The following is a 72,089-nucleotide window of genomic DNA, read 5'->3' as shown; positions in this document are numbered from 1 at the left end:
CATGAAGGGAAACCATTTATTGTGTTTATCATTTAACTAGACATAGCTGCGCTAACCTTAGAATAGTTTCTTGACTGGTTGACTAAATAGTGGTAACATAGGGGTTATTTGATGCATTTAAATAATAAATGTGTGACGCTTTAACAAAATAATATGTAGAACCAAGTATAATGGGTTGGAGCCTCTGGTTGAGTGAGTCAATAGATGCCAGAAGATGATTGGTTGCACTGATGTCAATGTAAAGCCTTAAGAAGTTGCTGTAACTTGTTTTATGTGGCCATTTTAAGTGCCTTGAATTACACCAAAACTCATTGTTTGAATGTCACCTTGCGTTGATATAATCCGGCTAATTGCTCACCTTGTGCCTTAGTATGTAGGTTCACCTGCACTGCAATATATTTACCGTGTGAAGTATCACTGATATTCATATCCGCACCAGAGTTATCAGTAAGTCGAGTGATGTGTTTTTCTTTTTTATTGCAATGCACAAATGAGGATGTCTTGTCAGTAAACAACCCAAGAGTATAGTTGATGTAATGGGACTCTTTCGAGTCCCAGAGGAGGGACTGTAGAAGAATTTTTAGGTCCATATTTGAACTGTGATGAACTATCAAGTGTCCTGATCCGAACTGTATGTCCTCTGGTTGAACTAGCAGGTGTTCAACCCAAAAAAAGGGCTCTATTAGTCATTCAGTCTGTCAGGGGCTTTCCAAGGCCTTTTAGGTGCTTTCCCGCAGGCCACGTGCAGGGGCCCCAGGCCAGCTGCACGTGTGGCTGAGGCCACGTGCGGAGGGGGCCTCAGGCCAGCTGCACCTGTGGCTGAAGGTCTTTTAAAAAAATCAGTTGTAAATCCTTCATGTTTTAATGGGAGCATTTGTCACATTGAAATAATGGCCTAACACCTGCTTAGCGTTCACTAGAGGACGCTTCCAATAGAAAACCATGTCTTGGGAATGAAATAAATAAAAAAGTCGAAGGAGGAGCGATGCCCGCGGGTCTCCAATAAATAGACGAGCGCGGTTGTCATATTCAGTCTCTCTAGAGGACTCAGTTTGTCTAAGCTTTGTGTCGAAGGCTTAAATAAACTTAAAAACTCTGTGCATTTTATCTTGCTTAAGGCTGAATTATTCTAAAGTGTTGTGTCCTGTTTCTAGCATATCACTTGCAATTAGTTTGTGTTATCTAAAAGACGACATCCTGAGAAGACTAAAGACGAGCCGCGACAGAGCTACCTAAACTCTGTAAGTGAGATAGAGTATCTCGTCAATAGTTTTACATCCTCATTGAAGACAACTTTGGATGCTGTAGCTCCTCTGAAAAAGAGAGCTTTAAATCAGAAGTGCCTGACTCCGTGGTATAACTCACAAACTCGTAGCTTAAAGCAGATAACCCGTAAGTTGGAGAGGAAATGGCGTCTCACTAATTTAGAAGATCTTCACTTAGCCTGGAAAAAGAGTCTGTTGCTCTATAAAAAAGCCCTCCATAAAGCTAGGACATCTTTCTACTCATCACTAATTGAAGAAAATAAGAACAACCCCAGGTTTCTTTTCAGCACTGTAGCCAGGCTGACAAAGAGTCAGAGCTCTATTGAGCTGAGTATTCCATTAACTTTAACTAGTAATGACTTCATGACTTTCTTTGCTAACAAAATTTTAACTATTAGAGAAAAAATTACTCATAACCATCCCAAAGACGTATCGTTATCTTTGGCTGCTTTCAGTGATGCCGGTATTTGGTTAGACTCTTTCTCTCCGATTGTTCTGTCTGAGTTATTTTCATTAGTTACTTCATCCAAACCATCAACATGTTTATTAGACCCCATTCCTACCAGGCTGCTCAAGGAAGCCCTACCATTATTTAATGCTTCGATCTTAAATATGATCAATCTATCTTTGTTAGTTGGCTATGTACCACAGGCTTTTAAGGTGGCAGTAATTAAACCATTACTTAAAAAGCCATCACTTGACCCAGCTATCTTAGCGAATTATAGGCCAATCTCCAACCTTCCTTTTCTCTCAAAAATTCTTGAAAGGGTAGTTGTAAAACAGCTAACTGATCATCTGCAGAGGAATGGTCTATTTGAAGAGTTTCAGTCAGGTTTTAGAATTCATCATAGTACAGAAACAGCATTAGTGAAGGTTACAAATGATCTTCTTATGGCCTCGGACAGTGGACTCATCTCTGTGCTTGTTCTGTTAGACCTCAGTGCTGCTTTTGATACTGTTGACCATAAAATTTTATTACAGAGATTAGAGCATGCCATAGGTATTAAAGGCACTGCGCTGCGGTGGTTTGAATCAGATTTGTCTAATAGATTACAATTTGTTCATGTAAATGGGGAATCTTCTTCACAGACTAAAGTTAATTATGGAGTTCCACAAGGTTCTGTGCTAGGACCAATTTTATTCACTTTATACATGCTTCCCTTAGGCAGTATTATTAGACGGTATTGCTTAAATTTTCATTGTTACGCAGATGATACCCAGCTTTATCTATCCATGAAGCCAGAGGACACACACCAATTAGCTAAACTGCAGGATTGTCTTACAGACATAAAGACATGGATGACCTCTAATTTCCTGCTTTTAAACTCAGATAAAACTGACGTTATTGTACTTGGCCCCACAAATCTTAGAAACATGGTGTCTAACCAGATCCTTACTCTGGATGGCATTACCCTGAGCTCTAGTAATACTGTGAGAAATCTTGGAGTCATTTTTGATCAGGATATGTCATTCAAAGCGCATATTAAACAAATATGTCGGACTGCTTTTTTGCATTTACGCAATATCTCTAAAATTAGAAAGGTCTTGTCTCAGAGTGATGCTGAAAAACTAATTCATGCATTTATTTCCTCTAGACTGGACTATTGTAATTCATTATTATCAGGTTGTCCTAAAAGTTCCCTAAAAAGCCTTCAGTTAATTCAAAATGCTGCAGCTAGAGTACTAGCGGGGACTAGAAGGAGAGAGCATATCTCACCCATATTAGCCTCTCTTAATTGGCTTCCTGTTAATTCTAGAATAGAATTTAAAATTCTTCTTCTTACTTATAAGGTTTTGAATAATCAGGTCCCACCTTATCTTAGGGACCTCGTAGTACCATATCACCCCAATAGAGCGCTTCGCTCTCAGACTGCAGGCTTACTTGTAGTTCCTAGGGTTTGTAAGAGTAGAATGGGAGGCAGAGCCTTCAGCTTTCAGGCTCCTCTCCTGTGGAACCAGCTCCCAATTCAGATCAGGGAGACAGACACCCTCTCTACTTTTAAGATTAGGCTTAAAACTTTCTTTTTTGCTAAAGCTTATAGTTAGGGCTGGATCAGGTGACCCTGAACCATCCCTTAGTTATGCTGCTATAGACGTAGACTGCTGGGGGGTTCCCATGATGCACTTTCTTTCTCTTTTTGCTCTGTATGCACCACTCTGCATTTAATCATTAGTGACTGATCTCTGCTCCCCTCCACAGCATGTCTTTTTCCTGGTTCTCTCCCTCAGCCCCAACCAGTCCCAGCAGAAGACTGCCCCTCCCTGAGCCTGGTTCCGCTGGAGGTTTCTTCCTGTTAAAAGGGAGTTTTTCCTTCCCACTGTAGCCAAGTGCTTGCTCACAGGGGGTCGTTTTGACCGTTGGGGTTTTACATAATTATTGTATGGCCTTGCCTTTCAATATAAAGCGCCTTGGGGCAACTGTTTGTTGTGATTTGGCGCTATATAAAAAAAAATTGATTGATTGATTGATTGATTGATTGATGGAGGAGTACTTCGCATGGGTTCGAAGGCCGGTGACCTTGACCTACTTTAAAAAAATTACCAATAGTTGCATTTGTTCGAAGGCTACTGACTTTTTATGGTTGCTGTTGGCCACATCCGCTAAATAAATATGTCAATCTCCAATTTTTCTACTGTGTATCCCAGTTTACATCAAACACATGAGGGTTAAACTAAATACCTACTCCACACATGTACATATTACTGCACTTTACATGGTAAATAGTACTGCGTGCGTGACATTTTGTGACGAAGGTCTCTAGTTGTATTTAATATTTAGGGAATTGTGTCTTGGTCCTGTTACTGCTTGTTATATTTTTGTGATCATGGTATTCTGTTATCTTTGTGGGTTTTAGCTGCTTATTACTTTATGTGTCTGTCTTTGGTCATGTTATCGCTTCTGTTGTAGGTCCTGGTGTTTGCTGCCCTCTCATGTTCCTTTTGTGTTAGCACATGTTCTGATCTGACTAATCATGACACCTGTATCAGTTAAAGTTTTTTAAGCCATGCCCTCCTCACATTTGTTTGCCAGTTGATTACTCTCAGTTCCTTGATCCTGTCAGATCTCTGGTATCTGGTAAGTGTCTTTACCCTGCTGTAGTTTTGCTTAGTGTTTTTTTTTTTTTTTTTTTGCACCTTGTTGTTTTTTTTTTTTCACCCAGTCTGTTTGCTTTATTTTGGAGTCGAGTCTTTGGATTATTTGGCCACAGCTGTATTCTCACTGTCAGCTTGGAGAAGTATAGCACTCATCTTTGTGAACTCAACCATTTGTGTCGTGGTTGTCTTGCACCTGGGCCCTTTCTTGAATGTTTGAAATGCAAACTGTAACGGTTTTTGTTTTTTAGGTTAAGTAACTCATTTCACTTAAATCCAAATAAATTACACCTCTAGCTCTGCCTTCTATCTTTTTCTTAGTACCACTGTTGTGTGGGCCGCCAGAAGAGGAGGTACTGCTGGCCCACCACCAGAGGGCACCCTGCCTGAAGTGCGGGCTTCAGGCACAGAGGGCGCTGCCACCACGGACACAACCGCTGACACTTGACAGCTGTCAAGAGATAATGAGTGACAGCTGTCACCCATCTGCTCTACATCATCTCACTCCATAAAGACCGGACGTCATCTCCACCTGATTGCCGAGATATCATCTACCTGTGAAGGTAATATTCTTTGCTGTGTCAGAACTGTGACTTATGTGTGCTCTGTTTGCAGCCGTTTTCCTGTGGAGCCTTGTCAGCTGATTGGTGGTTTATGAGAGTGCCGACGTCTTCGCCTCTCACTCCTTCCAGATAAGTGCTTTAACAGGAGCTGCACATGTGTGTGATTAGAGGTGGAGGTGACTTTCCACCTTCTGACTGTTTTTGTTACTGGGTGTGCACACACCCACATCTCACTGTTTGTGCTCCTCGCCAGCAGTACCAGATCCGACAGTCGGGGACGGTGATCACCTGGGACTTCGGGACTTGGCGGCTCCAGTATTCACCGGGTTCTGTGGCGGTGGAAATCGTGTGGTTCCGGCTCTTCTCAGGACAGACGTCTTCTATCCTCTAGCCTGCCCACACGTCACCTTTGTGAATTGACTATAATCAGATTCTGAGATTGTCTGTATATTTGTTGTGCACATTCACAACATTAAATTGTTACCTTTTGGCTCATCTATTGACCATTCATTTGCGCCCCCTGTTGTGGGTCCGTGTCACTACACTTTCCCCAACAACCACCTCCTCCAAGCCATACAGCACAGCTGATCTCATTACTGTTTTGTAAACTTTCCCTGTCATGCTTGCAGATAACTCTTCTGTTGACAATCACTGTTTTGTTTCTCCTGCACTCCTTTAACCTTTCTACCATACTCTCATTACTTTGGGCAGTTAACCCAAAGTATTTAAACTCATCTATGAGGTCTGTGAGAAAACTATCGTACCTTTTAATTTTTTTCAAAAATCATATGGATTAGAGACAAGCTTGAACCTTCGTGCGCATGCGTGAGTTTTTTCACGCCTGTCGGTTACGTCATTCGCCTGTGAGCACGCCTTGTGGGAGGAGTGCTCCACCCCCCTCGTTGGAGTTCTGTTTGTGCGGAAAATGGCGGAACGTTTGGAGCAGCGCTATTGCATTAAATTCTGTCAGAAACTTGGCGACAGCCAAGTGGAAACCATTCGGAAAATTAAGACGGCTTTTGGAGATGAAGCCATGAGCACCACACGGATTAAGGAGTGGTACAACCGGTTTAAAGACGGACGCGTAACAGTGGAGAGCGAGCCGCGCTCCGGCTGACCATTGACGTCCTGAAATGACGAGATCGTTTCCAAAGTGAACGCTGTGGTGATGCGGGACCGTCGAGTGACCATCCAAGAAATTGCGGAGGAAGTGGACATTAGTACTTTTTCGGCACATTCCATTGTGATCTCATCAGTAAACTTGTTCATCAACACTGTGAACAAGAAAGGGCAAATGCGACCCTTGATGTAATCCCACCTCCACCGTGAATTCATCTGTCTTTAGTTTTAAAAAGACCCATATCAGTGCGCTTGTTCCATAGTCTGGGCCCAGTGATTGGGAAAGCCTGGTCACCCCAATGTTTCAAGTTTGATCTGAGGACCTCCCAACAGACAAAGATTGGATGACCTCAGAACCCTGCTTTAGTCACGTAGCACCAATAACTCACTCACTAGGGTGTTGGAAGACCATTAAGAGCTTTAAAAACAAATATTAAAAATTTGAATCAATTCGACAGTGGATGGGAAGCCAGTGCAGAGAGTAGAGGATAGGGGTAATGTGCTCACATCTGGGGGTGTTAGTGAAAAACGCGGGCTGCAATGTTTTACACCTGCTGCAGGCAATGAATTGCGGACTGAGAAATACAACAGTATAAAATGCATTACTACGGGACCCGGGAGAGGTCACTTAAAGTGATTTTTCTGGCCGTGATGATTTGTGCACACGTTTCCCTTTAATTGAGCCCACGAATTAATAAAACATGCTCTCAAATTAATAAAACGTGCGCACATTTTCCTGGCCATAAGTCGTGCGCAGGTTTTCCTTTAATTGAGCCCTCGAATTAATAAAACGTGCGCACGTATTCCTTTATTTGAGGCCTCGAATGAATAAAACGAGAGCACGTTTTCCTTTAATTGAGGCCTCGAATGAATAAAACGTGCGCACATTTACCTTTCGTTCAAAATAAACTCCATAATATAACCTTAATTGTCATGCTCACTATGGGGAGACGCTTCGCCCTCAGCATCCTTTTAATGTGCTTAAACTCCAGATGATGCCATGCTGGGTAGCTAGAGTTCTCTGTATGTCCTTGTGCGCCCAAACCATGATGATATACCCTGACCAGATCCATTTCTAAAGGGGAAATGTATTGCACTGTCTCCTGGTTTGTTGACTACAGAGCCCTGGAAGTGTCATTGCAAAATGTTTTGCATGTGGAGAGAATGTGTGCTCATTTTATTATATTGTGCACTCATTTTATTATATTGTGTGCATGTTTTATTATATTGTGCACATTGCCACGCCCCCCGAAGCTCGACCGTGCGGTATGGCTGCTGCGGCCACCCACACTCATATTGCCTCAATTCGGATGAGGGACTGTTTCAACCTTTAACGTACACAAACAATCAAATGTATATGTGCGGTTGTTTTAATTCTGATGTGTGCCATTATTATGCTCAACTAGTAATAATTGTGGATTAATTGCTGTATTTTTGTTTGAGGTAATTGGGTGTGAACACGAGATACACGAAAGCACAACATGTCATTCGAGCACAAAGCATAACCACAACATGTCATTCGAGCACAAAGCATAACCACTTTCAGATCTCTGAAGTAAACTGGATAAATAAATTGGAACTAGCCCAATAACAGCCTAAGAGCCCTGTTCCACTGGGGAGAGGATTAATTGTGCATGAATTGAGTACACAAATTGCGGGCGTTCATTGTCGTCCACAACAAAAATGGCCAAAAATGACAAATGTCCCAGTATGAATTACGGATATATTAATAAGATATAGCGAATATATGATGAACAATCACGGTTATAGCAGTGAGGAAACTGTAGTGAGGAAACTGATCCGACACATTGAGATTATCACGGTAGTATTACGGGTGTATTATGAATGCATCGCACACGTGTTGTGCGTGCACGGCATCTGCATTGCGGTCATAAAAGAAGCACACTTGCTCCTTTCGGCATCAGTATTCACACCAACAATACAGCCTCTGGAGCATTTGCTGGACTTGGACAAGTTGATCAAAGAGTTAATGTTCATTTTGTCATGCGAGGGTTAACTGTTCATGAGTTTGGGGAGCGGGAGGGGGAAGCTGCTCAGGGTGTGAGACTGTGTTTTTTTGTTTTGTTTTGTTTTTTAGAGAGTGTCACAGAAAACAGACTTCAGCGTGAGTTGTACCTATACAGCAACTCTTCCTTTTGTTGGTGTTAAATAAAAGTCCTGGATTGCAGCAACTATTACGTCTTTGTGGATTTACACAGCCAGACCGGCACTGACTGGCAGGTATGTCACTTTCTGCCACATATAATACTTTGGGTTTACGTGACGTGTTTGTTATGCATTCACAGATTGTCCGCAAATCAGCTGCAAAGCAGATGTAATAAAAACGCTTTATTCGTGGCCACTCTGTATACATTTGCTACAACATATTTTAGTTTGTGATGTGGACATGATGGGCACAATATATATCTGTTTTACACACTGTCCCAGTCTGCTGTTAAGCCGCAAATCCCCATCAGTTGCAGATATCAGCGGTTAACGGCAGATATACAGCGCATAGAGTGAGTATGTATTGTGTATGAATTGAGTATGTATGGAGTATGTAAGGCAGATGTTATCCGCATCTAGATTTTTGAGCTACTCAAAAATCCTGGCTGCGGACATGCGTGCCTCTGCGGATGATCACAGGCGTGTTCGGATGACAGCCGACTCATACAGGCATGTTACATGGATATTGCGGATGTTTGGCGAATATGGGCCAATTTTGTGCGCAATCCATACGCATATCCTCCTAAACGCCAGTGGGACAGGGCCCTAAACCAGTCATCCAATGTGTATATCACCTTACAGTCAAAGATGGCATGCCAGCATTGGCATACAACTCACAGTGGCGGGTGAGGTGGCTACAACCAGTGATGAATCTCAAAGCACAATGATACAGCGGGGTCGAGGACTGCAGACAACTGGTTGAAGCACACATATACACATCGCCGTAGTCCAGTACAGCCAAGAATGGAGCAGTTATCAGGAGCTTCCGAGCACTTAAGGAAAAAGCATGACTTATTTCTATTAAGGAAGCCTATTTTCACACTTAATTTGGAGATTGTGTTTAAAATGAACTTTAAAAGAGAGCTCCGTGTCAATAGTTAATCCCAAATACTTGTATTTGCTGACTAGGTTGAGAGTTTTACCTTGAGCAGTTTTAATTGATAATATATTCTCCAAGGAAACAGGTGACTTTGAAAAAGCAATTTTGGATTTTTCAGCATTCAAGACCAGTTTGAATTTCTCCTAAAGGCACTGCTCTACGTCAAAAGCGGACTGCAAAAAATTCAAATGCCTGTGTCACTGAGTTTGAACAACAATAAATTACAGTGTTATCTGCATAAAGGTCATAGAAGGCATTTGATAGGTTTGGACACAGATCAGTAGTATAAATTGTGAACAAAGTACAGCAGTGTTCAGAATAATAGTAGTGCTATGTGTCTAAAAAGATGAATCCAGGTTTTGAGTATATTTCTTATTGTTACATGGGAAACAAGGTACCAGTAGATTCAGTAGATTCTCACAAATCCAACAAGACCAAGCATTCATGATATGCACACTCTTAAGGCTATGAAATTGGGCTATTAGTAAAAAATAGTAGAAAAGGGGGTACAACACCAATAATGTCATACTGTGGATCACAGAGACTGTGATCCACAGTATCAAATGCCTTAGAAAGATTTAGAAACAGTGCAACACAAAACCTTTTAGAATCCAGTGACTCATCATTTAGAACTTTTAGAATGGCAGTAACAGTGCTATGTTGCTTCCTAAAACCAGACTGAAAAGGGTTTAAAATATTGTTTGATTCTAGGAAGTCCTTCAATTGATAAACTATTCAAATAAATACATAATTTTGAAATAGGTATGTAATTTTTCACATATGAAGGTTCGTCTCCTTTTAGCAGTGGGACGACAAAAACAGATTTCCAAAAAGTAGGGAGTTTGTTTGTGCTTTGGCTCAAATTAAAAATACAAGTTAAAGGCTCAGCAATCAGATCTGCAGCCAACTTTTAAATAAATGGATCCAAATCTTCAGGATCAGCTGATTTTTTTTTTTTTTTTTTTTTGGAATGCAACATCTTTAGCACCGTACAGACCTCAGAAACACACACCGGTATAAAATGAAATGAACAATCAACAGGAGGACACCATATATCTTAAGAAAAAAGTGCAGAAATTTTCACATATAGTGACTGAAACATCAACCAGATCAGCGGCGCATGGGTTAATAACAGAGTTAATTGTATTAAATAGCACTGTGGGATGATGGCTGTTGCTGGAGATGACATTAGAAAAATAATGATGTTTTGCCTCTATCACAGCCCTTTGAAAGTCAGTGAGGCAGTTCCTTAGAATTTCCAAAGAGGCATGTAACCTGTTTTTCTTCTACTTTCATTCTGCCTCAGTCTTGAGGATTTGCACAGAAAAGGGGCAACAGAGTCCAGAATTCCAGCACAGGTGGTATAGAAAGAGGAAAGAATGTTGTCTATGGATGACAAGCGGTAGCATATAGTTTACATGGCCACCAGACCACTGAGTCTGTGACTGTGAGAACATAATACCACACTGCCCAATGCAAATTTATGATTCTCGCTGTGCTCCATTGTTGCAGAGCTATAAATCACGCAGCCTGGCTGCAACGCCTCAGCGCCCCTCACCTCCTCATGAGTTCTCTCACGATTGTGTTAAATAAAGTCCATCAACTCCTACTCACAGACAATTGCCATGTAGAGGACATGTCCACATCCAGTGTCCTCACAGAGGACATCTCCACTTCTCCTCACGGAAGACATCTCTATGTCCACTCATGGACGGATCATGCGTGACTGCCGGCTGCAGCTCTGTGGTCACAGGAAGATAAACTAAAAGAGAAATCAGAGCGCACACCTGCTCATTGCAGTCTGGCTGCAGCTCCTCTGCGCTCTCACCTCCTCAAGCTTCTCCCCCCCCGCTGCGCGCAACTGACACAGACATTCCTGCATTATTAGATATGCAGCATATGCAACTGTACACAGGCCCGGTGTGAAAGGGGCTTACCCTTTCACACGGGGCCAACATAGACTTGTGTCATGTGGCATCATGCAGCGTCATGACGATGCCGAGGTTTGCAGCTTAACGTCACAAAATGCTGAGGGACACAAAGGGCAACGCAAAACGGACACAAAAAATTAAACATGTTTAATTAATTAAACAAAAAATTAAACGTCTTAATTTTTCCACTGATTTTCAGCATAGAGCACTGGATGCAGAAAGGAAGTAGTTTTCACGCAAGTTGAGGCAACGTAACGGTACTTAACGTGACTGGATGCCGCACCCACACAATATAACGCTACTCGACGCCAATTTATGATTCCTGCTGTACTCCATTGTTGCCGAGCTATAAATCACGCAGCCTGGCTGCAGCTCCTCGGCGCTCTCACCTCCTCATGAGTTCTCTCACGATTGTGTTAAATAAAGTCCATCAGCTCCTTCTCACAGACTGATCACCAGGCAGAGGACATGTCCACATACAGTGTCCTCACGGAGGACATCTCCATGTCCACTCACGTACGGACTGCATGCACGTGCATGTGTGCGATCACTGGTTGCAGCGCTGCGGTTACAGGAAGAAACTAGAAGAGAAATCAGAGTGCACACCTGCTGGTTACAGTCTGGCTGCAGCTCCTCGGCGCTCTCACCTCTTCAAGCTTCTCCCCCCTTCTGCACACAACTGACACATACATTCCTGCGTTATTAAACGTGCAGCATATGCAACTGTATGCAGGCCCGGTGTGAAAGGGGCTGCACTGAATTATTTATTCTCTCCAAATCATCCAGCCTTCTCTCTCTTTCACTTTCTTCAGAAATCAGGTCCTCAAAATATTCCCTCCACCTTCTCAACACACTTTCCTTGCCTGTCAGAACAACATGCTGTACATTCTGAGTGAGTTAAAAACATCTCTCCTCCTCTATCACATCTGAACGGTAAATGGGCCGCATTTATATAGCACTTTCATGGTCAAAGTGCTTTACAGTAGCGTCTCACATTCACCCTTTCCAGTATACAGACACTACGCTGCCATGCAAAGCACTCAACTGCAAATCAGGAGAAACTTGAAGATAAACATCCTTGCCCAAGGGCTCTTAATGATTTTCCATTCTGACAGGGGTTTGAACCAAGTCACATGTCCACTTTAATCACATGACCAACACATTTTTTTGCCTCTCTTTCTGTCTACGGTTGGATAATGTCTGCTCCATTTAGCTGACTCTCAAACGATGAGCAAATTCAATTTGCTTGTCTTCAGTTGTGAATGCAGCCACTGTTTGTAGAATGACAACATGCGACACATTGTTAGTGTGCGCAGTACTCTGCATTCACAGTTTAGATTGACACTCCTACTGAGTGTTAATCATAGGAAAAAGACGGTTTTACTTCTTAGATCACAAACATTACAACGTGACCATCACTGTGAGGAGTCTAAATAAACAGCCAACTTTACAGTGAGCACAGACACAAGGGGGAAGCAGAATGTTTTGTGATTTCTGTTTGTGAGTCTTTTATCAAGGCAGAACCATGTTTTCATTGGATATCAGGAATCTGCTGACAGCATCATCCTGTCCAGGCAAATCCACATGAGGGCTGGAATGCTTCACATATCTCAACAATTAGAAGGAAAAAAGTAAGTATTATATAGGTCCTAAGGCCCAGAGTTTATCTCCTGGTACCGTGCTTGAAGCGGATAAGACTCTGTCCATGGACGGGATGATAATTCCATTGCTAGTTACTTCTCAGTCAAGGCTGGTACCCTTTTACAGCTGGGTGGACTGAGACAATACAGAAGAAACATTTTGTCCAAGGACACAGACAGGTAGCCTGAAGCACAGACCTCGAACCGAACCTTGGCTGTACTAGCAGTCCAACTCCTGTACCACAGAGCCCCATGCTCTATGAACAGGTAGAGACATGAATAAAAATATGCCAAATGTTACATTGCATATTATGTTTCATAATCAAGGCTTTGAACTTTTTCAAGGGACAAAAACTAAAACCGGAAGCATCTGATGTGTGCATTCGTGCTTGTGTTATACAGTTTTTTTATTGTCCTTGCATAAGAAATACAACAGTGTTTTTAAGGTGCACTCAAGAACCGCTTCCAAGTAAAATAAACTAAAATAAATAAATAAATAGATGCCGCCATTCATTTTCTCATACTTACATAAAGTGCCAGCATTTTGGCATACGCACATTGCCAATTTAACCAGATGAGGTGGGAGGATACAAAAAAATGGTTCAAACTGCTCATATATCACAATAAAATGCTTGCACATACAGTGGGGAAAATAAGTATTTGACCCCATATCTGTTTGGCAGGTTTTCCCACCTACAAAGAATGGAGAGGTCTGTAATTTATATCGCAGGTACACTTCAACTGTGAGAGACAGAATCTAAAAAAAAAAAAAAAAAATCCAGAAAATCGCATTGTATGATTTTTAAATAATTAATTTGCATTTTATTGCATGAAATAAGTATTTGACCCCCTAGAAAAACACAGCTTAACAATTGGTACAGAAACATTTGTTTGCAATTAGAGGTCAAACGTTTCTTGTAGTTTTTCACCAGGTTTGCACACACTGCAGCAGGGATTTTGGTCCACTCCTCCATTTAGATCTTCTCCAAATCTTTCAGGTTTGGAATTTCAGCTCCCTCCAAAGTTTTTGTATTGACTTCAGGTCTGGAGCCACTCCAGGACCTTGAAATGCTTCTTACGGAGCCCCTCCTTAGTTGCCCTGGCTGTGTGTTTGGGGTCATTGTCATGCTGGAAGACCCAGCCATGACCCATCTTCAATGCTCTTACTGAGGAAAGGAGGTTGTTTGCCAAAATCTCGCAATACATGACCCCATCCATCCTCCCTTCAATAAGGTGCAGTCGTCCTGTCCCCTTTGCAGAAGAGCACCCCCAGAGTATGATGTTTCTGCCCCCATGCATCACGGTTGGGATGGTTTTCTTGGGGTTGTTCTCATCCTCTAAACATGGTAAGTGGAGTTGATTCCAAAAAGCTCTATTCTGGTCTCATCTGACCACATGACCTTCTCTCATGCCTCCTCTGGATCATCCAGATGGTCACTGGTGAACTTCAAAAGGGCCTGGACATGTGCTGGCTTGAGCAGGGGGGCCTTGCTGCCCTGCAGGATTTTAAACCATGACAGCATCATGTGTTAAAGATAAAGATAAAGAGAAACTTTATTGATCTCACAGAGGAGAAATTCACATGTTACGTCAGCTCTTTAAAAAAAAAACACACACACAAGGTGGGTGCAAATAGAGGAAAATATTCATCAAACAGCATGTGTAAGGATAAGCAATAATAATAATACTTGTAACAGTACAAGACATAAGAAATGAGGTAGAAATAGAATATGTATAGAATAGAATATGTGTATTTGTGTATTGTGTATTGAGCATGAGCTGGACATGCCCCAACATGTCCTGTGAGGCTTCATCACGGCGTTGCTTTGCACCATGCGGCTCCGCCGCGATGCGCGGAATTCCTCCGCTCCTCTTTCCATGACAAAAACTCCTGTAACAGTGGAATGTGCCATTCATTTCTAAACTGGACGCTGTGTTTTATCCGGGTGTCCTCTGACTAGCACAGAAATTGCGGAAGACGTGGACATCAGCACTTTTTCGGCACATTGAGACAGACATGCGGAAGATTTCCGCGCGTCGCGGCGGAGCTGCATGGCGCAAAGCAACACCGTGATGAAGCCTCACAGGACATGTTGGGGCATGTCCAGCTCATGCACAATTTCTCAGATAGTCACACGACTAAAAAGCCACCAACAGCCACCTGAAATCCATTTCAAAGTCGTCCTGTGAGACCAACACGGAGGTGGTTTTGTCCGGCGCCATGAGCGGCACGGTGGCGCATCCGTCCGCTTCTTTTTCCATGAAAAAAACTCCTGTAACAGTGGAATGTGCTGAAAAAGTGCTGATGTCCACGCCTTATGCCTTTTTTGTCCTGGATCAACAAAACCTTCACGTTGGAAATGATCTGATTGTTTCAGCGGGGTGTCAGCCTGTCGTTCGGCACTCGGAGTGCGCCGCGCTCTCAGACGCTGTGGGCGGTCTTTAAACCGGCTGGAGCACTCCTTAATCTGTGTAATCCCCATTAAAATGGTCCCTGAAAGCCATCTGACTTTTCCGAATGGTGTCCACCTGGAGGTCTCTCACAGTTTCTGGAAAAAATTGATGCAGCAAAGCTCCAAATCATCCAGACATTTATTTGCAATAAAAATCCGACGAGAGGGGTGGACCACTGCTCATACAAAGCCTGCTCACAGGCAAATGACGCAACCGACACGCGTGAAAAAACTCACGCATGCGCACAAGGTTCAAGCTTGGCTGATGCAGTCACACATGATTCAAATCCATATGGTTTTTGGAAAAATAAAAAGGTCTGATACTTTTCTAACAGACCTCGTGTGTATATATATATATATATATATATATATATATATATATATATATATATATATATATATATATATATATGTGTGTATGTATGTATGTATGTACACTCAACAAAAATATAAATGCAACACTTTTGGTTTTGCTCCCATTTTGTATGAGATGAACTCAAAGATCTAAAACTTTTTCCACATACACAATATCACCATTTCCCTCAAATATTGTTCACAAACCAGTCTAAATCTGTGATAGTGAGCACTTCTCCTTTGCTGAGATAATCCATCCCACCTCACAGGTGTGCCATACCAAGATGCTGATTAGACACCATGATTAGTGCACAGGTGTGCCTTAGACTGCCCACAATAAAAGGCCACTCTGAAAGGTGCAGTTTTGTTTTATTGGGGGGGGATACCAGTCAGTATCTGGTGTGACCACCATTTTCCTCATGCAGTGCAACACATCTCCTTCGCATAGAGTTGATCAGGTTGTCAATTGTGGCCTGTGGAATGTTGGTCCACTCCTCTTCAATGGCTGTGCGAAGTTGCTGGATATTGGCAGGAACTGATACACGCTGTCGTATACGCCGGTCCAGAGCATCCCAAACATGCTCAATGGGTGACATGTCCGGTGAGTATGCCGGCCATGCAAGAACTGGGACATTTTCAGCTTCCAAGAATTGTGTACAGATCCTTGCAACATGGGGCCATTCATTATCCTGCTGCAACATGAGGTGATGTTCTTGGATGTATGGCACAACAATGGGCCTCAGGATCTCGTCACGGTATCTCTGTGCATTCAAAATGCCATCAATAAAATGCACCTGTGTTCTTCATCCATAACAGACGCCTGCCCATACCATAACCCCACCGCCACCATGGGCCACTCGATCCACAACATTGATATCAGAAAACTGCTCACCCACACGACGCCACACACGCTGTCTGCCATCTGCCCTGAACAGTGTGAACCGGGATTCATCCTTGAAGAGAACACCTCTCCAACGTGCCAAACGCCAGCGAATGTGAGCATTTGTCCACTCAAGTCGGTTACGACGACGAACTGGAGTCAGGTCGAGACCCCGATGAGGACGACGAGCATGCAGATGAGCTTCCCTGAGACAGTTTCTGACAGTTTGTGCAGAACTTCTTTGGTTATGCAAACCGATTGTTCCAGCAGCTGTCCGAGTGGCTGGTCTCAGACGATCTTGGAGGTGAACATGCTGGATGTGGAGGTCCTGGGCTGGTGTGGTTACACGTGGTCTGCGGTTGTGAGGCTGGTTGGATGTACTTCCAAATTCTCTGAAACGCCTTTGGAGACGGCTTATGGTAGAGACATGAACATTCAATACACGAGCAACAGCTCTGGTTGACATTCCTGCTGTCAGCATGTCAATTGCACGCTCCCTCAAATCTTGCGACATCTGTGGCATTGTGCTGTGTGATAAAACTGCACCTTTCAGAGTGGCCTTTTATTGTGGGCAGTCTAAGGCACACCTGTGCACTAATCATGGTGTCTAATCAGCATCTTGATATGGCACACCTGTGAGGTGGGATGGATTATCTCAGCAAAGGAGAAGTGCTCACTATCACAGATTTAGACTGGTTTGTGAACAATATTTGAGGGAAATGGTGATATTGTGTATGTGGAAAAAGTTTTAGATCTTTGAGTTCATCTCATACAAAATGGGAGCAAAACCAAAAGTGTTGCGTTTTATATTTTTGTTGAGTGTACATGGGTATTTTAGCGACATGAGAATGGATCGGTTGTCTGTCTTTGTGGTTGCCATCCAGGACCCAAGGCAGTGGTGTTGTGGATGCAGCACAGTGCATACTTGCTCCCATGCATGACTTGATTTGACATTAAAGGGGAACAAATTTGTTTGTGTATTCTTTGGTAAAAATGAAGTGTTATTCATACACTTGCAGAATGTTTGAGTGCAGTGTAGATAATATTACTTGAATCAAATTTGCCGGTAAATTGACATGTAAATTGCCATTGGCTGAAGTCAGTGGAGGGCACTTCCGGTTGACATCACTGGTTGGGGTGTTCCGGGCAGTTTACTGAGCTCGCTCATTGAAGTTCTATTAGTCTTGTCAAGAAACAGGTGGAATATGCTGGAAAGCTGTGCATGTTGGCAAAGCCACAAACGGAGGAAGAAGGGAGACAATATTTCACATTGTCCCTGACATTTGGATGATAAACAGGTGTATGTTTCCTTCCCGTGCTTGTGTCATCGGACGACACTTAACACAAACCACTCACACACAGAGATGTGCACACAGACCACTCACTTCATGAATGAAACTCGGTTAATAAAGGATAATTGTGTAAAAATATAATATATATAAATGTTTCGTAATAGTTTTAGGAGCCACGCTATACTGAAAACAACAGGAGCAGCAGCTCGGTTCAGCCCAGCAGCGCAGCTTAACAGTGCAGATCCGCATAATTTTCAACACTAATATTTCAGAATGTGTGGGTGTCAGAGTAACACGTATTTTGCGAGTGTTTTTCTGAGTGTGTTCAGTCACGAATCCCCATTGAAAATGCATTGACATCCGGGAACTTCGTCAATATTTTGCATCACGTCACTGTCAACCCAGTCTCACGGATTGTCATGATTCAGCAGCATGAAATACACATTAATCTATTGGTTTGACATATTGTCGCAAAAAGTGCAAAATTTTCATCATGGCAGCAAGGGGTATGGTTAGGGTTGGGGTAGGATTAGGGTTAGTAATAGTGAGTTAAAAACACCCCGTCACTAAAGTTTGAATAATTTTGTGACGAGGGGATGAAAAAAACGTGAGACTGGGCTGGTCGCTGTCCATAAAGGGACGTTCGTGTTTAGTGGGCAGCATTGGGAGTGCAGACTCTAGTAGTCATATCTAGCCTCTGTGTTGGTGCCTCTGGCAGGGAATCTCAGAATGAGGCTCATCTTCATCCCCCAACCAGTGACGTCACCTGCCTGACCTGCATAAATGGCAGCAGATGTCAAGTCCTCTCAGACCACGACTAAAACAAGGTTTTCTGTAGATGTTTTATGGTCTTTAGTGTTTCTTGAACTATCAAAAGAACACATTTTTTTTGTGTTTATTCATGCTATAAATAATCCGTGGGCGTTTATGTTCCCCTTTTAATGCCATATTGAATTTTGATAAAGTAGTTTTTTTTTTCTTTTTTTTGTGGTATGTCAGTTGCATAATTCTGACAAGTTGATGGCAATGATACACTGGCACTGAAGTCGTCAGTTGTGACACTATTCACCCTCCATACACGTGCAGTGCGCGCGAGGGGGGGCGTTCCGTGTCTGGCGCTGGTTGGTTTCAGCAGCTGCGGCTTCAGTCAGTGCGGAGTCCGACTGAGTGTCAGACTCAGAGGCTGCAGCGGGGCTCAGGATGGTGCTGGGTTCTGTTCGGGCGAATCACTATGTTTCTCTTTGATACAAACGTTCTTTAAAAACGAAAATTGACACTTTTAAAGCGAGAGCAGACGGTGCGGCTGTTGAACTGCGTCGGTGAGCGGGATAGAAGACCAGCTGCTGTAGGTTAGCTTGTCTTTGTCCTTCAGCTACAATGGACCGTTTAGAAAAAGAGGACCGGTCAGACGACGACACCGAAGACGAAGAGGTGGATCCCAGAATTCAGGTACAGTATCTTTGGATTACTGATTTTTTTCTTCTTCTTCTTCTTCTTCATCTTCCTTCTCAGTCTCAACATCGTGGCAGCTGCACCGGAGAGAAATAAAATCTCCATTTTCTAAATGATTGGAAAATGGTGTCTAAATCGAAAGCTAAATGAGGCTTTACTTTCGCTGTTCACGTTTTACATTTGATATTCATGTTTGCAGTCTTGACCCTGTGATGTGTAAAATGCTGGCTAATGTGATACTAATGGTATTGATCTTTAATCGTGAGGTGAATTAAATGGAGGGAGCTGACTGACCGCCAGTGAACCTGCCTGTAAGATAAAGATAATGGTCAATAAAAACCCTCACAGCGTTTGACAATATGTACGTCGATTTATGAGATGAAATGTCCTAAAAACCATTTGCAAAAAGAGCAAAACAAATTAAGTTGTCTAAATCATGGACAACGCTTTTTGCGCACTTCATAATTTTCTTATGATAAAAGACATCAGGCTTAATTAACCACATTGAATTTTTAAAATTTGTACTGCACAGGGCGAGGTTTGTTTTGTTGCATTACATTTCCAAGCTTCATGGTGGAGAGGAACATGAAGGATTTAGTCTTGTTTTTGAAGAAGGTTCTTTTACGTATGTTCCGTTGGTAATCCAACAGACACAATTTGCACTATGCCCAGTTTCTCCAGTCACAGCCATAGCCTAGAGTTTTGATGGATGGTGACTCAATTTTTGAGAACCACATACTCCAGTTCGATTTACCATAGGGCTGGAAATCAACATTATTTTCACTATTGAATAATTTGTCAATTGCAGCCAGTCTACTCTGTGAAAGCCTGATCCTGTTTGGTCTCAGAAGCTAAGCAGTGTGTGGCCTGGTTTGTACTTGGATGGGAAAGCTATTCAGAACACCAGTGGCTGTGTGTGTTTCTTCAGGTAAAACTGGAGTTGTCAGGAAGGGTATCCAGTGTAAAACTTGTGCCAAATACTAACGCGGATCTGACTATGTCCACTGTGGCAACCCCTGAAAACAAAAACAACAACAAAAACCGGGAGCAGCCAAAAGGACAACATTGACAACAACATTAATTTGTCCATTGTTTTCTTGATTAATTGATTAGTTGTTTGGTCAATAAAATGCCAAAATGGTGAAAAATTCCAGTCATTGTTTCCCAAAGCCCAAGAGGATGTCCACAACCGAAAGATATTCAGTTCATTGTCAGAGATGTAAAGAAACCATAAAATATTTACATTCAATAAACTGAAATCAGAATTTTGACATTTAAGCAAAAACACTCAAAATGATTAATCATTTATTGAAAGAGTTGAGGAAAGGTCAATTGACTTTGCCCATGAAGCTGAGGATCTTATCAGATTCATCAAATGCCCTGATTGCAGCACTTGAGTGATGAGTTGGCCTATGAGGCCAACTCATAGGCCAACTATCTTATTCTTACTTATAGGCCAATTATCTCATAGGCCAACTCCAGTAAAATCTCAAACACGTTGTTTGAGATTTTACCGGATCATCCATGCTTTCAAAGACTTCTTGGAATTGGTTATTAGAAGTGAAGTAAAATCAGCTCTAAACACAAGCAGTAAGATACTGTGGTTATACTAATCCAGAGGGAATCAATATTTTAAGAAGAGGGCAGAGAGTGCAACACCCACTGCATATTTAGCAAATGAATTATTTGTTTCAGTGATGCTGTAATATATGGTTCTGTGTGGCTTTGACAGTTGACTAATTCTTTCCAAAGTTGAACCACTTTATCGTTTACTAACACAACACCATGTCAGATCCAGATTCGCTTCAAACTGCTTGAGCTAAACAGTATGGGTTTTACCTTCCAAGGCCCCCCGAAGTCAAGATCATGTGAACAGTATCAAAGTAATACATGAACTGATATTGGTGCTTAATAATAACTGTTGGTGAATCTTTAACCAATTCCTAAAAACAGCCATTCGTAATGAGTTTGACCTTTTGAAAGTCACCCAACATCAAAGTGAATTTAGGTCTGAAGAGGTTTTTTTTATTATTATTATTATTAATTTTACTTCGTCTTTTAACATGATCCTGCTGCTTTAACTGTTTCTGTCATTTAATTCTTAAATTGACTCTTGATTTCTTTTGGTGATTATTACATCCGTCAAGGATGTAATAAAATCATGAGCATTTATTATGTCTGCCAAGAACATAATAAAACTAGAAGCACTCGGAGAGTGTAAACCTCCGCCAAGGCCATGGGGTCACTGGTGCCATCACATCTACACACCGTGGAATCATTGAACCTAAAAAAGTCTAACAATGATGTTTGCTCAGTAGTAAAAAAAAATGTTTAATCTGCTGTGGCTGGATAGCATGTATCCTTAGCGCTTGGCATCACCGTTTATTGCAACTTGCACCTTTCCCAGAAGCTACTGTCATCTGAGCACTGATATTGATATTGCATGTGCTTATAGACAAAAACAAATAAGAGACAAAATTCATTATTCAACTAAACTGCAAATATATGAATTTTTTAACATTTATGAAACACTTCTCTAAATAAATAACAGTAAATTCTGAAATAGAAGTATTTTTTAAGTGTTGCATGTGCTACACAAGGCCATAGGGTCACTGACCCTAAAGAGATTCCCTCCTTGGCACAGTGATCTATTCAACAATTCAGTGTTACAACCAAAACTATGATACATACACTTTTCTTTCCTTTATATTTGACATCCTTGACCATGAAAACATACCACTAGAACTTGGAATCACTTTTATGTCTTTATTAGTTCAAAAGTTATTGTATAAAAATGATTTTTCGGTAATGGCGGTTTTCTTCTGGATCTAGCTCCATAACATTTGAAGCTACATCAAATCTGATGACACCTTACTGAATCAGTACAGCTACAATTTGGTGTTAGTTGTGCATCTCTAGCTTCATTTGTCACCTCACACTGACACATTTTCTATTTTCCCTATATTTTTGCATGTTCTAGATCACCAGATCCGGAATCCGGATCCGATCATCACCAAACTTTGTTGTTTGATAGAACATTTGACTGTTACACCCTACTTTTTTTTCAAGCCTTTCTGCCTTGTTTTTGTGGAGTTAGAAACTAGAATGTCAAAATTCCCCCTATCCCGCAATGGTGAAGAATCCTTTAAAAACTTCCTGGATCCGGATCGTGATCCGGATCGCCACTAAAATTTAATCACTTGTCAATCACAGACAGACAGACAGACAGACAAACAAACTCGACCGAAAACATAACCTCCTTGGCAGAGGTAATCACCTGCATTTATTTGTCTGTCTGTTAGCAGGATTATGTCAAAACTACTGAACGGATTTTGACGACCGTTTCACCACAGATAGATATCGGGCTATGGAAGAACCCCTTAATTTTTGGAGCTGATCCGGATTCTGGATCAAGTTTCACTTTATATAGGGTTTGAAGGATTACTGTTAGCAGGATTACGTCAACACTGCTTCACGGACTCTCACCAAATTTTCACCACAGATGCGTATTAGGCAATGGAAGACTCCATTAAATTTTGGAGTTGATCCGGATTCTGGATCAAGATTTCACTTTATTTATTTGCCTGTCTTTTAGCAGGATTACGTCAAAACTACTGCATGGATTTTGATGAAATTTTCAACACAGATACATATTAGGCCATGCAAGACTCCATTAAATTTTGGAACTGATCTGGATCCGGACCCGGATTCTGGATCAAGATATCACTTTATGTACGCTGTGAAGTATTACGTCAAAACTACTTCACAGATTTTGGCAAAACTTTCACTACAGATAGATATTAGACCAAGGAAGACACTATTCAATTTTGGAAGTGATCTGGATCAGGTTTCACTTTATATAGGCTTTGAAGGATTACTGTTAACAGGAATACCCCTCGCTGTTACTGCCTCAGATGCGCTTACCGAGTCTGTGGGCTCCCATTCCTAGTCCTTGGCCACATCAGTTACACTTGGTGCCATTTTTAAATCTTGTATTGCTAAATATTGTTGATTTCTCTTCTGTTCTGTGCTCTCTTCCAGGGAGAACTAGAGAAACTCAACCAGTCCACTGATGATATTAATAGATGTGAGCTAGAGCTACAGGTGAGGAAATAAAACCATGTACTTGAGACGTGTGCTTCATTTGTGTATTTCAGCTGTAGGAACAGATGCAGTGCATCCGGAAAGTACAGCCTTATTCCAAAATAGATTAATTTTTTCCTCAATATTCTACAGTTTTGAGTTTCTTTCTTTTTCTTTTTTTTTTTTTTTTTTTTTGTGTTTTTTTTGAGATTTTTGCAAATTCATTTGCAAAAATAGAGACAATTCATTTGACTTCATGTCAAATCTCTGACATGCACTGTCAACTGGGACCTTACATGTAGACAGGTGTTTGCCTTTCCATATTATGTCCTATCAACTGAATTTACCCCAGGTGGACTCCAATTAAGCTGTAGAAACATCTCAAGGATGATCAGTGGAAGCAAGATGCACTTGAACTCAATTTTGAGCTTCATGGCAAAGGCTGTGAATACTTGTACATGTCATTTCTTAGTTTTCTTATTTTTAATAAATTTGCGAAAATCTCAAAAACTTTTTTCACATTGTCATTATGGGATATTGTGTGCAGCATTTTGAGGGGAAAAATTAATTTCATCCATTTTGGAATAAGGCTGTAACAACAAAAAATGTAGAAAAAGTGAAGCGCTGTGAATACTTTTCAGATGCACCGAATTTTGCTGTGGTTTCATTTTGCATTAAAGGTTTTTTTTTTTTTTTTTTTTTGAGAAAGTATTATCAGTGCTTACTGAATCAGGTAACATTTACCATTTTCATTTTAAATATTGACAATAGAGTAACTGATTAAGTTAATTTATTCCATGTCAGTGAATTTGAACAATAAATGTTTAAGCTGATCGCTTAGTTTGCATGAGACACTTTACGCATGGCGTTGTGATAAAGTAATTTGGACTCTTTTAAATCCAGAGAAATTTGTAGAGGTCAGGCGTGCAGGGTAAAATGTCTCACTAAACAACTATTTTCCTGTAGAGACATTGTGTCACTTGGGGATTTAACTTTAATAAGAGTGATCTTTGGATCCCAGTGTAATCCTATTATAGGAAATGGCAAACTTTTATGTAGATCATTGACTTTGTGTGTCACTTTATAGAACTGAAAGTCTCAGAATGTTAATTGTATGTGCTTAAATGCACCTTGCACTCGCACGAATGTGATCCCTGCACTGTTGTGCAATTCGTCATGCCAGTGTCTCCCACTTGATCCCACGCTTTGTCCCGCTTGATGCCACACAATAGAAAATGATAATTTCGGAGCTGACTCATTTGCTGTCAGAACTTGGCTGATGGAACCATTGTCTCATCGCTCCCAAAATCAGAGAAATTAACTACAGCTACAGGTTGTCTAGTGCTCTTTGTGTGGTGGAGAATGCATTTGGAATCTTGTCTCCAAGTTAATTATAGATGTAACATCTCGTCATAATCTAAGTTCACATTCCGGTGTCGCAGACCGACCAGCCCCCGCCTAAAAATCGGCCCACCTACCTTCACTGTGCATGCATCATTTGGGACCACAGCAGCTTGTCTGAGACTGACTCTCTTCACCAAAAGCGATCAAAGGGAATAATGTGATTATTAACCATCAGATGACAAGGTAAAACCTCTTAAATCATTCTAAAGTCAGTTTTATGTAGAAACGAGGCGAAACTCTGTGACACTTTGAAATGACTGACGCGCAGTGAATGCGTCAGCTAGCAGCTCGTGTAGCTGCTGCACTCTCCTCGCTTCATCCTTCTTTTATGATGAAATAATGCTGAATTTATGTGGAAATGATTGTTGTAAAAAAGCTTCAGATATCTGTCGCTGAGATAGATGATGACTGGAGTGCAGTTTTAAGCAGAAATGAGGTGATAATCCATGAGCCGAGGCTAATGACGCACGCGCAGTGAAGGCAGGGCAGACCGAATTTTGAGGGGGCACTGTTTGGACGAAAACACCGGTGCCTTGCGCGCAATTACAGTGTTTTTTGAATAGGTTGCGCAGTGTTCACGACTAGTTAAAGCAAGTGGCGCAAAATTAATGCGTGCCAGAAATTTTGAACATTTTGAAATTTTCTTTGCACGCTGGAATGCAGCCGTGCACAGTTTACAGTGAGTTTACTTATTGGCACGAAAGATTGCGCGCCAGTGCGGAGATCAAATTCTGTGCAAATGCCAAGATGCATTTACACTGAGTCAGTCAGAACATGTTTCTGCAGCTGGGCTGCTGGGGCAAACGAAGTCATGGGTTTGTCTTTATTGGGTGGGTATTTTGAGCTGTCAGTTTACTTTGGTAGCTGGTAGAGGTGTAACCACTATCCCACATTATTTGTTACGATGTGATGCACAGTATATGTGTGTGTGTATGTGTATGTACCTGTTTTATTACAGGCTTTCAACAGTATTTGTGTCACCATTTCTAGCTCCTGTTCTTTCCTATGTTGTGCACAGATTGGGGAAGATCTGGTTGTGAGCATAGCATTTTAGTAGTCACCGATGGTAAGGAGTTTTTGTCTGCAGTTAAATGGTCCCTGTTAGCGGAAGCTCTGAGTTTCTGTCCCTGCTAAAGCAGCATCTGTTAGTGGCAGCTTGGAGCTTGTGACCCCAGTAAAAGAGCTTCTGTTTAGCGGTAGCGCTTAACAGTGCACATTACACAGCAGTTTGTTTTTAATGGCAGGATTAAGAGCGATACTGTTACTATTTTAAAATACCTCGGGATGCAGCATTAACCATCGAACCATAGACGGACGTGAGCCTGGGACTTATTTGCTGTGAGGCAGTAGTTCTAACCACCGTGTTGTCCCTCAGACTACCATTGAGTTTTCAGATTACATGCCATGTTAACAGTAAAGGAGAGTTGGACATGCTTCAAATACATTTGCACTGCCATGTACTAGACAATCAAGATAGGACCTTGCACCATCGTGTTATTTCTGCTCGGTTCTTTTATGTAAGATTCTGCCCCTTACCAAAAACCAAACCATTGCATTCCTCATTTTGAGTCAAGGTCATGTTAGAAACCAGGCTTGGGACCCTCACAGACAGTGTCCATCTTGTGAAATCCCCCTAAAATGAGTCATACAACACTTTTTATACCTTGTGGGTGTTAACATGGGTGTGGTTTAGTCTCACATTTCTAATGTTACTGGCTCTCACCAACAGGGGAAGATCTCCCTGTGTCTGAGACTTGGACACATGATGAAGTAAAATTTAAATCAAAATCAAATCAATTTTATTTATATAGCGCCAAATCATAACAAACAGTTGCCCCAAGGTGCTTTATATTGTAAGGCAAAAGCCATACAATAATTACAGAAAAACCCCAACGGTCAAAACGACCCCCTGTGAGCAAGCACTTGGCGACAGTGGGAAGGAAAAACTCCCTTTTAACAGGAAGAAACCTCCAGCAGAACCAGGCTCAGGGAAGGGCAGTCTTCTGCTGGGACTGATTGGGGCTGAGGGGAGAGAATCGGGAAAAAGACATGCTGTGGAAGAGAGCAGAGATCAATCACTAATGATTAAATGCAGAGTGGTGCATACAGAGCAAAAAGAAAAAGAAACACTCAGTGCATCATGGGAACCCCCCAGCATTCTACGTCTATAGCAGCATAACTAAGGGATGGTTCAGGGTCACCTGATCCAGCCCTAACTATAAACTTTAGTAAAAAGGAAAGTTTTAAGCCTAATCTTAAAAGTAGAGAGGGTGTCTGTCTCCCTGATCCGAATTGGGAGCTGGTTCCACAGGAGAGGAGCCTGAAAGCTGAAGGCTCTGCCTCCCATTCTACTCTTAAAAACCCTAGGAACTACAAGTAAGCCTGCAGTCTGAGAGCGAAGTGCTCTATTGGGGTGATATGCTACTAAGAGGTCCCTAAGATAAGATGGGACCTGATTATTCAAAACCTTATAAGTAAGAAGAAGAATTTTAAATTCTATTCTGGAATTAACAGGGAGCCAATGAAGAGAGGCCAATATGGGTGAAATATGCTCTCTCCTAGTCCCTGTCAGCACTCTAGCTGCAGCATTTTGAATTAACTGAAGGCTTTTCAGGGAACCTTTAGGACAACCTGATAATGAGTTACAGTAGTCCAGCCTAGAAGAAATAAATGCATGAATTAGCTTTTCAGCATCACTCTGAGACAAGACCTTTCTAATTTTAGAGATGTTGCGCAAATGCAAAAAAGCAGTCCTATGTATTTGCATGCGCATTGAAGGACATATTCTGATCAAAAATGACTCCAAGATTGCTCACAGTATTACTGGAGGTCAGGATAATGCCATCCAGAGTAAGGATCTGGTTAGACACCATGTTTCTAAGATTTCAATCAATCAATCAGTTTTTTTATATAGCGCCAAATCACAACAAACAGTTGCCCCAAGGCGCTTTATATTGTAAGGCAAGGCCATACAATAATTATGTAAAACCCCAACGGTCAAAACGACCCCCTGTGAGCAAGCACTTGGCTACAGTGGGAAGGAAAAACTCCCTTTTAACAGGAAGAAACCTCCAGCAGAACCAGGCTCAGGGAAGGGCAGTCTTCTGCTGGGACTGGTTGGGGCTGAGGGAGAGAACCAGGAAAAAGACATGCTGTGGAGGGGAGCAGAGATCGATCACTAATGATTAAATGCAGAGTGGTGCATACAGAGCAAACAGAGAAAGAAACAGTGCATCATGGGAACCCCCCAGCAGTCTACGTCTATAGCAGCATAACTAAGGGATGGTTCAGGGTCACCTGATCCAGCCCTAACTATAAGCTTTAGCAAAAAGGAAAGTTTTAAGCCTAATCTTAAAAGTAGAGAGGGTGTCTGTCTCCCTGATCTGAATTGGGAGCTGGTTCCACAGGAGAGGAGCCTGAAAGCTGAAGCCTCTGCCTCCCATTCTACTCTTACAAACCCTAGGAACTACAAGTAAGCCTGCAGTCTGAGAGCGAAGCGCTCTATTGGGGTGATATGGTACTACGAGGTCCCTAAGATAAGATGGGACCTGATTATTCAAAACCTTATAAGTAAGAAGAAGAATTTTAAATTCTATTCTAGAATTAACAGGAAGCCAATGAAGAGAGGCCAATATGGGTGAGATATGCTCTCTCCTTCTAGTCCCCGTCAGTACTCTAGCTGCAGCATTTTGAATTAACTGAAGGCTTTTTAGGGAACTTTTAGGACAACCTGATAATAATGAATTACAATAGTCCAGCCTAGAGGAAATAAATGCATGAATTAGTTTTTCAGCATCACTCTGAGACAAGACCTTTCTGATTTTAGAGATATTGCGTAAATGCAAAAAAGCAGTCCTACATATTTGTTTAATATGCGCTTTGAATGACATATCCTGATCAAAAATGACTCCAAGATTTCTCACAGTATTACTAGAGCTCAGGGTAATGCCATCCAGAGTAAGGATCTGGTTAGACACCATGTTTCTAAGATTTGTTGGGCCAAGTACAATAACTTCAGTTTTATCTGAGTTTAAAAGCAGGAAATTAGAGGTCATCCATGTCTTTATGTCTGTAAGACAATCCTGCAGTTTAGCTAATTGGTGTGTGTCCTCTGGCTTCATGGATAGATAAAGCTGGGTATCATCTGCGTAACAATGAAAATTTAAGCAATACCGTCTAATAATACTGCCTAAGGGAAGCATGTATAAAGTGAATAAAATTGGTCCTAGCACAGAACCTTGTGGAACTCCATAATTAACTTTAGTCTGTGAAGAAGATTCCCCATTTACATGAACAAATTGTAATCTATTAGACAAATATGATTCAAACCACCGCAGCGCAGTGCCTTTAATACCTATGGCATGCTCTAATCTCTGTAATAAAATTTTATGGTCAACAGTATCAAAAGCAGCACTGAGGTCTAACAGAACAAGCACAGAGATGAGTCCACTGTCCGAGGCCATAAGATCATTTGTAACCTTCACTAATGCTGTTTCTGTACTATGATGAATTCTAAAACCTGACTGAAACTCTTCAAATAGACCATTCCTCTGCAGATGATCAGTTAGCTGTTTTACAACTACCCTTTCAAGAATTTTTGAGAGAAAAGGAAGGTTGGAGATTGGCCTATAATTAGCTAAGATAGCTGGGTCAAGTGATGGCTTTTTAAGTAATGGTTTAATTACTGCCACCTTAAAAGCCTGTGGTACATAGCCAACTAACAAAGATAGATTGATCATATTTAAGATCGAAGCATTAAATAATGGTAGGGCTTCCTTGAGCAGCCTGGTAGGAATGGGGTCTAATAAACATGTTGATGGTTTGGATGAAGTAACTAATGAAAATAACTCAGACAGAACAATCGGAGAGAAAGAGTCTAACCAAATACCGGCATCACTGAAAGCAGCCAAAGATAACGATACGTCTTTGGGATGGTTATGAGTAATTTTTTCTCTAATAGTTAAAATTTTGTTAGCAAAGAAAGTCATGAAGTCATTACTAGTTAAAGTTAATGGAATACTCAGCTCAATAGAGCTCTGACTCTTTGTCAGCCTGGCTACAGTGCTGAAAAGAAACCTGGGGTTGTTCTTATTTTCTTCAATTAGTGATGAGTAGAAAGATGTCCTAGCTTTACGGAGGGCTTTTTTATAGAGCAACAGACTCTTTTTTTCCAGGCTAAGTGAAGATCTTCTAAATTAGTGAGACGCCATTTCCTCTCCAACTTACGGGTTATCTGCTTTAAGCTACGAGTTTGTGAGTTATACCACGGAGTCAGACACTTCTGATTTAAAGCTCTCTTTTTCAGAGGAGCTACAGCATCCAAAGTTGTCTTCAATGAGGATGTAAAACTATTGACGAGATACTCTATCTCCCTTACAGAGTTTAGGTAGCTACTCTGCACTGTGTTGGTATATGGCATTAGAGAACATAAAGAAGGAATCATATCCTTAAACCTAGTTACAGCGCTACAGATTTGTGGGGCCAAGTACAATAACTTCAGTTTTATCTGAATTTAAAAGCAGGAAATTAGAGGTCATCCATGTCTTTATGTCTGAAAGACATTCCTGCAGTTTAACTAATTGGTGTGTGTCCTCTGGCTTCATGGATAGATAAAGCTGGGTATCATCTGCGTGACAATGAAAATTTAAGCAATGCTTTCTAATAACACTGCCTAAAGGAAGCATGTATAAAGTGAATAAAATTGGTCCCTGCACAGAACCTTGTGGAACTCCATAATTAACCTTAGTCCGTGAAGAAGACTCCCCATTTACTGCTTACTCCAATTAAGGGTCGCGGGGAGCTGGAGCCTATCCCAGCAGTCATACAGCGTGAGGTGGGGTGAGTTACACCCTGGGGAGGACAAACAAACACATTCACACCCGCACCTACACCTACCGTCAATTTAAAGTTTCGAATCCACCTAACCTGTATGTCTTTGGATGTGGGAGGAAGCTGGACCACCCGGAGGGAACCCACAGACTTGGAGAACATGTAAATGCCACAAAGAAAGGCCACAGGTGGGAATCGAACCCATGACCTTCTTGCTGTGAGGCAACAGTGCTAACCACTAATCCACCGTGCTGCCCTTGTACAACAATCATTTCCACATAAATTCAGCATTATTTCATGATAAAATACGGTGGACTGGTCAGAGCGCTGTGCATACGTCATTTCAGAGCGACAATAATGGCTCTCCAATTATCTCCTCGTTTTCTGCTTAAAATGGCCTCGTTTCCACTTACAACTGACTTTAGAAGGATTTAAGAGGTTTGACCTTGTCAACTGATAGTTAATAATCCCATTAATCCATTTGATCGCTTTGGGTGAAGAGAGTCCGTCTCGTGCCGCGTTCACACTGGACGCCATGCAAGCGATGGTGGCAAGAGGTTGCCATGTAATCCCTATGGAAGGATGCGTTGTGGCACCACAAAAGTCCAAGCCACGCAATGCGACGTGATGGACACGAATAAAGCGATGCAAATAAAGTGATTTTGAGCGATTGCCGCGTTTGTGGCGTGATATCACGTTGCGTCGCCCTCTTCCCCAAATTGAAAAATCTGAACTTTTTCGTCTTGTCGCGCAGCGATGACCAATCAGAGACTGGATATGTAGTAACATGGAGATGTCTGGAGTTTATACTTGATGTGGACATGTCCTGGCAATCAGCCTGTGAGTCCTTTATTTAACACAGTTATGACTGAGTTGGAGAGGAGAGCAATGCACTGCAGCAGCAGCCAGGTTTTTTTTTTCTTTTCATTGTTCACATGTGCGCGCATGAACGGGACTGGGTCTGAGGCAGAAGTACCGCTGAAAGCGGCCATCATCCAGACGCAGCTCCTGCAGCCAGTGATGAATTTGTGGCCTCACTGGAGCAACTTCCCTTTAATTTTTAATGCATTATACAAAACGATGATGATTGCAACTCTTTTTTTTGTTTGTTTTGTTTTTTTTTGCTATTTCCTACAGTTGCAAAAAACTACAAACACACCAAAAACACTTTCATCACAACTTGAATTGCAACTTTTTAGAAAAGCTGCAACAATATCATAAAACCCCCAAGGCATTGCAACAATCTGTTATAAAAAAAATTTGAAATGGAGAAAAAAAAATATTGTGTGGGGGCTCATCCCTTTATTAGTTTCACCAGTCCATGAGCAGACATTAATGCTTCATAGCTACATTACCAGAGTAAAATGGTAAGACTTAAACTTCTAGCTTCCACAGCTCAGTATAGATCATTGTTATTGGTCTTAATAGCATCTACACTGTGTACTGTCTATAATCTACACTGAACAAAAATATAAATGCAACACTTTGGTTTTTGATCCCATTTTATTGTGTGATGAATTCAGAGAAATGTGAACTCTCTTCAGAAAAGCTGCATAAATTGGGTTTAGAAAATAAAAAATTGGGGGGTTGGAACAAATGCAAAGGTTTTGGAGTGTAAAATCAAATTCCAGGGGTGCCCTGACCACACAGTTCTCGCTTCTGTAGAATGAATGGATTTTATCTCTGTTTAAAAAAAGAAATAGCTGACATAGTGAATTTAAACACTTTCTTTAACTTGACATCTTTTCTTTTTTTTGTCTGCCTCCCTGTCAGGATGTGAGACAGCAGTTCCGCTGTGTTTTGGTGGAAGCCACAGTGAAGCTTGATGAGCAGGTGAAGAAGATTGGCAAGGCTGTGGAGGAGTCCAAACCTTACTGGGAGGCCCGCAGGTTGGCCAGACAGGTCAGTCAAAAGTATTGGTATGTAGAAGTTGGGTAAAGAACATTGTTATGTGTATGTATGGATTAGGGCTGAAAGTGATTATTTTATACATTAGGTTAATTGGATGATTACTTTTTTGATGATATGGAAAAAATGCAGCTTTACAGATGTAATTAAGAGTTTTCTGCTTTGATTACACAAGTTGTATATAAGTATATTTAAACTGCAAATAAGAAATTTAATGGAACATTGAGTTTCCCTGTACAAACAGAACAAGAGTGCTGTGAGAGCACAGTGTCACCTGCTGGCAAATGTTGCTTTGGTGAAAGTGCTTGCTACATTCTAACAATGTTTCAAGATGTGTGATAGTTGATTTCAGAATGCAAACACCAACTCATGAAACTGACAGTGTCTAGGTTTAATAACACTGCCAAAGTGTAAATCCTATACAATATTACAATATGCATATTACCAGCCTATAACAAGGAATTATACTAAGTTTCCCCAAATTCGTACTAAAAATGTGAGGGGAGTTGAGTGAGCCATAACATTGGTAAAACATTGGTATTGAACAACGCGATATGCATATTATCAACCTCTATGTAAGAAGGACGTGTACCAAGTTTCATGAAATTCCTCTTAAAAATCTGAGAGAATTTGATTTCAGAACGCTTATACCATTTTTGGGAAGGACAGATGGACGGATTGACATCACCACAACATAATCCCCTTCGGCCAGCGGGGCATAAAAACTATCAAAATGTATACTACCTGACCTGTATTTTTTATTTTTTTGGTCATTTATAATGCTTCGCTTATATTGTCATTGAACTTCTCTTCACATCTAAAGAAAATTGTGAAGGGTCCAGGTAATATTTTGATCCTTGTATGTAGAACTTGTAAAAGCAGTTGTAGCCTCAGGAGCAGGCGTGCTCTTGCCCAATGATTCAGGATGGCATGACAGTACTCTTGTATCATTATGCTTGAGTGTTCATGTCACACTTTAGCCTGTTTTGAGTCATACATATCTATACTAAGTGAAATACTTGTGTGGACCATCTCTGTCTGACTTGACCCGCTATCACCGCAGGCACACACAGACAGACAGACAGACAGAAAACACTGCCTACAACATCTGAGGTTAAGGGCCCTGTCCCACTGCCGTTTAGGAGGATTTGCGCATGGAATGCGCACAAAAGTGGCCCACATCTGCCAAACAACCGCGATAACCGTGTAACATTCCTGTATGAGTCGGCCGCCATCTGAACACGCCCGGGATCATCCGCAGAGGCACGCATGTCCGCAGCCAGGATGTTTGAGCAGCTCAAAAATCCTGGCGCGGATGAGATCCGCATCAGGGCCCTGTCCCACTGCCGTTTAGGAGGATTCGCGCATGAAATGAGACAAAAGCTGAGCGTCCGCAACAGAGGTGGGCGGAAATGACAGATGTCCTGGGGTCGATCAGCGAATACATGAGGAGGAAAAGCGGATATAACAGGGAACAGACGCGAAGGTGACCGCGGAGGCGCCCCCATGAGGGGCACAGCGGCCGTGATGCACTCCCATTCACTCTCGGCTCCCGAGTCCCGTTCATGCGCGCACATGTAAGCAATAATAATAATAAAAAAAAGAACCTCAGCTGCCCGCTGTGGTACTGCTTCTCGCTCTTCCCCCAAAACTCTGTCATAATTGTGTTTGTAAACCAGTCACCATTTGTTTTATTATACATCTGTGTAGTTAATTAATAAAATATTCTACACAGACGAACTCGCTCGCGCGCGCACGTAGAAAAAAAACTCCTCTCCCCCTGCTATGGTGCTGCTGCTCGCTCCAAAAATTCTCTCACAATTGTGAAATAAAGGACAAAAGAGACATACGTCTGCATGCGCGACATACCATTTGCGACCGTGATGTGGCCGTGCTGGGCATGCGTCATATCTGTTTTGCACGCTGTCCCGGTCCGCCGCCAAGCCGCGCCAACCCGTTGGTTGCGGATATCAGCGGATGACAGATATGTGGCGCGTTGGTTGTGTATGTCTTCAGTATGTGTTCAGGCACTGATGCGGATCTCATCCGCAGCAGGATGTTTGAGCAGCTCAAACATCCTGCTGCGGACATGCGTGCCTCTGCGGATGATCCCGGACATGTTCAGATGGCGGCCGACTCATACAGGAATGTTACACGGTTATCCCGGTTGTTTGGCAGATGTGGACCACTTTTGTGCGCGTTCCATCCACAAATCCTCCTAAACGCCAGTGGGACAGGGCCCTATGTCTCTTTTGTCCTTTATTTCACAATTATGAGAGAGTTTTTGGAGCGAGAGGCAGCACCACAGCAGGGGGAGAGGAGTTTTTTTTTTTTTTTTTTTTTACGTGCACGCAAGAGCGAGTTTGTCTGTGGAGAATATTTTAGTAATTAACTACACAGATGTATAACAACACAAATGGTGACTGGTTTGTAAACACAATTATGACAGAGTTTTGGGGGGAAGAGCGAGGAGCAGTACCACAGCAGGCAGCAGAGTTTCATTTTTTATTATTATTATTGCTTACAATCGCGCGTGTGAACGGGACTCGGGAGCTGAGAGTGAACGGGAGTGCATCACGGCCGCTGTGCCCCTCATGTGGGCGCCTCCGCAGTCGCCTTCGCTTCTGTTCCCTGTTATATCCGCTTTTCTTCATGTAGTCACTGACCCACCCCGGGACATCTGTCATTTCCGCCCACCTTTGTTGCGGACGCTCAGCTTTTGTCTCCTCATTTCATGCGCAAATCCTCCTACACGGCAGTGGGACAGGGACCTAAGGTTGCTATAGTATTTAGGCTTGGTTTGGACCCAGGATCTCTGTGTTTTCAAATTCTATTTTTTTTATAACTTCAGTCTCAATAAAATTCAAGCCTGTGTTTTATTTGAAAGATACTTTTATGATAGATAATGTACATTGAATGTTTGGAATTTCCCAGCAAGTCTTATGTCTTATCTTTAATAGTTTCAGTGACACATGACATTTTCTTATCCTCAGCTCAGGTTATGTGCTGAACAGAAATATTTGAGTTAAGAGAGGAATCTATACCATCTTCAAACTGTAGCTTCAGTACTTTTTTATTTCACTTGACAATTTAAGCCTTCACTGCATTGTTTGCTTTCTCTCTGCTTTATGATACAGTACGCTTTGTAAAGCAACAGTGTTATCAGTCTCAGTGCTTGAAATGAAAATTCAAGGAATGTTGATTGTTTGATCTATTGTAAATTCACTTACCAGTCAGTCAGAACAAATGCAAGTTGTTGACCTTTTTTTTAAAAAAAAAAGTCTGTGTTTGATCACTATGTATCGGTTGCTAAATAGATATTAGCAAATGGAATTTGTGTGTGTGTGTGTGTGTGTGTGTGTGTGTGTGTGTATACACACACACTAGCAGATTGTCTGTCTGTTTTGGAGGCATTCATCCTTGACCCAAAATATATAAGGATACCAAACGACAAATGTCAGCTATCCCCAGTTTGTTATATGCATGTGCACAGAGGCCACTTGACTTTTAATATACAAGGTCTGTTAGAAAAGTATCCGACCTTTTTATTTTTTGCAAAAACCGTATGGATTTGAATCACGTGTGATTTGCATCAGCCAAGCTTGAACCTTCGTGCGCATGCGCGTGTTTTTTCACGCCTGTCGGTTGCGTCATTCGCCTGTGAGCACGCTTTGTGGGAGGAGTGGTCCAGCCCCCTCTGCGGATTTTTATTGTCAGGAAAATGGCTGAGCGACTGCCGCTTTGCTGCATCAAAATTTTTTCAGAAACTGTGAGAGACAGCCAGGTGGAAACCATTCGTAAAATTCAGATGGCTTTCGGTGAAGATCTTATTGGCATCACACAGATTAAGGAGCATTACAACCAGATTAAAGAAGGCCCACAGCGGCTGAGGGCGCGCCGTGCTTCGAGCGGCCATCGACAGGCTGAAACGACCAGATCATTTCCAAAGCGAAGGCTGTGTTGATCCAGGACGTTGTCTACCAGAGAAATGGCAAGAGAGGTGGACATAGCACTTTTTCGGCACATTACACTGTTACAGGAGATTTTGTAATGAAAGACGTGCGGTGGAATTCGCGCGTCAGGATGAAGCCGCGTAATGGCGCAGAACAAAAAGCACCTCTGTGTTGGAAGTCTCACGGGACATGCCCAGCTCTTCCACCATTCGGAAGATTCAGACGGCTTTGGGTGGCTTTTCAGTCGAGTGAGTATCTGAGAAATTGTTGAAGATCTGGGCATGTCACATGTCCTGTGAGACCAACACGGAGGTGCTTTTGTTCTGTGCCATTAGCAGCTCCGTGGCGAATTCCTCCGCTCCTGTTTTCATGACAAAATCTCCTTTAACAGTGGAATGTGCCGGAAAAGTGCTGGTATCCACCTTTTCTGCCATTTCTCTGGTAGTCAGACGATGTCCCGGATCAACACAGCATTCAGTTTGGAAATGATCTGGTCGTTTCAGCCTGTCGATCGGAGCGCGGCGTGCCCTCCGCCATTGTGCTCCGTCTTTAAACCGGCTGTAACACTCCTTAATCTGTATGATGCCCATAAAATCATCCCTGAAAGCCATCTGAATTTTCCGAATGGTGTCCACCTGGCTGTCTCTCACAGTTTCTGGAAAAATTTGATGCAGCGCTGCTCCAGCCGTTCAGACATTTTCCTCACCATGAAAATCCGACGAGGGGGGAGGACCAGTGCTCACTCAAAGCGTGCTCACAGGCGAATGACGCAACCGACAGGCGTGAAAAACTCATGCATGCGCACGAAGGTTCAAGCTTGGCTGATGCAATCACACGTGATTCAAATCCATATGGTGTTTGCAAAAAATAAAAAGGTCAGATACTTTTCTAACAGACCTCGTATAGATAATTTATTGCCCACTGCTGGAATGAGTACAGAATTTAATTATCAACATCCATTGTTCACTGATGTTGCCTAATATTAGGGATGCACCAATGCCGATACCAGTATCGAGTATCGGCCCGATCCCGTATGTATTTACTTGTAATCATAAAACTGCTCCGATACTAGACACCCGATACCCCTTTACAGCAGCGTGATGTCAACCTCTCAACGCAGCTCGTGGGCAGGCGGAGGTCACGGTTTGATGGAACTGCCCACTTTGCCCATGAAGCATTAGATGCTGTGAGCTTTTCATCTGTTTTCTGCAGCGCAGCTCAGAGTTGAGAACAGTTATCTCTGAAAGCGTGCTGACAGCAGCACACCTGTACTGAGCTTTACAAAGACGTTTTTACTTTTTTTTTTTTTCTCTCTTTAAAACTCTGTGCCGCTCCATGTGGTAGAGGATCCGCACGCATTAACAAATGCTAACGCTTGTTTTTTTCTACCCAAATGCACCTAAAGTCTCTTTCTGAGGATGAAAAAAAATGCTGAAAAATGTAAAATAAATAAATAAATTCCCTGCCTCTCAGTCTGGTCGTGCTTTTTCCACAAATACACGTCAATTCTTCCTGCTCAGACAGCCATCCAGGGCCGAATCCAGATGGAAGGGGGGGGTGCTTCCCCCTCCACACCCCGTTAAAGGTCCACTTTTGAGGACAATTTTTCATACTACTACTACTACTACTACAATAATAATAATAATTTTAACAATTAAAATGTTGAGAAAGAATTTAAATGTTAGAAATAATTTAATTATATTTATAAACAATGTAGGTTGTAAGTTTTACTGTTACAGTGTTGTCAACATTTAAATATGAGGTCAAGAAAGATGCCTTTATTTTATTTTTTATAAAACAAGTATTTATGTTTATTGAAGTCAAGAAAGGGTGAGTATTGGAAAAACTGGTTATCATTTTCATGTTGAGGTGGCAGGGGGGTGTTGTCAGCAGCTGCTGAAAGTAACTAGTAATCTAACTTAGTTACTTTTGAAATTGAGTAATCGGGAAAGTAACTAAGTTACTTTTTCAAGGAGTAATCAGTAAATGGATTACTTTTTCAAAGTAACTGCAACACTGGTGCTCACAGACATTAAGTAAAGTGATGGACACTTTCAGTCCAGTTATTGGTGTTTTATATTTTGTAGTGCTGAAGTCCACAGGTTACATTTCAGTGAGGCATCTGGGAGTGTCATGTTTGTTAAGAAACACAGTTAAAGTTAAAATGTTAAAGGACATTTTGTTGTAGTCAAAAATGAAGTTACATGATTTTTAAGTGAAATGTTTGTAAATAAAAACCAAGCTAATGATATTGGTAGCAGTTACAGCCAAAAAGTAAGGAACAGCTGATGAATGAAACATGTTTTCAGAGTCATCATAACACTGTAATGGTATCATTAAGTATTCATATCGGTACTCAGTATCGACGAGTACCCAAATGCAAATACTCATACTTGTACTTGGTCTGGGAAAAAGGGGTATCTGTGCATCCCACCTAATATCCCTAATTTCTCCAAAAATATTCGTCCAGTCAACTTTCATCCTTGACCCAAAATACATAAACATACCAAACGGAAACGGTCAGCTCTCCCCAGTGTCTCCATGATCGCAGCCATACACACGCCAGCATAAATGTACACAGAGGCTACTTGGCTTGTAACGTGTGTGTGTGTGTGTGTGTGTGTGTGTGTGTGTATATGTATCGTAATTGGGCTATCGTGTACCTCTGTAAATGTAGTCATTACTGTATAAGGCAGTTGTCCTTGATTATAAAGCGGAAACATTTTCAGTGTTTGTGCTGAAATACAGGCAGTGACAAAACACTGTGCAGTGATGCTGCTGTTCAGCTTCCCCTTTCCGGCTTTGGTTGGTTCTTCTTATGGTTGTTGTTGTGTAACATAAACCAAACAAACACACAAATAAAAACTGTACCATTAGTACATTTGAATTGCCAGTTGAAGCACCAATCATTAATTTGTCTGCTATATAACTAACTTCCTTACGTATTGCGTAGTTGAGACAAAAAAAAACACATCAGGTAATGTAAACAAATTGCCTTGGGAGTAGTTGGTAATAAAGAGTGGTCTCCTGGCATTTGGTGAACTGATTTTTGTCTCAGCTGTGTTTCACAGAGGAACTGAGATGAGGATATGTGACACTGTTCTTGTTCCTTCTACCTGTCAGCTCACCTGCTTCTCTCATCTATTTGTGATTCCTTCTGATTTCCCTTTTTTTAGTTCGTTTTTTTACTTGCACCATCCAAAATGCTTAGAAATCCTAATTTGGAAACTGGGTAACATCTTGCCATTTCCAAATAGTAGATGTGAAATACTTATTGGAGACTTTTTTGTTGTTGTTCTGTGCCATAATATGTGCAGCATTAGATGAGGGATGAAATGAGATGAGTGGGGACAGACTTAAAGAATAAGAATAGAATAGAGCCTTTATTCTCATTTCACACTTATACATACAAGTAAACTTGTCCTCTGTATTTAACCCATCCTAATTATAGTTAGACACAATCTAACCACTAGGAGCAGTGGGCAGCCAGAGTCCAGTCCCCGGGGACCAACTCCAGATGTAGACACTGCCTTGGTCAGGGGCAGAGAAAGGAGCAGACCCAAAATAGGCATGCTTTTGATTGTGGGAGGAAACCAGAGTGCCCAGAGGAAACCCACGCAGACACAGGGAGAACATGCAAACTCCACACAGAAAGGCAGGGAATCAATCCCACGACTTTCTTGCTGTGAGGCACCAGTGCTAACCACTAATCCACCGTGCCATCAAGCTAACTATTACTGAGGTTAGATAGACATAAGCCAAATTATTACATACATACACATTTTATGTTTCAGCCCTATTCCAAAAAGGATGAAATTATTTTTAGTTCTGCTTACAACACCCCATAATGACAATTATGTGAGAAAAGGTTTGAGTTGTGGGTTGTTTTTTTTTTTTGGTGGGGGGGGGGGGGGGGGGGGGGGATTTTTGCAAATTTATTAAATAAAAAAATTAAGAAATCACACGTAAATAAGTATTCGCAGCCTTTCCGATGAAGCTCAAAACTGAGCTTGGGTGCATCCTGTTTACAGTAATCATCCTTGATATGTTTGTAAAGCTTAAGTGGAGTCCACCTGAGATAAATTCAGTTGATTGGACATGATTTGGAAATGAACACACCTGTCTACATTTGAGGTCCCACAGTTGACAGTGCATGTCAGAGCACAAACCAAGCATGAAGTGAAAGGAATTGTCTGGAGACTTCCAAGACAGGAGAACCTTCCAGAAGGACAGCCATCTCGGCAGCAATTCACCAATCAGGCCTGTATGTTAGAGTGGCCAGACGGAAGCCACTACTTGGTAAAGGCACATGGCAGCCTGCCTGGAGTTTACCAGAAGGCACCTGTAGGACTCTCAGAGCATGATGAACAAAATTCTTTGGTCTGATGAGACAAAGATTGAACTCTTTGGCATGAATGCCAGGTGTCATGTTTGGAGGTAACCAGGCACCATCCCTACAGTAAATCATGGTGGTGGCAGCTGTGTCATGCTGTGGGGATGTTTCAGCGACATGAACAGGGGGACTTGTCAGGATCGAGTGTAACGATGAATGCAGCAATATACGGAGACACCCTGGATGAAAATCTGCTCCAGAGTGCTCTTAACCTCAGACTGGGACTGGGATGACGTTTCATCTTTCAGCAGGACAATGACCCTAAGCACAGAGACAAGATATCAAAAGAATGGCTTCAGAACAACTCTGTGAATGTCCTTGAGTGACCCAGTCAGAGCTTAGACCTGAGTCAAAGATCTGAAACACCGACACTCCCCATCCAACCTGTTTGAGTTTGAGAGGTGTTGCAAAGAGGAATGGGCAAAACTGCTCAAAGATACAAGCATGCCAAGCTTGTGGCATCATATTCAAGAAGACTTGAGGCTGTAATTGCTGCCAAAGGTGCATCAAGACAAATTCCACCAACTTGTTGTGTGGTCATTAATAAATTAATCTTGAATCAGCAAAGTACTGATCAAATGATGTGAATACCTATGTACAGTAGTGTTCAGAATAATAGTAGTGCTATGTGACTAAAAAGATTAATCCAGGTTTTGAGTATATTTCTTATTGTTACATGGGAAACAAGGTACCAGTAGATTCTCACAAATCCAACAAGACCAAGCATTCATGATATGCACACTCTTAAGGCTATGAAATTGGGCTATTAGTAAAAAAAAATAGAAAAGGGGGTGTTCACAATAATAGTAGCATCTGCTGTTGACGCTACAAACTCAAAACTATTATGTTCAAATTGCTTTTTTAGCAATCCTGTGAATCACTAAACTAGTATTTAGTTGTATAACCACAGTTTTTCATGATTTCTTCACATCTGCGAGGCATTAATTTTGTTGGTTTGGAACCAAGATTTTGCCCGTTTACTAGTGTGCTTGGGGTCATTGTCTTGTTGAAACACCCATTTCAAGGGCATGTCCTCTTCAGCATAAGGCAACATGACCTCTTCAAGTATTTTGACTGATCCATGATACCTGGTATGTGATATATAGGCTCAACACCATAGTAGGAGAAACATGCCCATATCATGATGCTTGCACCACCATGCTTCACTGTCTTCACTGTTAACTGTGGCTTGAATTCAGAGTTTGTGGGTCATCTCACAAACTGTCTGTGGCCCTTGGACCCAAAAGAATGATTTTTACTCTCATCAGTCCACAAAATATTCCTCCATTTCTCTTTAGGCCAGTTTGATGTGTCTTTAGCAAATTGTAACCTCTTTTGCACGTCTTTATTTACCAGAGGGACTTTGCGGGGGATTCTTGCAAATAAATTAGCTTCACACAGGTGTCTTCTAACTGTCACAGCACTTACAGGTAACTCCAGACTGTATTTGTAATGGGTGAGCCTTTGCCATTCTGGTTATTCTTCTATCCATTTTGATGGTTGGTTGTTTTCCGTTTTCTTCCACGTGTCTCTGGTTTTTTGTCCAGTTTAAAGCATTGGAGATCATTGTAGATGAACAGCCTATAATTTTTTGCACCTGCGTATAAGTTTTCCCCTCTCCAATCAACTTTTTAATCAAACTACGTCCCATTTTCCTCAGGCTTTCAAAGAGAAAAGCATGTTCAACAGGTGCTGGCTTCATCCTTATATAGAGGGCACCTGATTCACACCTGTTTGTTCCACAAAATTGATGAACTCACTAACTGAATGCCATACTACTATTATTGTGAACACCCCCTTTTCTACTTTTTTTTTTTTTACTAATAACCCAATTTCATAGCCTTAAGAGTGTGCATATCATGAATGCTTGGTCTTGTTGGATTTGTGAGAATCTACTGAATCTACTGGTATCTTGTTTCCCATGTAACAATAAGAAATATACTCAAAACCTGGATTAATCTTTTTAGTCACATAGCACTACTATTATTCTGAACACTACTGTACATGTAATTTCTTAGTTTTTAAAAAAAAAAAAAAATTAACAAAACAAAAACTCTTTTTCATGTTGTCGTTATGGGTAGAATGTTGGAATTTTGGAATATGGTGGTAACATAACAAAATGTGGACAAAAGTGACGCACTGTGAATACTTTCTGGGTGCACTGTATAAAGTCAGCTGGAGTTTAACAGACCGTATTATGTTATCTCTTGGGGCTCTGTAATAAATGAATTCCAGTTGAATTGCGTGGTAATATGTTTAAGCAGTGAAATCCAATATTTAGAGCTGGAGAATCAAACTGTATTTAATTGTTTTCAAAGCTTGCATGACAGAATGGATCTCATAGTTCATAAAATAAAAATAATCAGATTTTCAATAAAAGTCCAGTCTCGACAGAGAGTAATGTTCTATAACAACGGAGTCCTTGTCCCTCTAAACTAATAACCACAGCATTCTGAATCCCAAGAAGAGGCATAGCTGGGATAAATGAGATACAACAGACAGTGAAGTAGACATCAGTTGTTTTGCAACGTTCACCCTGATGTTTGCTATATTTGACAAAATGCAACATGCAAATGTACTGCAGTGTTTACATGTAGTCATTTACCTCTTCATATTTAGGTCAGTTCCGGTTTGTTCATTCTTCTGCGGAAAATAAAGTATGACATCAATACCCTGCATTATCTACAGATCTGTAGACATGTCTCTTTGACAGCCTAAAGTAGAAGTCAACAGGTAGTTTTCTGTAGTGATGGGGTTCAGTCATAGGCATAGGAGATGGGGGGGCAGGGGGGGCAACTGCTCCCCCCCCCCCCCCCCCCCCCGGGCTCGGCAAAATGCTCAAATTCAGGCAGATGGGCTGGGAAATTCGGGCATGGGCCATGTTAAGCAAAATATGTTTATGTCTAAAAAATATTCCAAAGGCCATGAAAAAAAAAAATTGATGATGAAATTTTACTCGAAAGTGTGATGACCATCATCAGTGTAGAACTAGAACAGATGTCTTCAACTCTATAGAGTCTAGTGCCAGGGTCTAGGGTTGTACATGCCAGCATGAAGCCAACTCCTTCCAGTCCAAAGCCCAAGCAGTGCTGCTTCCTGGTGTACAGTAAGAGAACTAAAGGCCACCTGTGGACCAACCAGAGAGGTTATATAGTAAGTAAGTCCCTTCGGCTGCTCCGTTGTTTGCACTCGGGGTCGCCACAGCAAATCCAAGGTGGATCTGCATGTTGAATTGGCATAGGTTTTACACCGGATGCCCTTCCTGACGCAACTCCACATTACATGGAGAAATGTGGCAGGGGTGGGATTTGAACCCGGAACCTTCTGCACTGAAACCATGCGCTTTAACCACAAGGTTATATACAGTGGGGAAAATAAGTATTTGACTCCCTGTCAGTTTTGCAGTTTTTCCCACCTAAAAAGAATGGAGAGGTCTGTAATTTTTATTGTAGGTACACTTCAACTGTGAGAGACAAAACCTAAAAAAAAATATTAAAAATTATATATAAAAATAATAAAAAAAATATTGATATATAATTAATTCGCATTTTATTGCATAAAATAAGTATTTGACCCCTGCCAACCAGCAAGAATTCTGGCTCACAGACCTGTTAATTTTTCTTTAAGAAGCCCTCTTATTCTGCACTCTTTACCTGTGTCAATTGCACCTGTTTGAACTTGTTACCTGCACAAAAGACACCTGTTCACACACTCAGTCAATCACACTCCAACCTGTCCGCCATAGCCAAGACCAAAGAGCTGTCTAAGGACACCAGGGACAAAACTGTAGACCTACACAAGGCTGGGATGGACTACAGGACAACAGGCAAGCAGCTTCTTAGACAACAACTGTTATGATTATTTATTAGAAAGTGGAAGAAACACAAGATGACTATCAATCTCCCTCGGTCTGGGATTCCATGCAAGATCTCACTTTGTGGGGTAAGGATGATTCTGAGAAAGCTCAGAACTACACAGGAGGACCTGGTCAATGACCTGAAGAGAGCTGGGACCACAGTCACAAGATTACATTAGTAACACATGATGCTGTCATGGTTTAAAATCCTGCAGGGCAGCAAGGTCCCCCCTGCTCAAGCCAGCACATGTCCAGGCCCGTTTGAAGTTCACCAGTGACCATCTGGATGATCCAGAGGAGGCATGGGAGAAGGTCATGTGGTCAGATGAGACCAAAATAGAGCTTTTTGGAATCAACTCCACTTACCATGTTTAGAGGATGAGAACAACCCCAAGAAAACCATCCCAATTGTGAAGCATGTGGGTGGAAACATCATACTCTGGGGGTGCTCTTCTGCAAGGGACGACTGCACTGTATTGAAGGGAGGATGATGGGGTTTTTGCAAACAACCTCCTTCCCTCAGTAAGAGCATTGAAGATGGGTCATGGCTGGGTCTTCCAGCATGACAATGACCCCAAACACACAGCCAGGGCAACTAAGGAGGGGCCCGTAAGAAGCATTTCAAGGTCCTGGAGTGGCCTGGCCAGTCTCCAGACCTGAACTCAACAGAAAATCTTTGGAGGGAGCTGAAACTCCAAACCTGAAAGATTTGGAGAAGATCTGTATGGAGGAGTGGACCAAAATCCCTGTTGCAGTGTGTGAAAACTTGGTCAAGAACTACAGGAAATGTCTGACCTCTGTAATGGCAGACAAATGTTTCTGTACTAATTGTTAAGCTCTGTTTTTCTAGGGGGTCAAATACTTATTTTATGCAATAAAATGCAAATTAATTATTTAAAAATCATCCAATGTGATTTTCTGGATTTTTGTTTTTTTTTTTTTAGATTCTCTCACAGTTGAAGTGTACCTACGATAAAAATTACAGACCTCTCCATTCTTTGTAGGTGGGAAAACCTGCAAAACTGACAGGGGTCAAGGAGGCGTGGTTGCCATTTTAATTCCGGGCAAGTCAGGAGGCAGCACGCATAGAGGTTCAATTAGTCTCATCAAGAAACAGGTGGAATATGCCGGAAATCTGCGCATGTTGGCATTCCCACAAACGGAGGAACAAGGGAGACAATATTTCCTTCCATAAGTAAGTGGTTTTGGTTATTCTTGTCATTTTGTCCGTGACATTTGGTTGATAAACAGGTGTATGTTTCCTGCCCGTGCCTGTGTCGTCCAAGGACATGGACCATTAACTCTTCACTTACACCACTGACTTCATGAATGAAACTCAGTCAATAAAGGATAATTGTGTATATAAAAAAAAAATATATATATATATATATATATATATATATATATATATATATATATGTGTGTATATAATAATTATTGTAATGGTTTTAGGAGCCGCAAATTCAGAAATGCACTGGGGGTTTCTGAAATTCAGGCAAATTTGGTGTCGCCCCCCCAAATAGACCCCACCTCCTACGCCTATGGGTTCAGTATTCACAGATCACCCTAGCCCCTGCCATGTCGCGTATGGTGAGTGACTATGTATTGTGGTGAGCATATACTTGCCATGGTGGCAAATTATGAAAATAACCTTTAAAATTGTAGTAGTAGTACTGCAGCAAAAATTAATTTTTACCCCCTTTGATGAGTGGCAAAGGCATGTTTACACTGCATTCTGAATACCGTTATAGTCAAAGGCATTGCACACCATGCACTGTAGCCTCCTTGACTAAAAAGAGGCTTGAACATAGCTACCATGTTATTTGGGTGTTGGGCTGGTTTTCAACTTTTCTAATTGTTCTTGGGTGTCTTTCTTTTTTTTCCACATTTAATTTGGGTTTTTTTTTGTGTGTGTGTGCACATGTCTGTGCTGTCCATTAGTGTAGCATTTGGGTGTGGGGCTGGCTGCCTGCATTTGAGTTTTTAGTCCACACTCTACAGTGTGCACTGCATGCATTTTATTTATTGATTTTGCTCGCTTCATGCGCACCTCCTGTTGAACATTTTAAATGCATTTAAGAATGTCACAGTCAAAATCAAATTTTTCTTTGGTATAATCCAGATCCATAGAGCTGTGTGTGAGTTTGGATAACCGTGCAGAGTGGAATGGTTTCTAACCCAACAGCAGTCATGTGACTTTTTTCCAGTTGCTGAAATGTTTTCAGTTTTTTTATATATATATTTGCCATATGTTTCCTCTTGTCCAGTAAAAGGTGCTAATTATTTAAGAAATGATGTTGAATGTTAGTTAGAATAGAATAATATAATTCTTTGTCCACCGATGTGGAAAATTGTCTTCGGCTCACCAGCACAAAAAAGACAACACTAAAATACAAACATAGTCATACAAAGATAAGATACATAAAATAGAAGTAAAGGAAGAAGTAGAATAAGACAGGGCAGAGGATGAGAGCTGTCTGCTAGGACTCTCTGAGCTTTCCTCCTCATCCTGTCAGTGTAAATGTGGGCCAGAGGCTTCTGGGATTTTCCCACAATTTTCCCCGCCATTTTTTACAGTTCTGTTTAATTTGTCCTTACATTTACAACTCAAGTGACCAAACCAAACACAAAGATGAAATGTTAAAATACTCTCAATATGTGCAGAATACACAAGCTCTAAAATCTGCGGTTTAACACCAAGACAACTCAATCTTCTAAGAAGACTGAGTTGCTGTGAGCATTTCTTAAAGATAAGATCAGTGTTTTCAGAGACGCTCAAGTGACTGTCAAGAACTGTACCAAGATATTTAAAAGTTTCCACCGTTTCAACAAGCTGGCCATCGAGTGAAACTGGCTGTACTGTCAGTTCTTGCTTTGTGTAAAAACAACAACAAAAAAAAACAAGCTCCTTTGTCTTAGACACATTAATTTCCAGCTGGCTGTCGAAACACCAAGCTTCAAGAGCCTTAGTGTGAGCAAAATAGGAGGCTTCGAAAGAGGAGTCACATTTCTGTAGCAGGCCGACTAGGACCATGTCATCCGTGTATTTAATCAGTTACAATTTGTCATTCACTGCAAATTCGTTTGTAAAAAGAGAGAAGAGTAAAGGTGAAAGAACGCTACCCTGTGGACAGCCAGTGCTTATTATGAGCTCTCCTGACAGAATGTTGTTAGCACAAACTCTTTGAGGGTGACAAGACAGAAAGTCTGATCCAGAGCATCAGGCCCTTTTCAACATTTAAATCAGCCAGCCTTTTCAGAAGAATGTGTAATTTCATAGAGTTAAAAGCTGCACTGAAGTCTACGAACAAAACCCGAACATATGCTTTAGCAAGTGAAAGCTGCTTTGAGATCATGTCCAGCAATACGGCATCATCAGTACCTCTGTCCCTCTTATAGGCAAACTGCAGAGGGTCTAGTCCTAGACCACTTTGGTGGTCAGGACGTCAACTAAAACTCTCTCCATAGTTTTACATAATATGGAGGTTATGGCAATGGGCCAAAAATCTTCAGGGTTGCTTGCCCCTGGCTTTTTTGGTATAGGCCTTATTATGGAGAATTTCCAGGATTTGGGCACTCCTGTGACAAGGAGGGAATTAAACAATCTGGAGAAGACTCCTTTTAATTATTATTTAATTATTTAATGTTGCTGTTTGATGACAAAATGAGCTGTCGGCTGCGTTCTTCATGTGGCACAAGGACTGATCCACAGCCATGCACACATTTGGATGCTAAGATCTTTTGATGTGGTGACAATTTAAGCTAAAATTAAAAATACAATGCACTTTTGTCTTCTTTTTGAAATATACCAGAACAATGGGAATAAACAGCAGCCTGGGTAGTGTTCCTCAAACTCTCCCCTTTACATCAGATATCTAATCCTGGTTTACATTCAACAAGCAGGTTTGTCGTTTTTTACATATTGTTGTTGCAGTGAATGCAGCATTTGGTCAAAGAACTGAATGATCCAGGATCCTTCCAGAATATCAACAACTTACATTATCTAACACAGTAACCTGTGTAAGAACAGAACTCTGTTGTTGCACTGCAAGATTTAGTGATCCATATTGGATCTGCTGCAGAGGTGTCAAATCCAGCTTCAGAAAGTAAAAGTCCACCCACATATTTGTTCCAACTTCCCAATAAACCAGCTGATTGTAATTAGTTCAGCTCTTCAAGCAGGTGGATGAGCTAATTATTGAGATGACCTGTTTTAGGTGCACAGGTAGAAGCAACACATGGGCGGGTTTTTACTTTCTGAAGCTAGATTTGAGAGCTCTGATCTGCTGTAGCGAAGAAAAAAAAAGAGTTATGTTTTGTTTTTTAAGGTGTACAGCCTTTTATGGTTTAAGTCGTAAGAGAATTTTCTTTGGCACCACTATAATTTTACTTATTAGCCTTTTAAATAAGGGATCCATAATATGACATTGCCAATATGACCAAATTTTGCATTGTCGGGGGAAAAAAAAAAATCAATGAACGTTTCCCCTGAATGGGGGGAAAAAAATCAAAAGAACAAATCCGCCCTTTTCAGGTTTCAAATCCCGCAAAACCGGAGAGTTCGCCGCTCTGCGAGATCTCAGTAACATTGAGAACTGCATTGAGATGCTCTGATCACGCTGCACTTTAACCGCTGCACACGGACAACAGCATTAACATCGCAACATAAAACTATTTTTACATTGTGCCTAAAACTCTTATGAATATATTCTCTGGGTTTATAGACATTGTTATTGTGTTTGTTTTATGTAAACGTGAGAATCACAGGCTGTTTCTCCGTTATTTTCAGTGGAAACTGCTGTGAGCTACGCTTGTTTCCTGATCATGTCGTTCTGGGGGAAAGTGAAGTTTGCTCTTTAACGTCTTGATTATTGTTCTTTACAACACTGTTTGTCGTCTTTGTTCCAGACTAATATATATAATATGTCTGAAATTCGGTTTGCGTTTATTAAATTCCATGTAGATTAAACGTAGCAGACAAGGATTATTCGTTATAATTGTTTTAGCAAGTTTTCAGGGTATCATGTATGCAGTCTCTTATTAGCGTGACGAAAAGCATAAAAAAATACACTTTTGTAGTATAATATTCATTTACAATTATCATCATGTGGATTCTCTGTTGTTTTGACTGCAGCGATTCTCTGGCGCGCAAGAGATTATGGGATACATGAAAACCCTGGATGGCCTTGAACTACGTTCGGCAGCAACCCATACACTCTGTGATGGCAACCATAGTGACGTCATAGATCACGTGGGGGCATCCCCTGACTAGTGTGCCTAGATAGTGCCGACATGACGAGTCCAAAAAAAATCGGTCACATGACTCATGGTGCTGTCTTGCGTTCAAAATGGCATTTGCTGGTAATCTATCTGCATGTAAATCCAGCTATTTTATTTATTAATTTGCTGAAAAAGCCGGGTTGTTGTGCATTTGGATGCACAAATAGACACAGCAAGGGCTTCAAGATGTACAGATTCCCTTATAAATTAATAATAATATAAATCCCTGATAAATTTGGGAAAAAAAGTCAGCTGTGTGGGCGACTTTATCATCAAAGCTTTGAGAGGTAAATTTATTGTTCAGTCCCATGTACAGTAAAACTCACCTAAACCGTCATTGTATAAACCAGATATTCGCAGCCACCGGACAAAAAAAGTCCAGAAGTTTTTGTATTGTTTTCCATGTAACAAACATCATATATAACAGATTTGGTACAACGGATTTTTCGCTCACATTAGATAAATTGTCCTGTCCATTCGCAATGTATTTCCATTAAACCCCTCGTATGTGGGACCGGAGTCATTTCCGTGATTAAAAGTCTGACCGTTTATTTTTTTTCACGCCGTGCTCCAACGCGGAGCCGCAGCCTGGGCGTGTGCAGCAGGCTGCAAAATGATGGCAGCAAAGTGTCAAATCACAGCCAGCTGTGATTTGACACTTTTCTGCTTTCAATCCCTCGTCTACCATCATATTATAATAGTTTTTTGCAGTGCGCATGCTGATTACACATGGATCAGAAAAGTCTGCAACCTTACAGTACAAAGTCGAGAAAAGAGGAAAATGTACAGCTTACCTTTTGATTTGGAGGTGATGATTGTAGACAGAAAAACTTGTTGAGGGTCAAATTAGTCCAGAATAAAGCATAATCCAGAGACTGAGAACTTTAAACTGTCACGTATGAAACTGTTAAACTATTAAACTGTCATTGTATGACACAGAGTTACAGAGCTGCAGCTGCCTAAATCAGGTTTTAAATTAATTAAATAAATCATCATAAATTGTAAATTTGATAGCTTAACTTTAGCTTAAATTTATTTTGATAGCACCTGTACCTGGATGTGTTGCTGTATGTGGTTAAATAATATATAAAAAAAAATGCTGAAAACATTCAAGTTTCATTCAGTAGTTCAGCACAGTTGGGCCCAAAATGGAGCCGTGTTCAGAGGTGACACCACACATTCTGTCTCGGCACACTACCCCTGACTTGTGTGAGGCATGATGGGAAGCACACAGCGACAGCCAACCAGAGTAAAGAGGCACAGTGATGTCAGCTGGCTGCTCCCTTGAACAAAATCATCATCATCATCATCAAACTTTATTTCAGACACAAGGTCCATAATAACACAAAAAACATACAAAAAAAAACCAAACAACAACAATAAAAAGACCAATTTCATCCATGGCCATATAAACTGATACGCCAATGTTTCCACAGCCTAGAAGAAAACCTGACCGAGCTCTGTACAGGACTGGTCAGGATATGAATGATACTGTTTACATAATCTATAAATCTGCACATACATCTGTACATGAAATTTCTAAGCACAGCAGCACAAGTTGGAACACTAACATTTACAAACATCTGACTGGCACTACTCCATCTCGGCACCTTAAGCAGTATTCTCATGCCATCATTGTATGCAACCTGAAGTTTGTGCATACTGCTTTGTTTGAAATGCCGCCACAAATGGGCAGTGTACATTGAAGTGCAATATGCTTTAAAGAGTGAAATTTTAACAGATACAGAGCACATAGAGAACTTACGAGCAAGCATATTTGCTTGTGCATATTGAATACACCGCTGCCTGTACATATCTCTATCATCAGACAGGTCAGCAGTTATGTAATGTCCCAAGTATTTCACTTCATCACACACTTGGAGAATGCTGCCTGACAGAAAGAAAGCAGGAAAACACGATTTCGAGTCCTCCTTACTTCTGACAATCATGATGTTGCTCTTTTTTGCATTATATTTAATGTCAAAATCCAAACCATACTGAGAGCAAACCTTCAACAACTGCTGCAGCCCAGCACTACACGGGGAGAAAATTACAAGATCATCAGCATACATTAGGTGGTTTATGGTTGTATGGCCAACCCCACAGCCCGTCCTACACTGATTCAGCAGATTAGATAGATCATCCATATACACATTAAAAAGGCAAGGTGAAAATACTACCTTGTCTTACCCCATTCCTCACATGAAAGGGGGAAGATACATAATTTCCCCATTTCACATACATAGACTGGTGAGCATACCAATACACTAAAATTCTCAATAAGTACTTCGGAACTCCTCTATTATACAATTTATAAAACAATTTATCATGATTTACATGATCAAACGCTTTTGAGGCATCAATAAAACACATAAAAATAGTAGTATTGCACCGATTATAAAAGTCTAAAATTTCCTTAAGAGCAAAAATGCACATATCAGTGCCAAGTTTTGACTTAAAACCAAATTGATTATCAGATGTCACCATATACTTCTCCATTCTATTAAGTATAGCCCTCTCCAAAACTTCTGATACAGTACTGGCTAAAGCAATAGGCCGATAGTTATCTTTATTATTTATTTTACCACACTTATCCTTAACAATAGGCACTAAGAATACAGAGAGTATAGAATTAGGTAAAATTACCACGAATTAAAAACCCAGTGAAACAGATAGCCAACAAGGAAAACAATTTCCTGCTTGCAAATTTTAAATGCTCAGCTGATATTTTATCCACACCGCATGACTTGGAACAACACTGTATCAGCAACTACAGAATGTATGACAGTCATTTTCCCGTCCTCTCTCGCCCTCCATCTCTGTCAGGCCCAACTAGAGGCCCACAAAGCCACGCAGGAATTCCACAGAGCCACAGAAGTTCTATGTGCAGCAAAGGAGACCATCTCTCTGGCTGAGCAGCGGCTCTTGGAGGAAGACAACCGGCAGTTTGACTCTGCCTGGCAAGAGATGCTGAACCACGCCACCCAGCGGGTGAGGACGGGTGTGAGAGAAGTCAATAACTCAGACCAAAGGTGAGACGAAGTCACCATCAAATCACTCTCAAGTCATGAATCATCAAGTCCCAAGTCAAGTCTGAAGTCAGCTTGCAAACAATTGGTTTTAATTATGACTTGAGACTTGACTTGGGACTTGAAGATTGATGACTTGAGAATGACTTGACAGTGACTTCGTCCCACCTCTGACTCAGACAGATGCAACATAATTTCAGTTAAATTGTAAATTAAGTTTTTTACGCATTATAGCCTACTCTAAATTTTTAAAAAAATGAGCATACTGTTGTACAGTCTGACTATTTTATTTATTTTTTATACTCGGTTCATGAAATGTGAATTGAGTTTTGCAGGTGAAGTTTGAGAAAGTTATTTATTTCGCAGTCGGTGAATACTTTTTTGTTTTTTAACAGGTGATGGAGGCCGAGCATACAAAGACTAAAAGTGAACTGTTGCACAAAGAGACGGCAGCCAAATACACGGCCGCAATTGGCTGCATGAAGCAGCTGGAGAAGAAACTCAAGCGGATGATTAACAAGTCAAAGTAAGCATGTTTCTCTGCTATCCATTTAGCCCAGTGGCTGACTTTAGATGCTGATTGATACCTGCTGCAGTATGTTGGTGTGAAGAAGGGTGTATGAGCAGTTTGTGCTTGTCTGTGCGAATAACATTGGTGGATGCCATTTTTAGGTATCTCTGATAGTACAGTTGTAGTCAACATAATAACGGTGTGTTTAAAAAAGTGAGTAAAGCTCATTATCCGTAAAATAGCTTTTATTTCAATATACGGAAATGCACTGAGAACAATGCACATTCTATTACAAATCAAAACATGAAGAAAAAAATCATCAAATTTTGTGTTACTTTACAGAAAGTGAAGAATAAAGACCATTGGGCTGTTCAAAAAATAGCAGTGTCTGTATTTTTCTTTCTGTGACCCTAATTACACCCTTACAGGTGGCCCTTATTTAAGGACAAAGGCAGCAAATGTTCTACATGCTGAACAACCATTTCTCCTTGTAAAATGGGTCGTCCCAGACATTGTTCAGAAGAACAGCATACTTTAATTAAAAATTTGACTGGAGAGGTGAAAACATAAAAAAGTGCAGATAATGATAGGCTGCTAAGCTAAAATGATGATGTGAAAGAAAACCAAAAACCGCCATTCAGATGGATTGAAGAATAACCAGAATGGCAAACACTCAGCGAGTGATCAGCTCCAGGGTGATCAAAGATCTCAAGTTACCTGTGACTACTTTAACAATTAGAAGATGTATATGTGATGCCAAGCTGTGGGCAAGAAGCCCCTGCAAAGTCCCATTGTTGAAAAATGTGCTGAAGAGGTTACAATTTGCCAAACAACACATTGACTGGCCTAAAGAGAAATGGAGCAACATTTTGAAGACTGATAAAAGCAAGATTCCTTTTGGGTCTAGGGACCACACACAGTTTGTGAGACAACCCCAAAAAAACTGAGTTGAAGCCACAGTACGCTGTGAAGACAGTGAGCCATGGTGGAGCAAACATCATGATATGGAGATGTTGCTCATACTATGGTGTTGGGCCTATTTATCGCAAACCCAGAGTCATGGATCAGTTTGAATACATCAGAATACTTGAAGAGGTCATGTTGTCTTATGCTGAAGAGGAAATGTCCATCAAATAGGTGTTTCAACAATGACCCCAAGCACACCAGCAAGTTTAGCAGCATTTTGTTTCCAGAACAACAACAAGATTAACATTATGGAGTGGCCAGCCCAATCCCTGGACCTTAATCCAATAGAAAACTTGTGGTGACATTAAAAAGTGCTGTTTCTGGGGTAAAACCAAGAAATGCAGAGGAATTGTGGAATGTAGTCCAATAGTCCTAGGCTGAAATATCTGTTCACAGGTGCCAGAAGTTGGTAGGCTCCATGCAACACAGTGCTCAAACAGTGATTGTACAATTATATATATTATATATTAGTTCATTGATTCATAGGAAAGCTAAATCTTCAAGCATTCTTCAGTCTACACAGTAAATGTTTGAATTTGAAAAGAAAAATTCACACTGCTATTTTTTGAACAGCTTAATATTCATTTTTCTTCAAATTCTGTAAAATAATACATTTGGTAAAGTTTTCTTCATGTTTTGATTTGGAATAGAATGTGTAGTGTTAAAAATGCATATGTGTATGGAAATAAAACCTATTATAAAGATTTTGAGTTTTACTTACTTTTTTTTAAAACACACTGCCATTATTTTGGACACAGCTGTACCTACTTGCTTATGAATCATATTTCTGTGTTGTAGGAGCTTGCCGTTGAAGTTATTTGGGATTGTCAAAGTACATACAGTTCCTTTTGGCCTAGTGAGCAATTATGGCATTTTTGGAGTATAAGTCTTTTTTTTTTCTTTTCTATGTTACCAACCAATTGGCCACTAACCCTGTATCGTGGCATGGTGCAGCATCTGTCATAGTCATTGGACTCTGTGGCGTTGGCCGTTTATTGTGATATCTCAAAAGCAGTCTAACTTTTTTTTCTAATTTGGCAAGGGTGTAATATGGGTCATTGACACTGTTCCCGTCTAAAAGTCATATTCGTAGATTCGTTCATTTGTATATGGACTTTATAGTAACAGCTTTCTTCTAGGTCAGCAGCCTTTCAGGACATTATTGATGCAAAAAATAGGACAGAAGGAGCTAGAAATTGAGTTTGAGTTTCAAAGTCTGTACTTTTTGCGATATTGGGTCAGGTGTGGTGACATGCTGGTGTAGCCATATCTGCCACAGTACATAACTGCTTTGTGCCCTGGATGCCAAACATTCAAGTCGCCCACCGATCTATTTCCACTTCTCAGAAGTGCCCATCTAGGTGCTGCAGCCATGGGAAATAAATATGGTCCCCTTTGAGGTGAAATCTGTATTTCATGAATTTGGAAATGTTCTGTCATACTGAATTTTTGCTTTATATAATTCAATTTTTTTCCCCACTTATGATCCAAGAAAAACAGATGTCTTTACATCTGTCTGATATTGGCTCTGTACCATTGCGTAGAAGCATTAAATGTCTAATTGGAGCATGAAGTGTTGTTTTTCTGGATGGAGTCTTACTGAGATATCGAGAGCAGCCTCACCATGCGTCGCCTCTGAAGAGTGTTAAACTGCTGTGCATAATTTGCTAATCTGACATCATACCTCCTTTATCTTTTGCGCTCTCTTCCTCTTTTTCCAGGTTGCCATGGTGATGATGTGGGTCCAGCTCTTTTCTGGGTTTTCTCTTCAGATCTAATCTTTTTCTTTCCTGTTCCCCCTCAGGCCGTACTTTGAGATGAAGGCGAAGTACTATCTGCAGCTAGAGGTATGTAACTGTTCATCTGAAATGTACTCATTTCTTTTGTCCAGTCATTGTCTCAATGATGTCATTTTTGCACTCCCAGTGTTTGCATGATGTTTGATGCTTTGACCTTAATGCCTTGCATTTGACTCGGAAATTCAGACTTCTATGTGAAAATTAAAAGAAAATATACCCTGACTGGATTTACAAGCTTGAAAACTGCTACACTCTTTGCATTCACAGGATTTATATTCCAGTTTGAAAGTTACACAAAAACAGTACCAGAATGCACTGCAAGATATTTAGACCGTCAAAGGAAATTTATAACTCTTGGTCTGTCCTCCAGCACCTGAAGAAGACTGTAGATGAGCGGCAGGTTAAGTTGTCTGAGGCCAAAGGAGAGTACAAAATGGCCCTCAGAAACCTGGAGATGATCTCCGACGAGATTCATGAGAGACGGCGAAACTCTGCCATGGGTCCCCGAGGACAGGGTGTGGGCGCAGAGGGTGATGGCGTTACTGCAGATGAAGGTTCCAACTTTAGCATCGAGTCAGACAGAATTTCCAGTAAGTCCACCATGACACGTGTGAGGAGAGCTGTGCCTACTGTCAGTGAAGTCTTCTGGGAATTTGCAGAAATCCTAGTATTTACTTCCATGGCAAACATTTCCGGGTTATTCTTGTTTTCCTGGTCTCCAGATTTGAGGTAGATTTCTTTCATATTTGTAAAATTGACTGGAAACTAGTGTTAATTTTGTCACTTTTTTTAAAGTCTGTCTTGTGTCAAAATGTCCTTTTTAGTTTTATTCATATTTAGTCATTCACATACAATTTCTATTTGGTCATTTTTAGTTGACTAAAAGTCTGTTAATTTCTAGTCTAGTTGTAGTCAAAAGAGAACTCTGTATTTTAGTCTCATCTCAGTCAAAACATTTTACTCTTTTTGATAAAAACACATTATTTCTGTGAAGGCTGTCAGTTGTCCAGGTGGTTTCCATAGTAGAGAAGCTTGAATCTTCGACTGGACTGGGTTGCTTGACGCGAGGACATTTCGCTTCAAATCGCAGAAGCTTCCTTAGCTAAAACTCTTGCTCTGGTAGTCTGACTTCTGTCTTGACCCTTGTAGAGAAGAACAAACAGAAGACACAGAAGCTGGAGTTTTAAACCTAACGATGGGACAGAGGCGTCAGTCCCATCATTAGGAGGGACAGCTACCCTGTCATTAGGAGGCTGCTAACTAGAGCACAATAGGTGCTGACTAAAGCAATTGTTTAATCACTAGCCAATAGCAGTCTGCCTCTTGGTAGGAGGGGTCTGGTTAGGTTCACTTCACTCAGCCCATTGTGGTTGTGTTGTTTCTTCTGAACATCAGGACTTTCTTGGTCACCACTAACTTGAGAACACAGAGTTGTTTTCTCCATGAGAGACTGCTGTGGGGGGAAAAAAAGATAAACAAATAATCATGATTATGAAGTGTGTACTCTCTGACCACCCCTCTGTATATTAGGACGCATCATTGTAATGTCTCTGAGGAAGTTGGGCTACGGGTTAGGTCAGTTCTGGGAGCATGTGGTGCTGTCATGTGTGGCCATATTTACCGTATAACAGAACTGTCCCAGGTCATAGTTGGTAACCACCCAGGCAGACCACTAGTCTAATTCCACCTCAGGAAAGTAGCCATTTATCTTCTTTGTGCCAGGTGGTCATGGCTCCTTCTGGGAGGTGGGGATTGATCAGTCGTCTGCCTGGATGTTGTTGATTAATAAGTATTTGTCAAAGTATGAACACTTGTAAGATAACACTGGCAGATTTTTGTTGCATGGAGTTTTTTCAAAAAGACTGCGCCATAAATAATGTTACAGCTCTTGATACTGACGTCACAGTGCAGCTGTACTCTGATTGGCTGTCACCCCCGCCACTCCAAAATGAACCTGAATAGATTGAAACAGAATGTGACTTTTTAACCTCTTAAAATAGGTCAAGGCTAGCCATCTTTGAACTTGTCCAAGGTCTGTGTCCTATGAATGCTCCCTGTGAATTTGACGATGCTGGTACTAATGGGACTGGAGTTATGTTGAGCACTGACAGACGGACCGATGGACAAAAAGCCTTCATAATACCTGCTGGCCATATTTTGGCCTTGGGTAAAACCTAAAAAAAAAATAAATAAAATCACGTGTACGTAAGTATTCACACCCTTTGCTCAATACTTTGTTGCTGAACCTTTTGACAGCAATTACAGCATCAAGTCTTCTAGAATATGATGCCACAGTCTTGGTGCACCTATCTTTGGGCAGTTTTTGCTCATTTCTCTTTGTAGCACCTCCCAAGCTACATCACGTTGGATGGGGAGCGCCGATACACAGCCATTTTCAGGTCTCTGTAGAAATGCTAAAATCTGATTCAGGTCTGGGCTCTGGCTGGGCCACTCAAGGACATTCACAGAGTCCTGAAGCCACTCCTTTGACACCTTGACTGTGGTCATTGTCCTACTCAAAGATGAACCTTCTCCCCAGTCTGAGGTCAACAGCGCTCTGGAGCAGGTTTTCATCCAGTATGTCTCTGTACATTGCTGCCCTCATCTTTCCCTCAATCCTGACTAGTCTCCCAGTTCCTGCCACTGATAAACATCCCCACAGCATGATGCTGCCACCACCATGCTTCACTGTATTGATAGTGACTGTTTTTCTCCAAACATGATGCCTGGCACTCACACCAAAGAGTTCAATCTTTGATTCATCAGACCAGAGAATTTTGTTTGTCATGGTTTGAGAGTCTTTAGGTGCCTTTTGGCCAACTCCAGGTGGGCTGCCATGTGCCTTTTACTAAGGACTGGCTTCCGTCTGGCCATTCTACCATATCAACCTGATGGGTTGATTGATGCAGAGATGATTGTCTTTTCGGAAGGTTCTTCTCTCTCCACAGAGAAATGCTGGAGTTCTGACAGAGTGAGCATTGGGTGCTTGGTCACCTCCCTGACTAAGGCTCTTCTCCCCCACTTGCTCAGTTTAGATGGGTAGCCAGCTCTAGGTAGAGTCCTGGTGGCTCTGACCTTCTTCCATTTACAGATGATGGAGGCCAGTGTGCTCACTGGGACCTTCAAAGCAGCAGAAGTGTTTCTGTACCCTTCCCCAGATTTGTGACTCAAGACAATCCTGTTTGGAGGTCTACAGACAATTCCTTTGACTTCATGCTTGGCTTGTGCTCTGACATGCACTGTCAACTGTGGGACCTTGTATGTAGACAGGTATGTGCCTTTCTAAATCATGTCCAATCAACTAAATTTACCCCAGGTGGACTCCAGTTAAACTGTAGAAAAATCTCAAGGATGATCAGTGGAAATGGGATGCACCTGAGCTCAATTTTGAGCCACATGGCAAAGGCTGTGAATACTTACATACATGTAATTTAATAAATTTCCAACAATTTCAGAACTTTTTTTCACATTGTCATTATGGGTATTGTGTGTAGAATTTAGAGGAAAAAAATTCATCCACTTTGGAATAAGGCTGTAACATAACAAAATATGGAAAAAGTGAAGGGATGTACTGTACATGGATATACAGATGTAAAGTTGTGATGAAACATGAGGAAATTTGCATGTTTCTCACTTAATTTAACTTAACTTAATTCTCACTTAACTGTTTATGGTTTTTTCCTTTCAATCTTTTAATATTGATCATCTCTCCATCCCTTCCTACCCTTCCCATTCTCTTTCCATGCAGTGGAATCAGAATGTTTTGAAGAGGAACCATGTGGTGCTCTCATGTCAGAAGAGGACTCTGGTTCCACTTGCAGCCTGGGCTCAACTCCCAGCAGTCCACAGGAGCCCCTCTTACCCTGCCCCTTCACCAACTCCTCCTCCTCTACCTCGCCATCACCCACTCCTTCTTCCTCCTCCTCCTCATCCTCCCTGTCTCCTCTGTCGAGGCCCTGGAGCCTCAACCTTCCAAACACGGTGTCACTATCTGACTTTGGCCTTATGTCACCGGTGCTCGGGCCTCGCAGTGAGTGCAGCGGAGCATCATCACCTGAATGTGACTTGGAGAGAGGTGGGTGATGGGAAATTGGTTGTTTTGTTTTTTTTGTTTGTTGGATTTGTACCTCTCAGCCTATATTAGAATTAAGGGGTATTGTTAATCACCGGGCAGGCGGAATGTCATTGGGAGGTGTCAACAATTGGCTTGTTAGTGCGACTGCTCTTGAATGGAGAGGCCTCGGGTCACCAAAATTACAGGAAAGGTGCATCAAGTCAAGACCTCAGTTAAGTCTGAATATGAATAGCCTAATAAGGCCTCCTCACATCTTTCGCATTTACTGTAATTCCTTGAAAAATGTGAACGTGTTGCTCCCGGAGTGAAACAGAGAAGGATTTTCTTAAAGATGACATTTCAGCTGCAGTTTTCCAGAAGGCACATGGGTAACTTGACCTGTGATTTTACCTGTTTTCTTGTATTAAAATCTTTCTCTGTTCTGCTCGACCATGAATCTGTAACTGGTGGTGCAACAGAGAAAAGTTGCACCGTGCACAATTTCTTCAGTCATTCACAGAAACCAGAGTTGTCATGGGTGTCTTGGTGGCCTCCTTCACAAGTCTCCTGGCACAATCACTCCCTTGAATTAAAAGGCGACACTACACCCACATCTTGTTTGTTTCACTTCAGCTGCATTGTGGTGATGCACAGAGAATTGCCACTGTCCAAATACTTATGGATAAACCTTTAGTTCTAGACATGTTGGCAATAAAGTAGTTTTTGATATGAGCCTGTTAAGGTTCTTTGCCAGCAACTGGTTTTCTGTTAATATGCGTTTTCAGATTACTTGCAGTACACAATTTCTTTTATTTTAAATTAGTTGAACCTTGCGGTTGTAATGATGCAGATTTGTGCGATTGGCTCCGCCTTGACATCGGAAACAGGGTTCCAGCAACACCTTGCTCAAAAGCGTGGGTGTGGGTGGGGTTGGGTGTTAATTAAAATCCTATGTAAGATTAGCTAATGGAATCATTGCAAGTATTTATAGTTTCAGCTTTGAGACAGTTATTTCCTGATCACAATGATTTATGTGCAGGAAAGTAAGAATAGATTAAATGTGCAAGAAAAATGAGTCCTGGTTATAAATCCAGGACTTTCGTTACATGTGCTCAGACACATAAAATACTGATAGACTGGCCAATGAAGATTTAGTTTTTCTTCTTCTATCTTTTGTCTGTTTGGGAGCACTGATACGTTTGTTTACAACTATGTGCCAGTACACTCAGGTTTGTGGGGTTTGGGGACGTGGCCAGAGGAAGATCGATGATGTCTGTGAATCTGTTTTGGGTAAAAAATGAGATTCCTGGCTACCTGCTCGCCTCACACCTGCTCCACCAGATGAGCATATTTCTCAAAATGACGTCAAGCTGAGAGGTGTACGTGCAGAGAGCAGAGATGTCTGCACCTCCTTCAGGATCAGGCAGATATCCAGAAATAGAACTCTTCACTTTGTCCTAATAAATAACCTGAGACAGGGTCTCCGTCAAAGTTTTCACTTAAATTTTCACCAAAGCTATAAAATTAGCAAGTCTGCAAATGAGCGATATTTTCAACTGACAATGTCTGTGGTTTATTTTTGGATCTCTCAATCAACTATTTATTTTTTATGTTTTTAAAGTGCTGTGCTAAAATATTCTACAGCAGTTGACTGGTTTTGGACAGTCTGTTACATCCCTCCCTCATCTCATTAGGCCGACTGTATAAAACGATTCAACCATTCATCAGTTTTTTTAAACAGACTTATTCCAGTTATGGGTCACTGGTGGGGGGGTGGGGGGTCTTCATTAGTGTGCCTACACAGAGTGGCATCAACTCAGAGCATGGCGCCATTTTGGGCCCAACTGCACTGAACTACTGAATGAATCTTTAATGTTTTCAACATTTTTTTAATCATTTAACCATATACAGCAACACATCCAGGTACAGGACCGACCAAAATAAATATTAAAAATAGTTAAGCTATCAAATTTACATAAAATTACAATTTATGATGATTTATTTAATTAATTTAGAGCCTGATTTATGCTTCTGCAGCTCTGTAACTCCGTGTCATACAGTGACGTTCGTGACAGTTTAACGTTCTGTCTCTGGATTATGCTTTATTCTGGACTAATTTGACCCTCAACAAGCTTTTCTTTCTACAATCATCACCTCCAAATCAAAGATGAGCTGTGTAATTTCCTCTTATCGACTTTGTGCTGTAAAGTTGCAGACTTTTCTGATCCATTTGTAATCAGCGTGCGCACTGCAAAAATTATTAAAATATGATGGCAGACGGATTGAAAGCGGATAAGTGTCAAATCACAGCCAGCAGTGATTTGACACTTTGCTGCTTTCACTGTGCAGCCTGTATCAGGCTGCAAGTCTGAGCATGTTGTGAAAAAAAAAAAAATAAACAGTCGGACTTTTAATCACAGAAATGACTCCGGTCCCACATGTAAGGGTTTTTAATGGAAATTCATTGCAATCGGATGGGACATTTTATCCAGTGTGACCAAAAGTCTGTTATATATGATGTTTATTACATGGAAAACAGTACAAAAACTTTTTGACTTTTTTTGTCCGGTGATTGTGAATATCCGGTTTATATGACGGTGGTTTAGGTGAGTTTTACTGTACGTGGGACTGTTCTTCTGTTCCGAATGCATTTTCAGTGAATAAATAAATAAAATAGCTGGATTTCGATGCAGATAGATTAACAGCGAACGCTATTTTTGAACCGCCATGAGTCATGTGACACCCCCTGACTCATCATATCGCCACTCCCTATCTAGGCCAAACTTGGGCATTTTACAACCCGCGGGCCATATCCAGCCCTTTGGCTTACTCGGACCGGCCTGCAGATACCTGGAAATTAAAGAACAAAATATTTACTATTGTAGCAAGTTAGTGTTGCAGGTGACCTTCGTCCACCTCCCAAGCCATTTATGGCTGCGTGTGTGTGTCCTGTGGAGTATAGCAGAGCTTGGCATGGAGTGATCGCCACACAACTGCACAACCTGGCATGGCGCCATCGCATGATGGCAGGGCCTGGCACAGTGCCATCACGTAGTGCATGCCACACAGCCTGGCACGACGCCATCATGTTCACCGCACAGTCACACAGCCTGGCATGGCGCCATCACATAATGGCAGAGCCTGGCACAGAGCGATAGTCCTGCACCACACAGCCTGGCATGGCGGCATCACATTTACCACACAGCCTGGCATGGCACCATCACGTAATGCATGCCACAGAGCCTGGCATGGAGCCATTGCGTAATGGCAGAGGTTTGCACGGAGTGATAGCCCTGCGCCCCACAGCCTGGCACACCGCCATCACACTCACCACACAGCCTGGCATGGCGCCATCACGTAATAGCTGAGCCTGTCACGGCGCAATCACCCCATGCCACACAGCCTGGCATGGCACATTTGCGTGATCCATGGGGAACTATCCGTGGGGACAGCGCCGGAGACTGTTTGATGTTATTCCCACTTTCAGTTCTGTGATCATGAATGTTTCCTTTTCACACTCATGCACTCTTAGTGCGCAGGCTTTTCAGTGATGGGAAAGGTGCAGAATCATTTGTCCACCTTTTCCTGACTTTTTCAACTTCGTTGTGCTGTCGTTGTGTGACTGCGTCTTTATGGCTGAACTAAAACTGCATTGCTGTTATGTTGAAGCCTGTTTTTTTTTTAATTTGTTGTTTGTTTTTTTGTTGTTTTTTGTTCTCGGAAATGATTAATCCAATCTGTGTACTGCTCGTCAAAAATGTCCACTCATGCCAAAAAGAGAGGTAGATTTGATGAAGTTTAATAAATCCAGGTACAAGTCCTCTCTCATGATCATCTTTCAGCTTTGCTTCTCATTTGATACACTTGTTAAAGATCAACAGAGACTAGATTTCTCTCACTGAACAAGAAAAAAGAACTGAAAAACACTAAAATGTGAAAAGTGGTGGAAAATGCAAAGCCACGATAAGAACTTGTGCACTGGGACTTTTCTCTTTTTTTTCTGCATAGTTCAGTGACAATGACATTGTGACTTGTTTTTAATTACTGGTTGACAATGATAATTGATGTGATGTCTTTAGAAAGCTAAGAGCCTCCTTGTTCCAACAGTATATTAAACTAAAAATGTGTTTTGGGGTCAGTGTGACTGAAAATGATCATAAATGTAATGAGCCAGAAATGTTTCACATTTTTTCACTATTGTGTTGGAAAATTTGATTGAATAAATTACATTTTTGTAAGTTAACCTCTTTTTCCATTGCCTAATCAGAACATCTAGTTTGTCAAAACAATTTACTGCGTTTTATATAGGAATGAAATTATTATTGTGTATTACTGATTTTAGCCTTTGGGCCCGGCCCTCCACAATATTTTCTGTTTCTCATTTGGCCCTTTGCGAAAAATAATTGCCCACCCCTGATCTAGGCGCACTAGTCTTCATTAGGCAGGCGGCAAGGTACACACACACTGGACAGACCACCAGACTGCCGACACATACAAACACATTCATATCTACGGTCAATTTAGTGTCACAAGTTCCTCTAACCTGCTTGTCTTTGGAAGTGGGAGAAAACTGGCGCACACGGGGAGAACATGCAAACTCCACACAGTAAGGACCAGGTCAGAAGCAGACCAGGGACCTTCTTGTTGCGGGGCAGCAGTGCAAACCACTAAGTTTCTGCTAATCATTGTGTGTGGAATATTTCAAAATCTGTTGTCTTTTTAATGTTTGTGTCCAGGTGACCGTGCTGAAGGTGCAGAGGGTGATCTGGACAATGCTCCCTCCAACAACAACAACACTTTGGTGTCCAGCACTAAGAAGCCTTTTAGCTTGGAAGCACGCTTCAGTTTTCTCAACCTTCGACGCCCTCGTGCGGGCAGTGCCAAAAACTTGGACAGGCAGTCTCTAAAGACAGATGCTGGACAGACCGTAGTTGTGGTCAAAGGAGTGTGAGGAACAAAAACAAATGTTGACTTTGAAGCCTTGCTGTCTGAGATGTTGGGCTGGCTGCCGTAGCTGCACTCCATTTGAAAACGCCACAGTCATTGAGTGACTCTATCATGTTTTCCTGTTATTGGTGACGATGCATCTGTTAGTTAGTGGAAGGTTTTTGAGGGGTATTACTCCTACTTCTTTATGAAGAACTTTGCACTTTTGGACTTCAGAAATTATGTGCACTGTTATAATAGATTTTTGTATTATTATTATTTGGACAGTATGTGTCTGTCTGTCACAAAGGTTGTCTGTGTACTTGTGTTGAACTGGAGATCATTTTAGTGCCATCTTAGTTGTTATTGCTGATAATTGAAATTCCGGAGTCATTACTGTCAGTTACTCTGCATGCTGTTTTCCATGCAAATGTGATGTTCTGCTCAGTATTACTTCAACAAATAAATTCTTCATAAAAATCAGATGTTTAACCATGTCTGCTAATCTCCTCTAATTGTGGTATAATTCTTAATTTAAAACTCAGTGTTAGCTTGCTGAAAAGTGACATCTGAATACAGAAGATTTTGTTATAATGTATTTATGGCAAAACAAAGTTGTAAAGCAAGTCCTGTATAGGTTCCAAAGCACATTGGTGCCAACACTTAGCCTGAGAGTCTCCTTGGACATGATGCCAGACCTCAGCCAAGGCCGGTACCCGTTTACACCTGAGTGGAACGAGCTACAGTAGTGTTCAGAATAATAGTAGTGCTATGTGACTAAAAAGATTAATCCAGGTTTTGAGTATATTTCTTATTGTTACATAGGAAACAAGGTACCAGTAGATTCTCACAAATCCAACAAGACTAAGCATTCATGATATGCACACTCTTAAGGCTATGAAAAGGGCTATTATTAAAAAAAAGTAGAAAACGGGGTGTTCACAATAATAGTAGTGTGGCATTCAGTTAGTGAGTTCATCAATTTTGTGGAACAAACAGGTGTGAATCAGGTGTCCCCTATGTAAGGATGAAGCCAGCACCTGTTGGACATGCTTTTCTCTTTGAAAGCCTGAGGAAAATGGGACGTTCAAGACGTTCAGAAGAACAGTGTAGTTTGATTAAAAAGTTGATTGGAGAGGGGAAAACGTATACGCAGGTGCAAAAAATTATAGGCTGTTCATCTACAATGATCTCCAATGCTTTAAAATGGACAAAAAAAAAACAGACGCGTGGAAGAAAACGGAAAACAACCATCAACATGGATAGAGGAATAACCAGAATGGCAAAGGCTCACCCATTGATCAGCTCCAGGATGATCAAAGACAGTCTAGAGTTACCTGTAAGTGCTGTGTCAGTTAGAAGATGCCTGTGTGAAGCTAATTTATTTGCAAGAATCCCCCGCAAAGTCCCTCTGTTAAATAAAAGACGTGCAGAAGAGGTTACAATTTGCCAAAGAACACATTAACTGGCCTAAAGAGAAATGGAGGAATATTTTGTGGACTGATGAGAGTAAAACTTATTTTTGGGTCCAAGGGCCGCAGACAGTTTGTGAGATGACCCCCAAACTCTGAAGTCAAGCCACAGTTCACAGTGAAGACAGTGAAGCATGGTGGTGCAAGCATCATGATATGGGCATGTTTCTCCTACTATGGTGTTGGGCCTATATATCGCATACCAGGTATCATGGATCAGTTTGGATATGTCAAAATACTTGAAGAGGTCATGTTGCCTCATGCTGAAGAGGACATGCCCTTGAAATGGGTGTTTCAACAAGACAATGGCCCCAAGCACACTATAGTAACAGAGCAAAATCTTGGTTCCAAACCAACAAAATTAATGCCTCGCAGATGTGAAGAAATGAAAAACTGTGGTTATACAACTAAATACTAGTTTAGTGATTCACAGGATTGCTAAAAAAAGCAGTTTGAACATAATAGTTTTGAGTTTGTAGCGTCAACAGCAGATGCTACTATTATTGTGAACACGCTGTTGGGTATTTTCTCCTCCAAACATTTTTAAAACCTTTAACAAGACAAACAGAGTCAAGAAACACCAGTGAGACAGAAAGTCAAATATTACGCGCGGAGTGCGGCCAGGCTGTACACCAAGGCTACACTAAAGTCTGGCCTGCTTTTCCGCTCTTTTTATTAAGAGACGCCCTCATCACATAAACAAGAAACTTGTCCTAAGGGTGGGGGTAATGACGCAAGACAAGTTTCTTCCCATAACATAAACGCATACGTCAATAAGTGCAGCTGTAAGGAAGAACACTTCAGGTCAGCACATCTCGTTCGTCTGTTGCAGGTATCAGCTGTTCTGCATCTGCCTGAAGTGTCCTGTCTTCCACACTCCTTCACACTAAACACCACATCACAAACGTCAAAACAAAATTGAATTCTCAGGATTGCATTAAGACAGGTGCAAAACAGCACATCTCCGTTCTCATGAGAAAGAAGACAAAGCTAAACAAGGTTGAATAACACGTACGTTCTCAGGGTGAAGTGCAAAACAGCACAACACCGTTCTCATGAGAAAGAAGGCAAATGTACAAACGTTTAACAGTGATAACATGTATACAAAATCTCTAACATTCCCCTCCTGTTTATCGCCTGTTAAAACATACAGTAGGCATCACTCAGCTTAGCACTTCTTTTTGAGATTTTCACTAAGAGGTTCATCATGGTATGTTTTCTCTAGGCTTACACCCCAGAGGTGATGTCATCATTGTCACCATCATCGGTGTCTGGGTCATCATACAGCAGTGTGTATGTGTCTCTTCCAATGTGCCTGTAGACAATCCAATCCAATGTTTCTGTATTCAAGCTTTTATATCCTTATTGGAATGTTGGATCAGAGCGTTTTTCAATTGTTGTTCATACACAGGTGTTTCTGGCAATATGCCACTATGGACCCTAAACACATTCTCAAATCTGCACCTAAACTCTGTCCATGGCTCTCCTTCTTTCTGAGTTGTCCTGGTAATTTCAGTATAATTTATCTTTGGTCCTAACACTCCTTTTGCACGTGTAATCATAGCTTCCACTCTTGTTTTCAAGACTAGATCATCATGTGTCAGTGGTACGCCTTGTTGATCTGCAGGATTCCAGTCTCCGCGTACCTGACTCCATTTAGGGCCACATGCTTTCATCCACACCTGTTGGACTTCAGGTCCATTAAGGTGGTAAGATGTTCTAATGTTTTCTATATCCTGCATAAATCCCTCAATATCGACATGTGGCGATGGTATCATGTCGACTGCTGCTTTGATATCATCAGCATTCCATGTCCGATAAACGAGCATGGTTGGTAGCTGTCCTGCTGTTCCTGCACGAGGATTTGGTACTTCTACCATAGGATAGGCACCTCCCTGATCACTATGTTCCACCATGGGAGGGGCTGTAGGCACTTTCGCTTGACTGCGTGTTTGTGGTTTTTCTGGTTTTTCTCTTTTTACCTTAGGTTTTACCGCCAAATCATACTGTGGTGGCGGTACATCGTCATCCTCTGGTAGAGGAGATAAAGGTCTCTTTGTCACCGACGATCCAGCCGGCGGTGGTTGTTGAGGCTGTTCTGGCTCTCTGTGCTGAATTATCACATCTTCTTCTGCCTTACCTACAGCTTTCTTTTCCCTTGCTTTCTCTAATCGTCGCTTCTCTGCTCCTTTCTGTCTGTTCTCTGCTTCTTCCTCCCAAAATGCCACTAAATCTGCCCCTACTTTCTGCATCTTTTTCTCATCACCTTTATGTTGCTGTTCTAACTCCTTCAGCTTTTGTATGCTGATCAGGTTCAGTCGTCCGTCAAAGTCATGTTTATTTATCCAGGTCTCCAATTTCTTTGTTGCTTTTGGATTTTTTGCCTCCATAACTTTCCAGTCGTCAGTTGATAAATTTTCCTTATTTTTAGACGTCTTACCCCCCATTTTTATTATCCCTTGTTATAATTTGGACTTCAGACGGGGGCACACCTAGGGTGTTCTAAATCTGAAGTTTTCACACTTTCTTTGGACGTGACAATTAATTTGCCGTCGTGTGGTTGATTCCTTTCACCTCCCCGTAGGAAGCGGAATCACTTGCCTGCTGCTTCCACACGCACGGTTGTCACTAACGTTGTCCAAAGTATTACACTTTCACACAGTTATTTACACTTGCGCAAAACACTATTTACACATAGAAACACTTTTAATAATCGTACGCGTATTCTTATGTCAGGGGAGCTCGCCCTCCCGTGAAATTTAACTAATGTCCTGCCTTAGGGGACTCCGCCGTCCCTGCCAAATTTAACTTCTTTTTTACAGTGCACGTATTTCTACCCGGGATTTCCTTTACGTATTAAAACAGAGGAGTCCGTATCCTCCTTCCGGAATTTAACTACTTGCGTCCCTCGCAACCGTAGAGGAGTCCGTCCTCCTTACAGAGTTTAACTGTGTTTCATTAACAGACGATTCTGTATCATCGCATACGGAGTTTAACTGTTTTATGTAATCACTTTTATCCCCTACCGGTACGCGTATATAAACAGAGGAGTCCGCACCCTCTTTACAGAGTTTAACTGCTTTGCATTAACAGACGATTCTGTATCATCGCTTGCGGAATTTAACTGTTTATGTGATCTGATCACCACTCACTCAGTACTGTTTACAAAGAAATTCTACTCACTGACTCGACTTCCTGTCTGTCTTCTTCGGGAAAATCTCGTCAACCAGACGATGCCAACGGTGGTCGACAATTGCAGACACGATCAATCGATCGATCAGACCTTGGCCAAGGATTTACGTCTGGACTTGACGACCTCCGCCGGACACCTCCGGTGTTGTTGAGATCCCGGACGAGCCCCCAGTCAATGTTGGGTATTTTCTCCTCCAAACATTTTTAAAACCTTTAACAAGACAAACAGAGTCAAGAAACACCAGTGAGACAGAAAGTCAAATATTACGCGCGGAGTGCGGCCAGGCTGTACACCAAGGCTACACTAAAGTCTGGCCTGCTTTTCCGCTCTTTTTATTAAGAGACGCCCTCATCACATAAACAAGAAACTTGTCCTAAGGGTGGGGGTAATGACGCAAGACAAGTTTCTTCCCATAACATAAACGCATACGTCAATAAGTGCAGCTGTAAGGAAGAACACTTCAGGTCAGCACATCTCGTTCGTCTGTTGCAGGTATCAGCTGTTCTGCATCTGCCTGAAGTGTCCTGTCTTCCACACTCCTTCACACTAAGCACCACATCACAAACGTCAAAACAAAATTGAATTCTCAGGATTGCATTAAGACAGGTGCAAAACAGCACATCTCCGTTCTCATGAGAAAGAAGACAAAGCTAAACAAGGTTGAATAACACGTACGTTCTCAGGGTGAAGTGCAAAACAGCACAACACCGTTCTCATGAGAAAGAAGGCAAATGTACAAACGTTTAACAGTGATAACATGTATACAAAATCTCTAACACACGCCCCTTTCTACTTTTTTTTACTAATAGCCCAATTTCATAACCTTAACAGTGTGCATATCATGAATGCTGGGTCTTGTTGGATTTATGAGAATCTACTGGTACCTTGTTTCCCATGTAACAATAAGAAATATACTCAAAACCTGGATTAATCCTTTTAGTCACATAGCACTACTACAAGTATTATTCTGAACACTACTGTACCTAAGGAACATGAGTGGATTTCAACTAAACTTGGTTGCGTGGTAAACCTGGTGTGGAACAAGGAATATATGACTGTTTGGTGTGTGTCTGGGTCAAGGTGTGCCTCTTGTCTTTGATGGTGTTTCCTTTGATCTTGATCCTGTTGTTTATCTCTGATCAAAAGATACAGATCACTTCAGTAATCAGAATCAAAGGTCAGGATCCTGATGGCAGGATCAAGCAAAACAAACGTATAACCCCTTTGTCAGTGTTTAAAGATGGCTCAGGAGATCTTGGCATCATAGAACGTTAGAGATAAAGCCAAAAGGAATCATCCACTCATAATGAAAAAGAGAAACACAAACTGTAAAGGGAGGACTGTTGGACTTTGATATATAGTATGCCCTCTGAATGTCTTTTTAATTGAAAGACAACTTGTATTAAAACAGGAAAATCTGTTTAGAGAACTGACTTTTTGTGATGTTGGTCATTTTGATCTGTAATGTCCATGTAAATCATTCCTGCTGATGTCATATAAAACAGTGTGCTGCTGTCCACCTTTGGTTATTTATGATAAATCAACATCCGGTGATTTGACCTTGTAGCTTCAGTAAACTGAAAAGTTGACACTTTTTCCACTTCTTGGTGTCTGCTGCATACTAACGACACGTGAATGCAGCATTACAGGTGATTTTTTTAGATCTTGCCAGCTCACACCCTAGCTTATTTTTTAACACTTAACAAAAATACAGTTGCCAAAAAAAATGTTCCGCTCATGGTTAATTCGAAGCTCCAGGTGTTAATTTAGGTCAGTTCTTTCTGTCCATAAGAGGTCAACACATGCTGTGTGTAATTGCTTTTCTCAGCATCGTAAAAACCTGAACAAATCTGACATCAGACTGATCATGTCATGTTAGTTTTCCTTCAGTAGTGAGCAACTTGTTTCAAAGTGTCCACTGGGCAAAGAGTTGGCATTTATAATTACAGTAGTGTTCAGAATAATAGTAGTGCTATGTGGCTAAAAAGATTAATCCAGGTTTTGAGTATATTTCTTATTGTTACATGGGAAACAAGGTACCAGTACATTCAGTAGATTCTCATAAATCCAACAAGACCAAGCATTCATGATATGCACACTCTTAAGGCTATGAAATTGGGCTATTAGTAAAAAAAAAAAAAAAGAAAAAAAAAAAGAAAAGGGGTGTTCACAATAATAGTAGTGTGGCATTCAGTCAGTGAGTTTGTCAGTTTTGTGGAACAAACAGGTGTGAATCAGGTGTCCCCTATTTATGGATGAAGCCAGCACCTGTTGAACATGCTTTT

The 72,089-nt window shown here is 41.3% G+C and overlaps 1 protein-coding gene across 1 annotated transcript; it reads left to right on the top strand.

Moving 5' to 3' along the window:
- The first annotated feature begins 18,856 nt into the window (after positions 1-18,856).
- Positions 18,857-65,622, top strand: sh3bp5b (SH3-domain binding protein 5b (BTK-associated)). The gene is made up of 9 exons (XM_034174395.1): positions 18,857-19,145; positions 23,190-23,252; positions 32,238-32,366; positions 52,681-52,845; positions 53,279-53,409; positions 56,165-56,207; positions 56,530-56,749; positions 59,908-60,234; positions 64,950-65,622. Exons 1-9 carry the CDS (start codon positions 19,074-19,076, stop codon positions 65,162-65,164), a joined length of 1,365 nt encoding a protein of 454 aa, XP_034030286.1. The 5' UTR covers positions 18,857-19,073; the 3' UTR covers positions 65,165-65,622.
- Positions 65,623-72,089: the final 6,467 nt, after the last annotated feature.

The sequence above is a fragment of the Thalassophryne amazonica genome, chromosome 7 (assembly GCF_902500255.1).
Source record: "Thalassophryne amazonica chromosome 7, fThaAma1.1, whole genome shotgun sequence".
NCBI lineage: Eukaryota > Metazoa > Chordata > Actinopteri > Batrachoidiformes > Batrachoididae > Thalassophryne > Thalassophryne amazonica.
Note: the sequence above shows the minus strand (reverse complement) of the source record. Positions and strands in the feature narration are given on the sequence as shown.

What these genes read in the sequence shown, in the direction of transcription:
- sh3bp5b (XM_034174395.1), top strand. Translation starts at nt 19,074, where the DNA reads ATGGACCGTTTAGAAAAAGAGGACCGGTCAGACGACGACACCGAAGAC. An exon ending in CGGATGATTAACAAGTCAAA is followed by an intron (nt 53,410 to 56,164) that starts GTAAGCATGTTT and finishes GTTCCCCCTCAG; the next exon opens with GCCGTACTTTGAGATGAAGG. An exon ending in AGTACTATCTGCAGCTAGAG is followed by an intron (nt 56,208 to 56,529) that starts GTATGTAACTGT and finishes TCTGTCCTCCAG; the next exon opens with CACCTGAAGAAGACTGTAGA.